The sequence below is a fragment of the Chionomys nivalis genome, chromosome 17 (genome assembly GCF_950005125.1).
Source record: "Chionomys nivalis chromosome 17, mChiNiv1.1, whole genome shotgun sequence".
NCBI lineage: Eukaryota > Metazoa > Chordata > Mammalia > Rodentia > Cricetidae > Chionomys > Chionomys nivalis.
In genome coordinates, this window is record NC_080102.1 from 57927823 (window position 1) to 57998777 (window position 70955).

At 47.8% G+C, this 70955-nt stretch overlaps 1 protein-coding gene across 3 annotated transcripts; it reads left to right on the forward strand.

Moving 5' to 3' along the window:
- Nucleotides 1-3296: 3296 nt before the first annotated feature.
- Nucleotides 3297-38363, forward strand: Slc11a2 (solute carrier family 11 member 2). Of its 3 annotated transcripts, none has more exons than XM_057791809.1 (17): nt 3297-3428; nt 13181-13252; nt 15349-15497; nt 16156-16281; nt 18045-18164; nt 20139-20245; nt 20699-20769; nt 20872-20939; nt 22509-22664; nt 23148-23306; nt 24439-24525; nt 25146-25265; nt 25403-25552; nt 26669-26742; nt 28477-28630; nt 30788-30841; nt 37786-38363. In XM_057791809.1, the coding sequence occupies exons 2-17, from the start codon at nt 13219-13221 to the stop codon at nt 37861-37863; spliced, it is 1707 nt and encodes a 568-aa protein (XP_057647792.1). In that variant the 5' UTR covers nt 3297-3428; nt 13181-13218; the 3' UTR covers nt 37864-38363. The 3 variants fall into 3 exon arrangements, with proteins under 3 accessions (XP_057647792.1, XP_057647793.1, XP_057647794.1); XM_057791810.1 differs by having other exon boundaries at nt 3394-3413; XM_057791811.1 differs by lacking the exon at nt 3297-3428 and adding an exon at nt 3615-3903.
- Nucleotides 38364-70955: the final 32592 nt, after the last annotated feature.

Sequence of the window (70955 nt, forward strand, 5' to 3'; positions counted from 1 at the left end):
ACTGCCCAGCTACAAGTTTTTTTTTTTTAAACATTATACACATGATTAAAAATAAAACTTTTGTTTTGGGGAAAATTCATATTAAGAGCTGGGCATGGCCCCGGTGGTGGTAGCGGTTTCAGTGACAGTGCATGCCTGGCTGTCCTGGGATTCATTCTGTAGACCAGGCTGGCCTCAAACTCCCAGAGATCCATCTGCCTCTGCCTCCTGAGTGCTGGGATTAAAGGTGTGTGCCACCACTGCCCGGCCAGTGTATGCCTTTAATCTTAGCACTCAGGAGGCAGAGGCAGGCAGATCTCTGAGTTTGAGGCCAGCCTGGTCTATAGAGTGAGTTCCAGGATAGCCAGGGCTACATAGAGGAACCCTGTTTCTCAGGGAGTTGGGGAGCGGAGGGTGGACCCCATATTCACATGCTACCCATAGATACTGCCAGCTGTACAGAAACGTGTTTCCATTGTTGTCATATGAACTATTGGAAGAGAATAGTACTCTATGTACAAAATGGAGCTGACACTGAGTGCAGGTTGCCACATCTGATTGAATTGTGTTTGAAATCTATCTTTGCTGGCCAATAATGTGTCTTTAGGCAAATCAGTTAACCCTCATATATTACTGATTAATCTTCCAACTGAAGATAATAGTTCCTGTCTCATGATTTTGTGAGGCTTGATGGCTGCTTGTGTCGTATATAGAAAAGAGTTCAGGCCGGGCAGTGGTGGCGTACGCCTTTAATCCCAGCATTCAGAAGGCAGAGGCAGGAGGATCTCTGTGAGTTCGAGGCCAGCCTGGTCTACAAGAGCTAGTTCCAGGACAGGCTCCAAAACCACAGAGAAACCCTGTCTCGAAAAACAACAACAACAACAAAAAAAAAAAACAAAAAAAAAGAAAAGAAAAGAAAAGAGTTCGGTTCCTGAGCATGATGGAAGAAAACCTGAAGGTGGTTCTGTAAAACCCATGATTTGTTTTGTTTTTCCAAGATAAGGTTTCTCTGTGTAGCCCTGGCTGCCTTGGAACTTGTTCTGTAGACCAGGTTGACTTGAATTCAGAGCTTCTGCTGGGATTAATGGCGTGTATCACCAAGACTGGCATGATTTATATGTTTGTGTGTGTGTGTAAAACGATGAGACCCAAAGCCCCACACACGGTGGGGCACACCCACTCTGCCATTCAGTTATGTCCTCAGCCCCACTTCTTTAGAAATCATAAACTCGAATCTTTTTTCTGCCAGATTCTATTCCATGGGCAGTTTATGGAAACTTCTATTTTCTAAGGAGGACAAGCTGTCCTTAGCTTAATCTGCAGAGGCAGCTTGGCCTTGGGGAATGGTCTGATAGCACTAGAATTGGAAGCAGATCGCATCTTACCGTAGGACTTCGGATGGCTGAGTGGCCTAGCTCAGGACTTTATGTGGGATGTTCCTAGCACTGCCATGGGTAAATGTGCATGCAGCCCATCTTGGTGGTTTGGATCAACTGCTCTTCTTCCCGTTTACTCTGAGGTAAGTCTCAGTGTCTCCAGGAGGCAAATTCCCCCATTCTTCAAGCTCCCCTCCTCCCTCACTGAGAAATTCTTGCCCTAAATTTCTGTTTTGCTGCTTCAGGACTTTTTCTTTTCCACCAGGTACTCAGTTCTGATCTGGCTAACTTTGTTGTCTGCGGGCAGATCACTGATTGAGAGCTAATGCCCTCGGCTCCTTCAGATCCAGAGAAACAGACCAGGCGGCATTTCCATGATACTTTGAGACGCCTTCTAATTGCATCAGTATCGCACGTACTACTATGTGGAAAATACATGTGGCCCGTCAGGCTTTGGGTTAATTGGTTTTACCTCCTGTCTCAGAGGGGCAGAGTCCTAGTCTGCAAGCAGTCCCCGAACCAGCTTGACTCCCAGGGGAGTGGCAGCCAGAAGAAAGCAGTTCCCTCCACCCATTTCGTTCACAGCACCCATAGCCTCCAGGTCCCGCCCTTCGGAGAGGCACAGAAAGGAAATCTCAGAAGAAAACTTTAACTCAATTAATTTTTATTAATAACTAAGAGTGGCAGAAATACAATGCCGGTCAAAGATGAAATCTGATTATGCTTTAGAGGGTGCGGTTTGAAGTTTTTCCTCACTCTTGACCCACCTCTAGTCTCATCTCCCACCAAGGGAGGCGCTCTAGTCCGCATATATAGACGCTGCGCTGCTCCGCAAAAATCAAACCAGTTCTGCACCATGGGGAAGAGGCAGCCGAGGGCCGCAGCAGCTGCTCCCAACTGTGAGCTAAGTAAGTGGGCAGCTAGCGGCAGAGACGCTCCGGCCGAGCACACCTCGAAGCTGACACCAACAGCTCCGATCCTTTTCTTTTCTAGATGCAACGGAGGGTCCCAGAGAAGGTTGTGGGCCAGAGGGTGCTTGTCCACAACTAACGTGTGCCTCTTCTCTTCTTTCAGGAGACCACTCTGTGTGGAAAGCTGCAGCCCTTACCAGGGTGCGGAAGTTTGGCCTTTTCTTTTTGTACAGTTTGCTTTTGCTGTTTTCATATCTTTTAATTTCCATTTCTCTGGGTCTACGCTTTCTTTCTGTCTCCGTTCTTACATTTCTCCCGGCAGTTTCTACATGAAGAACACAGCGCTGTCCTCTATACCGCTGTAGCCAGAAGGGAAAATCGGAAACAAAACAAACAAGAACCAAGCGGTTTGGGTGGCTCTTCGAGGCAAGCTGGAGGACTTGTCAGGCCGTTTAGTCTCCCCTATTCGTTTCTACAGAGAAAGGCTCTGAAGTGGGAGGCCGGGGATGGAGCGGGACTGCTTTGGGGATGGCAGGATACTGGGGGGGGGGGGAGAAGACAAAGCTAGGTGGGATGGAGGACAACTCACTGAGAGACTTGGGAGGAGGAGTAGGGCTGGTGCGCCCGAACTGGCTCCGCCGGTCGAATTTTCGCGGTTCCTCCCAGACGTGGGGTGTTCTTGGCGCGTCAGTGGACACTGCGCTGTGGCCCAAGAAGCCAGACGAAGAGAGGCTGCCACGGTGCCTTTTTGTCGGTTGTAGATGTATCTCGTAGTCATCATCTCTTCGGAGGAAGCAGGCTTGTGGTTGCTTAAAAAGAGATGGTGGAAACTATGACAAAAATGTATCTAGCGTTCCCGGGCTGGGAGTTGCCAACCTGCCGAACCCGTCGCGTGTTTGAAAACTCCTGGGCTGGAGCGGGCCACGCCTCCGACTCGGACCCGCCCCAACTAGGCCCCGCCCCCAGACCCAGCAAGGGCGGGCGGAGCCTTCGCGCCCGGTCCGCCCGCCACGCTGTGCCTCGGCTGCAGGAATCCAACCAATGAGGAAGTGAGGCTCCCGTCCTGCCGGCCAATCGTGGGAGGGCAGGAGCTTGACCAGCGAGTTGCTGGCTTTTGGGATATGGAGTCGCCGGCGCGGCGTGTCAGGTGGTGGCCGAGCCGGTAAGCCGAAGTGCTGGCGGGGTCAGGGGTTACGGCGTTCCGCTTTGTGCGGGCGGGCGGGCGAGGGCACGGCCGGCGGACAGTTCGTATCCCGAGGAGACGCGGGAGCCCCGGGGTCGGCACAGGCGCTACTGGTCACGGGCCTCGGCCTTTCCCCGCGACCTGTGACCCCAGCCCACCGCCCCTCTCCGGGCTGGCCCGACGGAAGGCGTCCCGGGTCGGGTGCGCAGACCCGGCGCGACGCGGAGGGGGAGATCCGTGACGCAGTTTCCTCCCGGAGCCCGGGGATCCGTCTGCCCGCGGCCTCCCGCAGCGCAGCACCCTGTCAGCCCAGCGGCCGCCGGTGCTGCGCTGTTGGCACGAAGGCCTCAGGCCTCGGGGTTGAGGGCTGCCAGGGTCCCTGCGCTTTCCAGGCCTCATTCGGGACACGTCGCGCGCGATGGATGCGCCCCTTCTCAGCGGTTTCCTAGGCCCGGTACTTTGAAAGCTAGCTTGTTTGATATTGCTCCTTTAGATTCTTTGTCCATGTCGGTTCTTTGGTCAGACTATTTGGAAGGGCATCCTCGGGACACAGGTTGAGTTTCCGCTGTGTAATATGGAGATCCTCCGTTGTTCTTTGCTTTTCAACGATGGGATTCAAGGCATCGAAAGCAAACATGAAGGGAGAGCTGGCCAGGGCCGGTGGGCTTCTAGGACCTTCCGTGTGGCCCGTGGGGAAACCACGGGAAGCTGCCCACCTTGTCCACTGTGGCATCTCCATCACTTCTTGGCTTAGGCTTTCTTCTGTCCCACCACTTTCCGTGGGGTGACGGCAGGATCTTACAGGTTGTCGGCATTACATTGGTTAATACATGTAAAGCAAAGTTAATACATGTAAAGCAAAGTGCTTAGGCCAGTCCCCTGCCACCAGGTGCTTTTATCACTGCCTGCTCGTGCCTGCTGTTGCCTGGCTTTGACCTTCTCAGGAGTCTCTGCTTGGAATCCCTTGGGCTGTTGCCAGAGGTTCCCCAGGCCAGTGCTTCCTAGCCATATTATTAGTCTGAAAGTGCAGTTAATTACTGGTGAAGACAGGCGCTGTGCTAACAGTTTCTTCTTAATCCTTGTCTTTTCTTTCTGAGACTGGAGTTTACTGTATATCTCTAACTGGTCTAGAACTTGATCAAGTCGGCCTCCAACTTGCAGTGATCCTTCTGCCTCTGTGCTGAGATCAGTCACAAGCATTTACCACTCAGACTTGGCTTCTGCTTAGTTTATGAAATGAACGTGAAAAATAATGTTTTAGGCTATTTTTGCAGTAGCTGTGTTAGTAAATGTAGCCTATGAGATTTCACTGGTGTCTTTTTATTAGATATGTAGTATCAGTCTTGCTTGAATTGAGTTTATTTTGGACACATACCTAAAAGGCTGTGGCTGCTGCACACATGGTTTCGCATGTTTCCGGAAGGCCTGTGGGACTCAGAAGGGGAATTTCTGAACACCCTGGCAGCACCTCTTGTTGAGGAACAGGGAAGCTGCATGTGACTCTGAGATTCTACTCTGAGGAAAGCGGTGGTTCCTCGGGTTACAGCAGAGCTGGCGGGAGGCTTTGGTTCAGCTGTGACTCAGAGAAAATTGTATCCACAAAGTAGGATCTTTTTTTCTGTTTGACTTTGCAGCCAAGAGCCTGGTTAGGTGCTGTTTTGTCTGATGCCTTCATTTTCTGCTATGCAAGTACATATTTGTATGAGCCTTAAAATCCCTCTTAATTCCCGTTAGTTGGGAGACCCCAGAAGTTCAGAGGAAGCTGCTGTTCCTTACTCAGCAACACTGCTAGGAACCAATTGCTAAATGAGAAACTCTGTTTAAGGAAAAGTACTGCTTACAAAGCATGCTCCATGGGCTGGAGAGATGGCTCAGAGGTTAAGAGCCCTGGCTGCTCTTCCAGAGGTCCCGAGTTCAATTCCCAGCACCCACATGGGGCTCACAAAACTTGCTCCATGTGCGGCAGTGGCAGGTGGCATATGCTCACTTGCTCATCTGTATTAAAACAGTTTAATACTTCTTTAGGTCGAAAAGTGCTCACATTCATACATAATGGGAGGAGAAGGCCACAAGTTAATTATTAAAACTTTATCAAGTTCCAAAGAGCAGAAGGAAGCATCCCAGGCTGAGGGATCTTTTACTATGTTTGACTTGACACGTAACTTTTCTTTTAAGAAAAGGAGGTAAATGTTGACGGTAGTACCTGTTAGGGTAAATGGGTTGGCTGTGGTCTAATGAAAAGCATTCTTCAGGTTTCTCTAGAAAAATTGTATAAGTAAGTCACAAAGAAGTCTTGGGCAAACAGTTTTTGGGTGACGAAAGGTAGATTTCTTTTGTTAAATTTCTTCTTTTCTTCACGAAGCAAGGGCCTTTGATGGTCACAGGATGAGGTGTCAAGCCAGGTGGCCAGATGCCCCCCTCCCTTCAGGAAACCCTGCTGTAAAGCTGAGGTTAGAAGGAAGTTTGCAGGAAGCTTATCCTGGACTAGCTGGAGGAACAAAGGACAAGGCAGAGCAGGGCACAGTAAACCGTTTGTGCTCCAGTGGGCAATCAGAATGGTGAGCCCTGCCAGCAGAGAAAAAAATTAGTTTTTATGAGTGTGTACCCGGCCTGCCCTCCTACCCATGAGTGTGCATCTGGCCTGCCCTCCTACCCATTAGTGTGTACCCGGCTTGCCCTCCTACTCATGAGTGTGCACCCGGCCTGCCCTCCTACCCATGAGTGTGCACCCGGCCTGCCCTCCTACCCATGAGTGTGTACCTGGCTTGCCCTCCTACCCATGAGTGTGTACCTGGCCTGCCCTCCTACCCATGAGTGTGTACCTGGCCTGCCCTCCTACCCATGAGTGTGTACCTGGCTTGCCCTCCTACCCATGAGTGTGCACCAGCCTGCCCTCCTACCCATGAGTGTGCACCCGGCCTGCCCTCCTACCCATGAGTGTGCACCCGGCCTGCCCTCCTACCCATGAGTGTGCACCCGGCCTGCCCTCCTACCCATGAGTGTGCACCCGGCCTGCCCTCCTACTATCCTTTTTTTTCTTAAAGGATTTATTTTATTTTTAATTATCTGTGTGGGGGGGGTGTATGAGTATGTTTGCGCATGCCCCCATGTTTACGTGCCCATGGCTGTGTGGAGGCACGTGCTCGTGTGTGCAGATGCCCACCAAGGCTAGAGGTGTCAGGTCTCCAGGAACTGGAGTTACAGACAGTTAAGCCAAAAGATGTAGGTGATGTAGGTGGAACTTGGGTCTTCTGGAAGAGCAGAGAGTGCTCTTAATCCCCCAAGCCATCTCTCCAGCCTCAGGCCATATTTCTAAAGTCATGGTTGATAAATAATACTTGACAGCTGGCCCACATTTTCCCCCTGTTCTTATCTTCTTTGACACCCAACCAGACAGTTTCCTTATCAGCTGTGGTCCTCTCCCCAGATCTTACTCTCCTCCCTCTCTTCTCCTTTCTCCTCTCCTTCCCTCCCTTCTCTGACTCTGTGTGTGTGTGTTCCAGACAGGATCTGACTGTCTAAGCCTAGTCTGGCTTGAAACTTCTCCCAGACTGACCTGGAACTCTTAGCCTCCTGCTTTTGTGTTCTGAAAGCTGGAGTTAGAAGCACGCGTCTGAGTGCAGGCACTCGGGAGGCAGAGGCGGGCGAATCTCTCCTGGTCTACAAGAGCTAGTTCCAGGACAGGCTCCAAAACCACAGAGAAACCCTGTCTCGAAAAACCAAAAAAAAAAAAAAAAAAAAAAAAAAAGAAGCACGCGTCTGTCATCATGCTCGGTTTTCCTTTTCTTGCTTTTCAAAGTTTGTCTATTTGAGACAGAGTTTATGTGGTCCTGTCTCTCCTGGCACTCCCTACGTAGGCCCCACTGGTCTGGAGCTCACAGAGCTGCCTCTGTCCCCCTCAAGTGCTGAGTGCTGGGATTGAAGGCTGTGTGAGGCTCCCCCAAACTTTCCCACCCCCCTTAGGTTTTTCTGTCAATTCAAAGAGAGAACTGAAGAGTCAAACTCAGGTAACAGGCAGCATGCTGGGTGTTTGTTGAGTTGGAATTATAGTTCTTGGGTAAGATAGGTAGGAGGAGAGGTGATTACCGTGGCATTCGAAGTTAGTAAAGTGACTGCCTCAGCTAGTGTCTCAGTGACCATTGTGTCACAGAGAGTCAGCTCTGGTTCAGTATAGTAGCTTTGTGTAATAGGAGCGCTGTTTGTACTCTATGAGCTAGGTGTGTGGTGTGGAATTAAAGGCATTATATAGAACCCCGGTAGGTAGGGTGGATTATAGTTTGTTTTTAAATATTTATTTATTATATATACAGTTTTCTGTCTGTGTATGTCTGCAGGCCAGAAGAGGGCACCAGATCCCATTATTGATGGTTGTGAGCCACCATGTGGTTGCTGGGAATTGAACTCAGGACCTTTGGAAGAGCAGGAAATGCTCTTAACCACTGAGCCATCTCTCCAGCCCCAGTGGATTATAGTTTTAAGGTCATTTTTTGTTTTTGTTTGTTTTTGTTTCTTTGTGTAGCTCTGGCTGTCCTGGAACTCCCTCTTTGTGTGCCACCACTGCAAGATTTGGAGTCTGGCTGGGCACTGGTGGCGCACGCCTTTAATCCCAGCACTCGGGAGGCAGAGGCTGGCGGATCTCTGGGAGTTCAAGGCCAGCCTGGTTTACAAGAGCTAGATTAGATCCAGGACAGGCTGTATAGCTACAGTGAAACCCTGTCTTGAAAAAAAAAAATTAGAGTCGTTCTGTTTTCTTGTGTTGGTTCTACCCTCTTTTCTGAGATAGATTCTTACTAAGCAGCTTCAAGTTGGCCTTGAATGTGTGACTCACCTGCCTCAGCCTCCAAACTCTGTGGTGGCAGGTCCGTATTCTCTTCTGAGTACTTGAGAGCCAGAGAGTGCTGCCAGGCTGTTGGATCTCCAAAGCCCTCAAAGGAGAACTAGAACTGACCCTGACCCTGCTGTTGCCCCCTGACCTCCACAGGTGCACATGTGCTCACTACCATCACGCACGCGCGCGCGCGCACACACACACACACACACACACACACGAAGGTCTTTACACTCCGAGTGCCATTTCTGGGTTTTTGAACATGTGACCACTGTGTCTGTGGAGCTGACTGGTGTCTGAGGAAAGGATCCAGGAGAGGTGTGGCTGTGCCCTTTACCCGAGGCACTCCTTATGGAATCTGGTGCTTCCTTACAGGTTGCTTGTATGTACATTCTAGTTCCTGTTCTTTGATTTTATTGAAATGGAAGGCAGGAAGGAAAAAGAATTTTGGGAACTGGGGAGATTTAGACTGTATAGAAACACCCCCCAGTATGGGGGCAGTGGGTGATAAAAACTTTCTTCTCTATACCTTAAAATTAATGAGATGACAATGAATGCCTTTACCTCCTATTAGGCAAATATAAGAAGCCATTGTTTTAAATGCAAGCCCTTTCTCAATATAAGAAAAAAAATTGCTTGTTACAGTTATACATGTATTTAGTATTTTATACTTTATTTTGTTTCTTTTTTAATGATTTATTTTAAGTGAATTGGTGTTTTTCCTACATGTATGTCTGAGGGTGTTGGGTCCCCTGGACTTGGAGTTACAGACAGTTGTAAGCTACTGTGTGGGTGCTGGGAATTGAACTCAGGTCCTCTGGAAGAGCAGTGAGTGCTGTGCTCTCTCTTCAGCCCTGTTATTTTGTTTCCTTAAGCTAGGATGTTACTATTTGGCCCCTGGCTGGGCTGGAACTTGCTAGGTTGACCAGGCTGACTTTAAACTTCCTCTCTCTGCCCCTGCTTCCTGAATGCTGAATTCTGGGATTACAGGCTTGTACTACCACACCTGATAGTGCATGATTTTCTTTTCTTTTCTTTTCTTTTCTTTTCTTTTCTTTTCTTTTCTTTTCTTTTCTTTTCTTTTCTTTTCTTTTCTTTTCTTTTCTTTTCTTTTCGTGGTAAGTCCTCTTTCAAGAGAGCCATTTCCTAACTCTAACTCTGGGGTAAGCGGCCATCCACAGGGTACCCCCGGCATCCACTGTTTAGCACTAGCCTAGAACATTCACTCCCTGTATTCTCCGGCAATTCTTCTGCTGCTTTAATAAGAAGATTGACCACGAGGGATGCACCCACCCACTGTGACAGTGGAACTGATTTATTGGGAGCCCACCAAGGCCAGCTGGTCTGGGACTGAATAAGCATGGGTTGATTCCGGACTCTCTGAGCATGGCGGACAATGAAGGCAGATGAGAAGCCAAGGACAATGGCACTAGGTTTCGATCCTAATACATGAACCGGCTTTGTGGGAGCTTAGCCTGTTTAGACGCTCACCTTCCTGGAAGTAGATAGAAGACCTTCGTCTTCCCGCAGGGCAGAGAATTTGGACTGCTCTTCAGTATCAAGAGGGAGGGGGGATGGTGTGGGGGGAGGAGAAGAGGAGTGGGGATAGGGGGAGGGAAGTGGGGGGAGGGGGCAATATTTGGGAGGAGGGGAGGGAAATGGGAAACGGGGAGCAGGTGGAAATTTTAATTAAAAAAGAATAAAAAAAAAAAGAGAAAAAAAAAAAAAAAGAAAGAGGACTTCTCTTCCTTGTATTTGAGGGGAAAATCACCGTTTCACAATTTGAGTCATTATATGGACACTAAGACAGAGGAGGAGTAAGTTAAGCTTTAGGCTGTCAGTGCCTGCCACTCTAGACTGCACAGAGCTGATTATACGCTTTCAACTTCTATAGATAGTTTCGCAAAATGTCCCCAGTGAGTGGCTGTCTGAAAGACTCTGACAATCTATAGAAGCTTTACATTTTGAGAAAAGTAAGTAGGGCCTGGCGATGTATGTTGCTGGAGCACCTGGGTTTGAGCCTCCCGACTACATATAACAATAATACAAGTACCTGGAGGAGCCTTTTTATTGCCAACAAAGATAGAAGTGAGCTCAGCACTTACTTCCTTTTGACCCGCTTTTTGCTTTGCTACTGCTTCTTTCTCTCTCTCTTCTGTACTTTCTGGCCTAGAGTTTGCTGGGTAGCTGAGGCTGGCTTTGAACTCATGATCTTCCTGCCTCCTCCACTTTCAAAGTACTAGGATTATAGCTGTGAATCACCAAACCGGCTCCCAACTGCCTTTTCTTTCTTTCCTTAAGCAACATTGTTTGTGTGTGTGTGTGTGTGAGAGAGAGAGAGAGAGAGAGAGAGAGAGAGAGAGAGAGAGAATGAGAACGAGAACGTGGAAACTTGTAGGAGTCAATTCTGTTTTCCTACTATCCACCATGTGGGTCCTGAGGATGGAATTCAGGTAGCCTTGGTGGCCAGCACCTTTAGCTGAGCCAGCTCACCAGCCCTCAGCCACCACCTTTTCTTCCTTTCTTCTTCCCTCCCTCCCTCGCTCTCGCTCTTACCTTTCTGTCTGTCTCTCTTCTCCTTCTCCCCTCCCCTCCCCTTCCCTCCCCTCTTCTTGCTATTCTTTTCTACAGGGTTTCTCTGTATAACAGCCCTGGCTGTCCTGGATCTCGCTTCATAGACCAGGTTGGCCTTGAATTCAGAGATTTGCCTGCCTCTGTCTCTGCCTCCTGAGTGCTGGGATTAAAGTGCACCACCACTGCCTGGCTGACAAATTTTATTTTATTTTATTTTATTTTATTTTTTCGAGACAGGGTTTCTCTGTAGCTTTGGAACCTGTCCTGGAACTAGCTCTTGTAGACCAGGCTGGCCTCTAACTCACAGAGATCCGCCTGCCTCTGCCTCCCGAGGGCTGGGATTAAAGGTGTGCGTTATCACGCTGAGCATACTGAATATTTTTAAACAGGATATCAGCCCTCATTACAGAAACAGTCTGATTTAGTCAGTCTGTGTGGCACTTCTCAGAACTGAACAGAGACTATGGAAGGACTGCTCGTGTCATGTGACCCAAAGCTTCCAGAAACACTGCATGAAGTTTGATGATTTCTTGTGGCTCAAGTTCATTTTCTTATGAGAGTCTAGTGGCTGACCTGATGTGTAATTTCTCATTTCCTGTGGGTAGGATAACTGGGTGTCTTGCCTTATTCACACAGAATGACAAAGTTAAAAGGCTACCCACCAACCCATGGCTGTAACTGGAGCCCAGCAGAATGGTCAGATGTGTGACAGGCCTCAGATGAGGCCACTATAAGTGGGTGGAAGAGGCTGGATTGATGAGTGGTAGTGGGGGTCTGTGGGCTGACCAGAGAGACGGGGCTAGTTGTCTGTTGCAGGAAAATGCTTGCCCATGGTAACTGTGAGGGAGAGATGGTGCTTCTTAAATTATCCAGGGATGGTGTGCTTATACCCAGAAGACAAATGACACCCAGAGCTCCCTTTTGGGTCTAGATGATGGAATTCAATAAGGCAGAACATGTTAATATATAAAGAATATTCAAAATATAAGGTGGAGGGCTGTTGAGATAGAGGAGAAAAAATGTTTCGGGGAGGGGGGTTCCCTCCCCCTCTCAGCAGGTGAGCACTTTGAGAGTTCCTGGGATCAGTATTAGCGATAACTTTCTCTCTCGCTGTATGTTTGCGATCAACCGAGACAACAAGTCCATAGTAAGGAGGTTCAGAATTGAGAAGTTCAGCCTTTTTAGAGCTGAAAGATGGCTCCATCCAGGGACCCACACAGTGGAAGAAGGGAGCTAACTCCTGTCAGTTATATGATACCCATGTCTCCCCGGCCCCCTGAAAAAAATAAATAAATGTAAAAAAAAAGTTCAGCCTTTGTAGTGAGGCCAAGTCGACAGTGTACTGTGGATAGACCACCGTGTCAGCTTGCTAATGCTTCCCCAGTCCCCAACTGCACCCTGATATGCCGTTGGTGCCCAGAGAAATACTGCTTCCCACAGATGGGGCCCAGTCCTGCTGGTACCTCAGCATTCTTGCAGATCCCAGGGCACGTTAGCCTGTGGGTGACTAGCTTCTCCCAATTTTCAGAGCGAGACTGGAACTTTCTTTAGTTTTCCCTCTGGGGAATAGTGGTCATGCACTTGAGAGGCACCTTCCACACCCATCCAGAAAACTGAATCATGAGTTTAAATTGTTAGATAGGCCAGATTTGTATTCCCTTTGTGGTTACATGGCTGATGTTGATTTCCCTATCCTGCCTCCATTTTCCAAATTTTGTTACTACAAACCTGGCTGTTTTCTGTTCTTTTAAAAGTTGTGAATTTTGGAGATTATTCCAGTGTTAGATATTTTGGTTAATATTGAGGCTATTTTGGGTTAATTTGGCCTAATATTGGCTTAATATTGAAGCAAAGACTTGTTGATTGGCAGCCCATTAGTGTGTATGAAGACAGATTTGTTGGGAGCTGGGTGTGGTGGTGCACACCTTTAATCCCAGCAGAGGCAGGTGGATTTTGTGAGTTCAAGGCCATCCTGGTCTACTAAGTGAGTTCCAGGATGGCCAGGGCTGCACAGAGAAACTCTGCCTCAAAAAACCAAAACGACAACAAGCAAACATATTTGTTGGCAGGTTCATCTGCTGTACATACACAGGGTCCCACATGAGCTTGGATCCCATGAGAACCAAGAGGCTAGCTCCCAACCTCTTCCTGGGCTCATCTTTTATTGTTTTTGTTACTGCCCCTTAATCCTGTTTTGAAACCTGTAGTTATTTTCAGGGTCAGCTGATTGAGGAGAAGATTGTTCCTTTCATACAAGGGTTCAGCTATACGGTGACAAAAAACGTTAGTTTTGTTCTTACTAATTCTTTACCTCTCTTTTCTCTTATAGAATCCTATTCTAAGAACACAGACACTCAGGTATCTACCATGGTGTTGGATCCTGAAGAAAAGATGCCAGACGGTAACTTATATCTTTGTGTCATAGTCTGCATGGGATTGGGCTTTCCTAGATAAGGCAGCTATGAATGAAATTAATTTATGACCATAGGATTCTTCCTAATATCTTATTTCTAATTGCCAGCTGAGTTGTGACCAGCTAGTTTGGTTTCTAGAACAGTAATGCTTGCAAGGACAGTGTCATTCCCAGGATTGGCAATGATATCTGCAGTGTTTCCTATGCGTGTGGAGCAGAGCACAGGGTCCTGTCTGCACCTGAGCTCCTCCTCTAGACTACCCACTCCATTCTGCTTAGTAAAGATGGTGGGGCCCAGCGCCCTAGAAAAACCAGAGCCCTGATATTTTAGTGGGTTGTAGGGTTTATGAGAAAGAGGAGAAAGCCTCATGATGCTGGCAGCTCCGTGGACTTTGGAAGCTCTTGGTGAACTAGCCACTTTCTGCTAGGCCTTCCCCCACTTGGATTTAAGATTAACTGTAAAGTGCAGACTTCAGGGAAACACTGCTTTCAGGCTTCTATGAGCCCTGCTGTCACAAGGGCCGCTAGCACCCGTGACCACCAGCCCTTCAGTCCTACGCAGAGAGGCCTTAGTCAGACTTCCCAGACTTCTGCTTTGCCGCATCCTCTTAGTGTCGGGTGGGTTTTCCAGTCCCCTCTTCTGTTGTGTGAGACTGATGGAGCTGTGGTACCCAAGAGTGGTCCTCAGAGAGAGTGCTGCTGGGTACCCAAGAGTGGTCCTCAGAGGGAGTGCTGCTGTGGTACCCAAGAGTGGTCCTCAGAGAGAGTGCTGCTGTGGTACCCAAGAGTGGTCCTTAGAGGGAGTGCTGCTGTGGTACCCAAGAGTGGTCCTTAGAGGGAGTGCTGCTGTGGTACCCAAGAGTGGTCCTCAGAGGGAGTCCTGCTGGATAATGGGATGGGAGGGTGTCCTAGTGCCTAACTTATTTTCTTTTAAAAATTAGGATTCTGAATTTCTCATGGGGCTAATTTGTCAATATTGAGTCGTAGGTATGAGTTGCTTTGTTGGTTTTAAGACAAAGTCTTGTTAAATTGAAGCCCAGACTGAGCTCAGACTTGTATCCCTTTTGATTTAGCTTTTCAAGCATGTCATTGTCCTTAGAGAACCATTATCAGGTGGGTGTAGAGGTGTAGTAAGAAGAGCGGTGGGCTGCGTTCCAGCCACCCCGGCTCCCGCATGGCTAGCTTATACCCGAAATAATTACACGGAAACTGTATTCTTTTGAACACTGCCTGGCCCGTTAGTTCCAGCCTTTTATTGGCTAGCTCTTACATATTGATCTAACCCATTTCTAATATTCTGTGTAGCACCACGAGCTGGCTTACCAGGAAAGATCTTAACCTGCGTCTGTCTGGAGTGGGAGAATCATGGCGACTCACTGACTTGGCTTCTTTCTCCCAGCATTCTCTCTGTCTACTCCGCCTACCTAATTTTCTGTCCTATTAAAGGGCCAAGTCAGTCTCTTTATTTAACCAGTGAAATTAACACAAAACAGAAGACTTTCCCCCATCGTAGAGGTGTAGAGGAAGTCCAGTGATTAGTGTTAAGACCGACCCAGGGAGGAGACAGCATGGATCTGAGAGGAGGTAGGGTAAGTAGGGACAGGAAGGACTCTAATCAAAATGCACGGTGTGAAATTCTCAAAGGACTATAAAATATCATGTTCAACTGATCCAAGGCTGAGAGCTTTTGGAGGCTTTTGAACTCTTCTTCGCTTCCAAGAGTTAGGGTTGCAGGCTGTACCACAGCTGGCTTGTACACATATTACCCTGTAAAGATATTTAATTTATTGGGCTGGGGATGTAACTTGTTTGTAGAGTGCTTGCCTAGCATGCATGTCTAAAACCAGGTATGTGGCTGTAATCCCAGCACTTGGGAGGTGGATGCAAAAGAATCAAGTTCATTCAGAGTCATCCTTGGCACAAACCAGTCTGGGCTCCAGACCAGTCTAAGACCAGTCCTTGTGTCTAGGCTGGTGTCGTGTATGTGTGGGTCTAAAGCTGTTCTCAGTGGTGGGGGAGCATATGCAGACAAGGGTTAGCATTACCGAGAGTGCTCATTAGTGGATGTGGTCATGTTAATGCAGATGGCGCTTCTGGAGACCACGGAGACTCTGCCAGCCTCAGCGCCATCAATCCTGCCTATAGTAACTCCTCCCTCCCTCAGTCCACTGGGGACTCTGAGGAGCCCTTCACCACCTACTTTGACGAGAAGATCCCCATTCCTGAAGAGGAGGTTAGTGATGGTTCCTTGCAGGGAACCCTGTGTCCTGGGGAAAGTCTTGGAGGGACAGGTCTGCCAGCCACCTCTAGCTCAACAACCTGAGGTCTTATTTTGGCAGCCAGTCTCTGACATCATCAGGATAAATGGCCTCTGTGGGAAAGGTGCTAGAGAGAACTTTGTAGCTTATGAAAGGATGGATATTGTGGCTTCCCTTTTCAGCTGTGCTTCTGCTCCTGTGTGGGTAGTGGGGGAGCCTAAGGGTGCCGTGCTATTTAATGCTCCTGTGTGGGTAGTGGGGGAGCCCAAGGAAACCATGTTCTTAATGTAGCACGAGCTGCTGATGGGGAGCTGGTAAAGGAAGGGTTGTCACTGAGAGAAGCAGCCACCTTGTTGGTAAAAAGTAGATGAGCTCGATGTGACACGTGGGTGCATGCACTGCGTGCCCTGAGCCCCTGAGCTCGATGTGACACATGGGTGCGTGCACTGCGTGCCCTGAGCCCCTGAGCTCGATGTGACACGTGGGTGTGTGCACTGCGTGCCCTGAGCACCTGAGCTCGATGTGACTCGTGGGTGTATGCACTGCGTGCCCTGAGCCCTGCAGCTGGTGATGCCCCTTGAAGGTGACAGAGTAGTGGAGACACTCAGGCTGCCTTTCCTCTCTCGTTTACAGTACTCCTGTTTTAGCTTTCGTAAGCTCTGGGCGTTCACGGGGCCTGGCTTTCTTATGAGCATTGCCTACCTGGATCCAGGAAACATCGAGTCTGATTTGCAGTCTGGGGCAGTGGCTGGGTTTAAGGTGAGCATCCAGTTTACAAGTTTTCATTATTGTTGCTATTGTTATTTTTGCTGACATTTTTGCAATGCTGAGGATGAATGAACTCTGGGGCCTTGCCATGCTGTCCCTGTCTTTGAGCCCTTGTTACACTCTTACGCCTTTTTCTTGATCATGTTGAGTAGCCTTCAGGTAGAGTTGACCCTTGAACAACATAGGCTTGAATTGTGCATGTCTACTTATGTGTAGGTTCTTTCTGTTTTACTTATTTTATTTACATGGCTGTCCTGGAACTCATTATGTGACCAGGCTGGCCTCTGTCTTCAAAATGCTAGAACTAAAGGTATATGCTGTCATGCCCAGCCCAGACATAACAATCTGTTTTATAATTTACTACCCCAGGCTATATGGAGATCTACTGCAGAAAGGTTAAAATGCACCCCATTCTCTGCATGCACACAGTTCACGGTGGAGCTGTTCTCAGTTGAGAGAAATAAAAGCAAATGTAAGATGTGTTGCTAACTCCTAACCATGTACAGTTAGCTGTCATGTGTGCTGTACTTCTGTGTTGGCACCTGGTGCTCTTGTGAGCTCATGTGATTGCTTATGATGTGGTCGTTTCTGTGTGAGCAGCTTCTCTCTCAGTAAGGGATGTAGTACAGTAAAAAGGGTTTCTTGGGTTGTTGTGTAGTTTTTACCATGGGTTTTATTCATGCCAGTGTCTTCTTGGCCTTTTGGCTAATCGTAAATAGCTGTGCTGTATTATTGGTATGGCTTCTGATAAACAGGCTGTTAGTCAAGTTTTAGGGGATGCAATGTTACATGAAAACTTCTCTTGCACGGCAGAGGAGTCTGGGGCTTGGTGTCTAACCTCCTGTCTTAGTTACTTTTCTAATACTCTAATGAAAGACTATGTCAAGACAGCTTAGAATGCTGGGTGGTGGTGGCACACGCCTTTAATCCCAGCACTCGGGAGGCAGAGGCAGGTGAATCTCTGAGTTCGAGGCCAGCCTGGTCTACAGAATGAGTTCCAGGACAGGCTCCAAAGCTACAGAACAAAACAACTTTAATAGGGCTTACAGTTTCAGAGTGTTTACAGTTCATGATGGTAGAACAGAGGTGTGGGGAGCAGGAACAGCTGAGAGTACATCTTGGTCCCCAAATAGGAAGCAGAAAGGACACTGGGAATGGCAGGAAGCTTTTGGAGCCTCAAAACTGCCCCATGACACACCTCCACCAAGACCACGCTTTCTGATTCCCCCAAACAGTTCCACCAACTGTATTCAGACTTAGGAGCCCATGGCTATTCTGGTTCAAACCCCAATGCCCCTCATTGTTCCAGCATGCACAGGTCTTCATTGGCACTGACACTTTGTGAAAAGTTCTTACTATGTGGTCTCTTGTTTTTTATTTGTTTTTGTTTTGAGTTTTGGAATTTTGAGACAGGGTTTCTCTGAATAACAATCCTAACTGTTCTGGAACTCACATTGTAGACCAGGCTGGCCTTGAATTCACAGAGATCTGCCTGCCTCTGCCTCCAAAATGCTTAAGCCACCACTGCCTGGCGTGGTCTCTTGTTTTATCCACATAATATCCTTAGGGAAAGCACAAGATGGGAAACTGAGGATCAGAAAGATGCTAGACCTAGTGGGTCATGTGTAGAAGCTGATGCAGAGTGTGGACCCATCCCCATGCTTTGACGAACTGTTTCCCGTTAGCATCCCCAAACAAGCAGTCAACAAGCCCTTTGGTGGTCTAATGATGTTGGCGGATGTTGTTCTTCTCAGTTGCTCTGGGTGCTTCTGTTGGCTACCATTGTGGGGCTGCTGCTCCAGCGCCTTGCAGCTAGACTTGGAGTGGTCACCGGCTTGCATCTTGCTGAAGTGTGTCACCGTCAGTATCCCAAGGTGAGTGGCTTGTCCGTTACCATGCAGGAATCTGTGTGTCTGGTATTGTGTACTGGCCCCACTCTGGATTGAGCCAGAGGAGGAGTTGGGGTCAGTGTCCCTGAAACTAGAAGTACCAAGGGAATCCTGATGCCTCTTCTGCCGTCAGCCTGTGTCCTCCTTCAGAATCTAACATGGGGCTCCCTTTTTTGTTGTTCTTTTGAGACAGGCTCATGTAGCCCAGGCTAACATTGATCTCTATATTTAGCCAAGGATGGCCTTGTGTTTCAACCTCTCCTAGAGGTCCTAGAATTACAGGCACACACAGGTTTCCTTAGGGAAATGCTGCATGAGTAAGCCTTAATCAGGTTCCCCTTATTTTGTTTGATGTCACCATCACTTTGAAAAAGATGTTTTTTACAAATATATGTGGTAGGTCCTGTGGATGGGCTGATTATTTTCAGTTTACTCTAAGTATCCTACCTTTCGTACTTGCCACCTTAAGTGGGAATGACTTCTGTCAGAAGACTTTGCAGGGGAGCTGAGGACAAAACTCGGGCCTTCCCAAATACTCCACAGGCACCCTAGAGATCGAACCACTTCTGTCATGGCTGAAAATCTTTTTAAGTTAGATATGAAACAGGCCTCCCTTGGAAGTGCCCTAAATTTTTAGTCTCATTTCTGACTATGAGCATAGAGGTGGGTCAGCGGTCTCTGTCTCTCTGTACCCCATCCCCCAGCCTAGGATGTTCTTGAACTCTTTTTTTTTTTTTAATATTTCCTTATTATGTATACAATATTCTGTCTGCATGTATGCCGGCAGGCCAGAAGAGGGCACCAGACCTCACTACAGATGGTTGTGAGCCACCATGTGGTTGCTGGGAATTGAACTCAGGACCCCTGGAAGAACAGGCAATACTCTTAACCCCTGAGCCATCTCTCCAGCCCTGTTCTTGAACTCTTGATCATCCTGCTGGAATCCCTGATTACAGATGTTATAGGCCTGTGCTACCATGTGTGATAAATATAAGTTATTTTTACCAACTTTTCAGAAAATGTTGTTTTATAATTCCCTTTAGTGTCTTTTTCTTTGCGTATACTATAGTTATTTATGAGAGGAGACTTTCTGGATAGTAAGTATCTGGAGGCTTTTTTTCTGGTGTCAGTAAGCCAACATTAACTAAATGTGTTTTTCCACTCATCTGTTGGTCTAGATTTAGTCTCCTGGTATGCTGTATTCCATCTATTCTCAACTAGTTTACCACGAACACTTTAAAAAAGAGATTTATTTTTTTAAAATTCTGTGTACATATTTGAATATGTGCATTTGAGTGTGGGTGTCTGTAGAGGTTAGAGGCTTCAGGATCCCCTGGAGCTGGACTTGAGGGAGTTGTGAGCTGCCTGACGTGAGTGGCACGAGCTGAGATCCAGTCTGCATCTTCTGCAAGAACAGTATGCACGTTTGTTGCTGAGCCATCTCTCTAGTCCCTTACCCTGAATACTAATACGCATATCTTTTTCCGTGCCTGCATATTATTATCTGACTCTCCTGGAACTCACTCTGTAGACCAGGTTGGTCTTGAACTCACAGAGGTCCTCCTGCCTCTGCCTGCCAAGTGCTGGGATTAAAGGCATGCGCCACTACCTCCTGATTGATTGAGGCTTTCTTAATTGCTCATTTCTTGTTCTCTCTTGACTTTCATATTGGCCGTGTTTGTATGTCTATTTTTCCTTCAAACTTCTTAGATCACTTTTGGGCAAGAGAGTAAGTGGAAAGTAATGAATAGAAGTTTGATTCTTCTCCTGAGAAAAATTAAGGAGAAAAAAGTGAGCTGGGTTGCCACCCTTACCTTGGCTCACAGTCTCCTGCTCCGTGTGGGGTTGAGTTCTGGTATGTCTGTGTAAGGCTGTGTGTGGTTCTGTGCCCAAATCTGAATTCTAAATGAAGGAGGAAGTTCTTATACCGAATGACGAGAGCCGCTGTTTGCTTTGCAGGTCCCACGGGTCATCCTGTGGCTGATGGTGGAGTTGGCGATCATTGGTTCTGATATGCAGGAAGTCATTGGCTCAGCCATCGCCATCAATCTCCTGTCGGCAGGAAGGTGGGGGCTTCCCTCTAGATCATTGTCAGTATTGAGCTGGATTCCAAAGACAGGGTGAAAATCAACATTCAGCTCATTCTGGAGCATTCCGGAGCCGCCTTCATCTTTCCCAGCAGACATAGTCCCTGTCTCTCCCATTCCCTTGATGTGCACACTTGTATTTAAATCGATTGTATGGGGTTTTGTACAATTATTCCTTCGTGGGGGGGCTACTTATCTGACTGCATAGTGACCCACGCTTGGTGTGTTCTGCACATCTGACACAGTAAGCTCCCAGGGAGGCTGTCAGTGGATGGCCTTTAGTTGATGCTGCTTCTCAACCGCCCGTGGCTTGGCTTCCTGCCACTGTTGCTTTTCCCCAGGCCCTAGCCTTCCCCATGTTCTGTGTTGGACAAGCTGCAAAGAAAGTGTCTTCCGTGGGTCTTCAATCTCTATTTCTCTTCTCTAACCTAGGGTTCCCCTGTGGGGTGGAGTTCTCATCACCATCGCAGACACTTTTGTCTTTCTCTTTTTGGACAAATATGGTAAGGAGGGTGGAACTGGTGGGTGAATCAGAGCCACCGGCTCCAGGCACATGGCTCCAGGGAAGTCTGTCTTCTGTGTGCTCACTGTGCGTTTCCCCCTAGGGTTGCGGAAGCTGGAAGCTTTTTTTGGCTTTCTCATCACTATCATGGCCCTCACATTTGGATATGAGGCAAGTGTCACAGGCTGTTGATTAACTATGTAAAACAAAGTTTCATTTTGTTTGTTTGTAGTCTTTTATTATAAAAAGCAATAATAATGCCAGAATAGTTTAACTGTATTGGATCAACAAAAAGCCAGTGTACTTCTGGGCTGCTTTTGAAAAATATAGTCTATGGCAAGGGTTCACGTGCAGGAAAGCCTGTAGAGATTTTCTGTGGATCAAAAATGACTAGACCTTTCAGGACCAACATTTTTGGTCCCAAATTAACTACCCTGACAGCAGAACAGTTTTAGGGTGGGACAGACAGAGGCATATGTTGACTGTTAACTCAAAGCAGTTCTGTTTGTGCTCATCATGACTGAAATTAATTAACCCAGCTTGACTATTTCCTGTAATAGACCAGCGGATGGTAGTGGTGAACACGCGTGGTGGTGCATGCCTGTAATACAAGCAACTAAACAGAGGCAGACTAGTCTCTGAGTTTGAGGCCAACTTGATATACCTAGAGAGTTCCAGAGCAGCCAGGACTGTAGAGTGAGACAAAAAACTATTGATGAGTAATAGGTGATTGGTTATTTTCCTGGCTTGTTGCTTGCCTGTCGCTAGGGATCAGTGCCATTATGTTTACCTTTTTATGTTCAGTTATAAACTGATTTCTTCTTACAGGCCTGCCTAAACATTAAAAGATATCTGGTCTATGAGTAGATTTTTCAGGTTGTCTCAAGGCTTGCAAGAGAAATCCTAAGCCAGGAGGAAGTTTGGGTAGGCGGTGTTAAGGAATGACCCACTCCCAGCACATGGGTGGCAAGCAGGGGAGGTTCTTAGACGAGCAGGTGAACAGCAGTGTATGGAGTGTGGGTTTAAGAACGGAACTGTTCTTGGATCTGTATCAGCAGTTACAGCGACACAAATACCAGTGAGACCTTTAGTCGGTTTGGTTCCTCAGAACACTGTGTTCTCTACATATCTGCATTGTACATTTTAATTGTAATGTAAGATATTCGGAATATATAGTCCTTAGTCCTGGCCCCTGGCAGCAAGCCCCAGTATTAGTTATCTCTGGTAGTTGTAACTAAAGTACTTGAGAAAGGTAACAGGAGGGGAAGGGTCTACTTAACGGGGGCTTCAGAAGGCTTGGGCTGCCTGCAGTTCCTTGGGCAGAACACCCTGGCAGCAGGAGATGTGCTGTTGGAGGTTCTGTCTCACTGCAGACAGAAGCACGAAGGTTCAGGACATGGCTAGGTCCAGGAGGATTGCCCCCATTCTTCTACTTCTTCCAGGGAGGTTCCACCTGCCAAAGTTTCTACCACATCCCCAAATTGTTTGAGCACAATGGGGCTTGAGTCGGTCATGAGCCTGCGGCAGTTTCTGTTCTGACCACAGCAGCCCTTTGTCGCCGTTCATTGCTGATGCTGTGCTTATATTCAGGGCCTAAGCGTGTACGTGTTCATGATTCCATATTCCTATTCCAGGCAGTTATTACAGAGGGCAAAGGAGTGAAGGATGCCAGTGTCCCTAGTGCTGTTCTTCCCGTTCCATGTTGCAGTAAAAGCTAATAGGTGTTGTGTTGCTGTGTAGTATATTACAGTGAAGCCCAGCCAGAGCCAAGTGCTCAGGGGCATGTTCGTGCCGTCCTGTTCAGGCTGCAGCACTCCTCAGATTGAGCAGGCTGTGGGCATCGTGGGAGCTGTCATCATGCCACACAACATGTACCTGCATTCCGCCTTAGTCAAGGTGAGCAGTGCCCTTCCGTATCCTTAGTTTCTGTCTGCTAGAGCGGTGTAGGAGCTGTGCTCCGCGGGAGCGGGCTATTTCTAAGGCTGGCGGGGCTGTGTTTACCACCAAATTGACCAGGAAAAGTGATCCTCAAATTCCAGGCTAGTGTTCTTCATAAAAGATCTGGGAGTCTTGAGGTCCAGAGGTAAGGAGGGCTTTCCCAGTAAGTCAGGCGTTGCTTGGCTGAGATAGGTCGGGCACTTGACAACTAGTCCACTAGACAGAACTGAGATCGCTCAGCCTGGGTGCTGGCTGCCCCATTTGGGGGTTGTGCAATGTTGTCAAAGATATGGAGTTCTTTGTAGCTTAGTGAGCTAAGATCTGTTTCATCTAGCCAGTTGTTTGCCCTCTTAATCTTTCAGCTGACTCCAAAGTTCTGAGTTGCTACAAAGAAACTTTCTGCAACTAATGGAAAAATGACTGCTGCCTTTATCTCTCTAGTCTAGACAGGTAAACAGGGCCAATAAGCGGGAAGTCCGGGAAGCCAACAAGTACTTTTTCATTGAGTCCTGCATCGCGCTCTTTGTTTCCTTCATCATCAATGTCTTTGTCGTCTCGGTCTTTGCTGAAGCATTTTTTGGGAAAACCAACATGCAGGTGGTGAGTAAGCCAGAGTTGTGGGTGGTGAATGCCAGGTGAACTGCATGCCTGAATGGGGGCAGGAAACTTATCTGAGGTCTAGGTGTCCCTCCTATTCCTCTAGTCTACACACCAGCCAGTCTATGGTGTGGGGCTAGGAAGCCTCTTCCCACCCGTTCCGGGGTGAGCTGGAAGAGCTGACCTTGGACTCACAGCTGCCCCCTGCTGTCCTGGAGGTATAGCATCTTAGCTGTTTCGCCATTGTTATTTCTGTTTCCTTTTTATTAACTGCTGCCTGTGTGTCTGCTAGTCTTGATGGTTGTGCTGAGGAAAGGTCAGGAGGAGTCAGCAGAAAGGAAGCATGCTCTGACAGGGCGGGCCTTGGCTGACAGGGCAGAGCTCAGCTCGTTTTGAATTCTGTTCATTTTGTGTGGTTGTTTTCTTTGAGGTTTTGTTTATTGTGGAGTGTTTTAAGATGCCAGGGTTGACTCAGCAAGTGTTCCACCACGGAGCTGCTTGCCTGCATTGCTATCTGGTTTTGCTCATCATTTATGTCTACAGGAGTGACTCTGGTTCTTTGACCGAGGTCCTCTGGGTGCTGATGTCCTCACATTTGAAGTCTTCTGATTTGTTTCCCTTTTTTTTTTTTTTTTTTTTTGTTTTGGTTTGGGTTTTGGCTTTTGAAAAAAGGGCTTTATTGTGTAGTCCTGGGTCGAGGCTTGGAACTCTGTAGACCAGGCGCCTGCCTCTGCCTCCCAAGTACTGGGATTAAAGGCGTGCGTCACCATGCTCTTCATTAAATATAGTTTTTGGATAAGTTCTACTTGTGTAGCTCAGTCTGGCCTAAAGTTTGGGATTCTTGTAGCTCAGCTCTCTGAAGGCTGCCCTCTAAGAGGGAAGCCCTTTGAAAGAGTTTCTCTTTCCTTACTTGCATTTATAGTGCTCCAGCATTTGCATATCGCCCTACAAACTCTGTCTCAGTAAACACTTTGGTGCTGGAGGGAATATAAGGCCTGGGGGGGAGAGCTGCAGATAGAGGCACCAGGCTGTCGACCCCCTGGAGTGCCTCTGCTTATCTCACGCAGAGGAGTTTGGTGGGGCAAATAGGGAGTTCTTATCTGGCTCTCATTTCTAAAACCGCTTTGGGCTTTAGGTTGACGTCTGTAGGAATAGCAGCAGCCCCCACACTGGTCTCTTTCCTAATGACAACTCAACTCTGGCTGTGGACATCTACAAAGGGGTAAGCACACTGGTTTGCAGCCTCTGCCTTGGGGTAAGTGTTTGCATATCCTCTTTGAGAGTTTATTTCAGATCTGAGTATAATTCATCTGAGTATCTTTTATTTCTGAGACTCTAGGACAGGTGCACATTTGGGGTTTTGCGGGGTGGGTTAGCAACTCCTAAACTCAGGAGGACACCTTAAAGTTTGCAGGTAGTGACTGCAGTGACAGGTGAATTAGTGAAGTGCTCATTCCTGGGTCCTTTTGCCCCTCATGTTGGTTCCATTATGACCCCCAAGAACATAGTATGTATTCTACATTCCCCACACGGTTCACTGTCTGCACTGCTCCCGCCATTTTTCACGAGAGTACATTAAAGAGCAGGCTTTGGGAAGTGCAGGGTTCTGTCTCTTTAGTATTTAAGGTTAGAGTTGAAGGAGCACTCGGAGGAGGGATAAAGGGATGCCCAGCAGTCGGGTGGAGCCTCTGGGTCACACCAGCACCGAGTCTCACTGCTAGCAGTACCCAGTGCAGCACTTGATGTGCTGGCGTTTCACGAGGAGAGGGAGGTACTGCAGAGGGCTGCTCTTCTGGGTGTCTTCTAAGCACTCACACGCTCCTATCTCTCTCCCTGTCCCAGGGTGTTGTGCTTGGATGTTATTTTGGGCCTGCGGCACTCTACATCTGGGCAGTGGGGATCCTGGCTGCAGGACAGAGCTCCACCATGACAGGAACCTATTCCGGCCAATTTGTTATGGAGGTGTGTGCTGGGGTTGAATACAAGGGGGTGGCACAGTGCTTGAGTGTCTAACTCCATGGCTTACAGGTTTCCCTGATTTCCCCAAGCATTTCTCTCTCCTGTCACATGTGGTCACCAGCCCCCATGCTTTCTTCCAGGGATTTCTGAACCTAAGATGGTCACGTTTTGCCCGAGTGATTCTGACACGCTCTATTGCCATCATCCCCACTCTCCTTGTTGCTGTCTTCCAAGATGTAGAGCATCTAACAGGGATGAATGACTTCCTGAATGTTCTGCAGAGCTTACAGGTGAGCAGGCAGCTGGGGAAGCTCATGCTGGAGACTGGGTACTAGGGATGAGTGAGAGGAAGGAAAGGCAATGAAGTTCATTAAATGGAAATAATGAGCTCTGCTTAATATATAAAACACAAGTTTGAGACACCAAGATCGCTCAGTGGATAAAGTGCTAGCTGTGCAGTTGTACAGTGTAAAGTCCTAAATTTGATCCCCTGAAGACACGGTAAAAGGAAAGAACTGTCTCCAAAAGTTGTCCTCTAATCTCCATATTCACCCACAACATGGGCATGTCTGTCTGTCAGTCCGTCTATCCTTCTCTCCCCACTCAGTCTCTGTCTTTCTCACACAAATAAATAAGTAACTTAGTAATACATAAAAATCCATAGCACTGTAGCTCGTTAAGGCAGCAAGGGTAAATCATTAAATGATTTCTAAGGGCACCACTACCTCCTGTGGAGGTTACAAGACAAGTCACAGCCAATATGTTATTTATTTAAGATTATGTGTTTTTATTTACATGTAACATGTTTTACCTTTGTGTGTATATGAGCAGTGTATGTGTGCCTGGAACCTGCAGAGTTTGGAAGAGGGCATCAGATCCCCTAGCACTGGAGTTGCAGACAGTTGTGAGCTGCCATGCAGCTGCTGGGAATTGAACCCTGGTCCTCTGCAAGAGCAGCAAACAAAGTGTTCTTAACCATGGAGCCATCTCTCCAGCCCCCAATGAGTTGTCTTTTATGTTTAAACAAAGGCACTTAGGATCATGATTAGTGCTGGGTTAAAAATAATGTTTGGCAAAGGCAAGGTGATAGGAACAGCTATTACCATGGAACAGATGAGATAGGGTTTATGACTCCTGTCTGTGAGCAGTGCTGGTGTCTGTGTGGTACAGTAACCACGATTGATGTGGAGGGAGAGAGCACAGCAGAGCCAGGCCAATGCCAGTAAGCAGCATTCCTCCCAAGTGTCTGCTCAGGTCCTGCCCTGACTCTTGGTGATAGACTGTGACCTGGAAGTATAAGCCAGACAACTCCCCAACACCCTCCCCACATTGCTTCTCATCAATGTTTAATCACAGCGTTAGAGATGAAACTAATGCATCCACGTAATTCCATCTGCTTTTTCCAGCTTCCCTTCGCTCTCATACCCATCCTCACCTTTACCAGCTTGCGGCCAGTGATGAATGAGTTCTCCAATGGCATGTGAGTACACTTGTCACCCTCCCCAGGAGGATACAGGAGGTGACTTTTTACCTAGCAGGCCAGTTAGAAATGTCTTCTCTAGGAGAGCTGTGTGTTTCTAGCTGCTTCCTCTCAGGACATGAAGACACTGGCAAGGGTGAGCTACAGTAAGGAGGAGAGCTGCTTCAGACCTTCCTGTCCTAGCTCTTCACCCTCTGCTGATGAGGTTTCAATTCTGTGCACTCCGGTAATACGTTCAGTGCACACCTTTTTTTTTTTTTTTTTTTTTTTTTTTGATTTTTGAGACAGGGTTTCTCCGTAGCTTTTTGGTTCCTGTCCTGGAACTAGCTCTTCTAGACCATGCTGGCCTCGAACTCACAGAGATCCGCCTGCCTCAGCCTCCTGAGTGCTGGGATTAAAGGTGTGTGCCACCACCGCCCGGCTCAGTGCACACCTTGAAGAGATATGTGGGGTGTGTTCTAGTTTCATTTCTGCTGCTTTGACAGATACCATGCCAACAAGCAGCAAAGGGGTGGAAATGTTTATTTGGCTTACAATTCTAAATTACTGTCCATTGTTCTGGAAGAAGTCAAGGCAGAACTCAGATAGTCTTATCATTGGCACTGTCAGGAACAAGGGGTAAACACATCCTTGCCTGCATGTTTGCCCTAAGCTTGCTTCTTTCTTATACTGTTGAGGATGCACTGGCTGGGTAATGGTGCCACCCTGAGTGGGCTGGTTGTTCTGCATCATCCCTACAGACACGCCCACAAGCCAGCCTGGTATAGATAATTTCCCTTTGAGACTACCTTCCCACGTGGTTCTTGGCTGTGTCAAGTTGGCAGCTAAAACCAGTCAGTGCAGGTGCTCATGTGACCTGTTAGGGTCCCAGGGTCTTTAATTGTCACCACTCTAGAGGCGGTGGGACCTGGGAGAGTGGAGCTGATAAATGAGGCGGACTAAAGTCTCATGCAATAGCCAGCTTTATTCAGAGCCTTGGACAGTTTATACTTTGAGGGCTAAGACAGTCATGCGTGTGAAGTTCTCTGAGTTCAAGCTGTGTACATGGGACTGGCAGCATGCGGCAAGAACTTGTTTTCCTATAGAGGTCTGTACAGAAGAGCTTAAACATTTAATTGAATAACAACAGCAAGCAATAATGAGTAACCTGAAGGCAACTCACCCCTGTCCACTGCACCTGGGTGGCAGGCGGGACGACACAGAACACATTCCAAGAACAGTGCCATGTTTTTGAAGAAACTGAGGTCACAAGACTCTAATCTTGATGCCATTCCTGGACCATGTTCTTATATCGAATGAAATGGCTCTGCGTTTCCAGAACCTGCTGATTTCTGGGGTCTTAAATGCTAGATTTTTGTGCCTTAGAGATGATAGGTCAGTGGGTAAATAGACTTGCCCCACAAGCCTGACAACCTGAGTCTGATCCCTGGGACTCATATGAAGGATGAAGGAGAAAAACAAATAAATCTACAGATGTGGTCTTCTGACCTTCACATGCATGTTATAGCATGTGTACCCACACATGAACTCGTCATTCATGTGCATACGTTAATAATAGATAGTTAAATGCTAGGTTCAATTTACTCCAGCCCTTCCCCCGTCTGCTCTATCACTCATTTTGATGCTCTTGCGTTTTTCTTAACCTGTGTCCCATTTACCACATGAGACATAGGTTTTCTTTCTGTCTGTGGCTTGGTTGGATTATTGCACACTTATGCGCCCCTTCTTTCACAGAGGCTGGAGGATCGCTGGTGGAATTTTGGTCCTTATTGTCTGCTCCATCAACATGTACTTTGTAGTGGTTTATGTCCAGGACCTAGGGCACTTGGCACTGTATGTGGTGGCTGCAGTGATCAGCGTGGCTTACCTGAGCTTTGTGTTCTACCTGGTGAGTCCATTGGAAGGGAGCGGGGCACTGGTATCGGGTGCATAGGTGGGACTAGCTGCCTTTTAGAGACCAATGATCCTCAAAGCAGTCTACAGAGGCAATTCGTGTGGCATTGTCAGATCAGCTGTTTCTGAAATTCTATTTCTTTTCTGCTGTTCTTTGTATTGGAGACTAAACACAAGGCTGTGCCGTGACAAGCAGCATCCTAATGCTGCTCTCTGCTCTCAACAAGATGTTTATATTTTGAATCATCCAATTTATTTAAGTTTTTTTTTTTGAGGAGGGAGTGTTTCTTGAGACAGGGTTTCTCTGTGTAACAGCCCTGGCTCCCCTGGACCTCACTTTGTAGACCAGGCTGACCTCAAACTAATAATAATTTTCAATTATTTCATCCCGTATAAAACTTTAAATTATAGAGATCTGCCTACCTCTGCCTCCCAAGTGCTGGGATTAAAGGTGTGTGCCACTATGCCTGGCTTATTTTAGTCTTAATACCTAGTATTTTTCTATTTCCGTTGATTTTATAAGTATCCAATATTTAATTCCTAAAAAGAATGTATGTATGGTATGTTTGAGAAACAAAATGTCTCAGTGGTTGCACAGCAAGCATAAGGACCTAAGTTCAAATCCTCAGGATCCATGGGCATGGGGTTGTGTGAGCCTGTATCCCCAGCACTGGAGGAAGGGAGGCAGCAATAGGAGAGTCATTGAGGCCTGCCAGACTAGCTACAGATTCACCAAGAGACCTTGTCACATAGGAATAAGTGGCAGAACAGGAAACATGGTGACTTCCAATGGCCTCTGCAAGTGCACACATACAGAGGGCAAATGTAGATGTATTCTCTGGTCCCTAGTCTTTCTCACTGCTTTTTTGTTTGTTTGATTGTTTTTTTTGTTTGGTTTTGTTTTGTTTTCGAGACAGGTTTCTCTGTAGCTTTGGAGCCTGTCCTGGAACTCACTCTGTAGACCAGGCTGGACTCGAACTCACAGAGACCCGCCTGCCTCTGCCTCCCAAGTGGTGGGATTAAAGGTGTGCACCACCACTGCCTAGCTTCTCACTACTTTTACTAGTGAAAAATCCATAGCAATAAGAACAGATTGGATTATCTGTTTAATACAGAGTTCATACTGAGGTTGGGGATAAGAAGCAGCAGTGTTGAAGATGGAGGCTAGAGCCCTGCTGTTCTCTCATGCATTTCATTCCATGCGTGCCATGGCTTCCACGGGTTAGACTCTCTTAGAGAAAACCTTGGGTGCATAGTTTACTGTGTGCCTTGGGTCAGTGAATCTTTTCCCTTTCCAATAAACCTTGGGCATCCAAGGTTATACTCACCGTAGGACTTTGGAGACCAGAGAACTGCCTGTGTCCTTGGCAGGAATTGTTTTAAAATCCTCTTAGAAGCCCGGCCAGCTGTACCTTCATGCAAATTGAGTATGTTGACTCAGTACCCTAAGACTAGTGAGATTATCTGAGCCCCAAATTTGGAGGTAGGGCAGATTTTGCATCTTGATTACTGCTGCTTCGCTCAAAACCAGGAGCTTCACAGAGGAGCTGTCTCACTGCTAGTCTGTAGAATCTCTGTGTCCCTGTCACAGAGGAGCTGGCTCACTGCTAGTCTGTAGAATCTCTGTGTCCCTGTCACAGAGGAGCTGACTCACTGCTAGTCGGTAGACTCCCCGTGTCCCTGTCACAGAGGAGCTGTCTCACTGCTAGTCTGTAGACTCCCCATGTCCCTGTCATAGAGGAGCTGTCTCACTGCTAGTCTGTAGACTCCCCGTGTCCCTGTCACAGAGGAGCTGGCTCACTGCTAGTCTGTAGACTCCCCGTGTCCCTGTCACAGAGGAGCTGGCTCACTGCTAGTCTGTAGCCCGTCTCCATGTCCTTTGGAAACCAATGAGAAATAGCTACTGGAAAGTTCCACTGAGCGAAACTAGTCATAAACGCAATGCCTAGGAACAGAGAGCACAGTTTTGGAAAGACTTGGAGGGAAACTCCAGAATGTTTTAAAGCAGAAGAGGGGCTGAGAGCCTGACTTAGAGCCCTTGGTGGAAAGAAATGGATGAAGCTGGATGTTTGGGGCAGGAAGCAGGTGTGTCCCTGCAGAACATGGATGTGCTATCTTGGTGGAGGAGTGACAATTGTGTTTTCTCTTCCAGGGTTGGCAATGTTTGATTGCCTTGGGCCTGTCTTTCCTGGACTGTGGTCACACGGTAAGCATCTCTAAGGTCCTGCTGAGTGAAGACACCAACGGTGGCGACAATACTAAGTAAACACTGGATCCGTCTGTCTGTCTGTGCAGGGAGCCATCAGAGCCAGTGTGTTTCTATGGTTCACTGTGTGAACATAGCCACAAGTATGTGCTGTTGCACAGACTTCATTTAGGACTCAACGAGTAGTTGGGAAACACTTTGTTTTGTGTATGTCGAGGTCTTTGTTTTGTTTTTGTGAAATAGGATCTTGCTATGAAACACTAGGTAGCCTAAACTCACTGTGTAGCCTAGGCTGCCCTCAAACTTACAACCATCCTGTCTCATCCTGAGCACTAAGAATATGGGCATGCACTACCATGCCTAGCTTTTCCCATGTATGCTTACAAGATGATTATTTTTGAGGGGGTGGGTCTCACCCTGTAGCATTGACAGCCCCTAGAGAAAGTGACCCTTGAGCTGTTTTAAACACTAAGTCCTAAGTAGCTGTCCAAGGGTGAATAGCATTGTATGTTCTTAAAACTTCATGAGTTAGGGATACAGTAAACTGCAATTATGTTTTCATTGGTGAATTAAGGCTATAGTAGCTCCAGGCACACCAATTTTTATCAAAAGATAATGGATACTGAAGGCTGAAAAATACTTTTATGCTCCCTTTCAAATTATTTTTATTATGAAAAACCCAACTGGAGTGATATGCTATCCATTTGAACTACGAAATTAGAGACAACTACCGTCTCTGAGTTCAGGATTTGTTTACTTGTTTGTTTGATTGCTTTCCAAGACAGGATTTCTCTGTGTAGCCCTGGCTGTCCTGGAACTTGTTCTGTAGACCAGGCTGGTCTCAAACTCAGAGATCCACCTGCCTCTGCCTCCCGAGTGCTGGGACTAAAGGTGTGCACCACCACTGCCCCTTTATGTTCATGATTTTTTATTTCTACTTTTAATTTCTCAGTGGAAGAAGGGTAGGAAGCGTAAAAGATGAGCATGGACAGATGGTCCAGCTGCAGGGGCTCATCACCCACAGAAGCTGTCCTTAGCATGCAAGCTTAGTGGGCCTTTATCTTTGGCTCCGAGATCAGTAGCGTTCATGCTACTCCCAAAGGTTCCTGGCAGTGTCTGGTCTTGGGTGCGCACAGTCACAGAGCCTTTGCCTTCTGCCCCTAAGAGAATGGTGATAGCAGGAGGCTGTAGCGCTCGGGAACTGGCATTCTCGTGGGCCTGGACTCAGAGTGGGTCAGAGAGCTAACTGCGCTATTCCCGGAAGTCACCCTTCACCAGATCGTGTCTCTGACCCACCACTGTTTCATATCCAACATGACTCGGGACCTAAGCTTTGCAAAGTCAGTAGGTGTCCTGTCACTGTGCTGGTGAAGTTCCTCCCTGCATAACGGACTAATGCCTCAGGAGAGAAAACCTGTTGAGACCAGAAGGCGAAGCTCTGGAGTCTTCAGCTTGCGACTGCTGCTCTCACCTCAGCCACTTCTGACATGCTTACGTGGGAGCCCGAGACCGATTCTGTCAAACCCTGTCTGTTTGGAGAATCTGAATAAGCAAGTCGTGGGTAGTCATTTCTTGGTGGCAGCAGGAATGAGAGTGGCCTTGAAGGACGTCCTTGACTTTGAAGCTTTCCTTCTAGCAAGCTGCCTGCAGATGATCTAGTCCAGGCTCGCCTGTGCCGGGTGGCATTATTACTGGCACTACTAACAGTGGTTCTCAACCTCTGGGTTGAGACCCCTTTGGCAAATCTCTATCTCCCAAAAAACATTTTTAATTATGATTCATAACAGTAGTAAAATTACAGTTATGAAGTAGCAATGAAAATTTTATGGTTGGGGTCACCACAGCATGAGGAGCTGTATTAAAAGGTCATTGCATCAGAAAGTTTGAGAACCACTGTCCTACAGGGTCCTTCTCATACCTGCCTCTTCTATCACCATTGTTCCCAAAACTTATCCGAACGGTGCCTGAAGATGCTGGAGACTGACCGTTGAACCTTTGTCTTGCTGTAGTATGTGAAGGCCAGATTGATGGCTGCAGAGTTCCTTACAGAGCTGCTGTAGTAACGTTTATACTGTTCCTCAGGGCAGGGTGTCTCAAGAGTCACAAACACAGATAGTCCAGCCCACAGCTGCTAGGGGTGCACCCAGGGGCCTTGTGCTTGCTAGGCAAGGCCTCTGCTATGGATCTTGCTTCCCTGCCCTAGAATTTGTCTATGTTATGTTTGTTTACAACGGTGGAAGTTTTCACTGTAGTTAGGTGTTCTCTGATTCTATGACTGCAATGTTTTACAGTGTCATTTGATGGTCACTGGGAATGTGTGCTCAGTACCCTGTACAGAAAACAGTGTGTAAAAGTTTCTAGTCCTCCATGCCAGTGTCGTTCTGGCCATGTATTTGTGAGCCATCTTTGTACTTTCTCTAAGTTGGTACTTGTTCTCATGTGACATGAAATAATTGTACGATTCAGTGCTCTGGGAGTTGACAGGCTGGGGTGTAGCTACAGCGTGGCTTGTGAGATCTTGACAGGGCCGTAGGAAGTGGCTACTACGAGGCTTTTAGTGAACCTTAACAGCTTGTAAACTTGATTTGTAATTAAAAAAAAAACAAAAAACAAAAACAAAAACAAAAGAAAAATTCTCCGTTTTCCTGTTTGCTTTCCTGGCTAATTTTGTGACCTTGAAAACACTTTATTAATAGGGTCTCAGCAGCTTTGATGGAGAAGCACATACATGTCAGTTGCTAAGAGTGACACACTAAGCCCTCGCAGCGCCAGTGCTCGCCTCCTAACAGACGAGCCCCCAGAAGGCTGGGTTAGTCGTGGACACCAAGATTCTAATTTCACTTTGGGGCCGAGAGATGGCTTCTAAAGTGTAGATGCCACCAAACTTCACAACTGGAGTTAGATGCCCAGGACTCACATGTTGGAAGGCGAGAACAGACTCTTTTTGTTTGTTTGTTTGTTTTTCGAGACAGGGTTTCTCTGTAGCTTTGGAGCCTGTTCTGGAACTAGCTCTTGTAGACCAGGCTGGTCTCGAACTCACAGAGATCCGCCTGCCTCTGCCTCCCGAGTGCTGGGATTAAAGGCGTGCGCCACCACTGCCCTCCGAGAACCAACTCTTGAAAGTGGTCCCTGACCTCCACATGTGCTCTGGTCCCTGACCTCCACATGTGCTCTGGTCCCTGACCTCCACATGTGCTCTGGTCCCTGACCTCCACATGTGCTCTGGTCCCTGACCTCCACATGTGCTCTGGTCCCTGACCTCCACATGTGCTCTGGTCCCTGACCTCCACATGTGCTCTGGTCCCTGACCTCCACATGTGCTCTGGTCCCTGACCTCCACATGTGCTCCGTGGCACTTCCATAGCTGTCTCCATATACATACGCAACAAATAAATACCAAATTAAAATTTTTTCTGATGAAATGAAAATCAATTTCAATATATCACTCAGTTAAATACTCTTGTTGGGGTTAAGGCCCTAACTTTACCATTCTGCAAGATGGAGTTTTTCCTGCCTTTCTCTAAATTGAAGGTTTGCCTGTCTGTAGTCTTGTCTCGCCATCCAGGAAGGATCTTAAAATATGTATTTGCTGCCAAAAAGTAGTAAAGATTGAACGAGAGAAACCAGAGTCACCTAGCTTAAACCCAGGTGCACATTTTGGCAGACCTGATATAAATGCTGATCCTGGCACCATTGCCCTTTGTAAGCAGAGGTAAAACTCGGGTGTGAGGAGCTAGCAGCATTGTCACCAGGCGCGCGATGGGGAGGATGTCCTTACCTGACCATCTCAAGACAGCAGGCAAGCTTCAGTTCCTCTTGTGGCAGCATCCCGGCCTTGCTTCAGGAGCTGCCTGCCTAAGATGGTTATCGGAGCTGGCTTTGTTCACCAAACGTCCATCAACTTTGATTTCATTTCAGAGCTAATCTAGAATAAAAGCAATCTGTAGAACCTCTTGTTAGCCTTCCCTATTACCTTACATGTGTTTACAAACGGTGGACTACAGAGGTGACCTGATGGTTAAAGCAGGTGCTGCTCCTCTAGAGGACCCAAGATCAGTCCCAGCACCTATGGCAGGTGATTGACAGCCTCAGCTACAGCTTCAGGGGACCCAGTGCTCTCTTCTAGCCTTTGTAGGTACCTGTAGGTCCCTACATGCTCGCTTGTGCGCTCTCTCTCTCTCTCTCTCTCTCTCTCTCATTACAAGACACTCACTTTCTATACTGAGGCAGCCTACAAGCCAGGGCACTGGTGTGCATGCAGGAGCACCCTGTGTAATACACATACCCTTTTGTATGAGGCTGTAGTGAGACTCCAGACATTTCTCCAGTGTCACCAGGAACACCAAGACAGCCAAACATTTCAGTCAGATGTCATGGCACACACTTGTAATTTCAACACTTGAGACGCCAGCCAGTTCACACAGCTAGTTCAAGGTCAGAGTGACCTCCATAGAGAAACCTGTGTCAGCACTCATTAGTGGTTTTGGATGCTTGCATCAGGCTTAGAGAACAGACAGGGTCCTGTATGGCAGTAGCTAAGAACCAATAATAGATACACTTGTGTATCAGCCGTCTGCACCCCAGACTATTGTAACCCATTTCTCACTGCCTCGGAACTAGACAACAAAATTCTCCAATTAAGTTACCCAAGTGATGATACTCTGATGGTCATGGAGTGAAGGCATCCACCATCTTTGTTCACTTGGGAGAGGTTTCCATGGTGAGTCTGGCCCTAGTCATTAATTCCCAAGCCTGGATGTCAGACCTGCAAGTGAAATGTCAGTGTCTTCCTAACACATTGGCTGGGACCCATTCAGTCTATGTCGGTTTCTCCTGAGAGGTGACATGGGATAGTGTGTGACGTGCTCAAAATAAACTTTGTGAAGACTTGATGCAGTATCTTATCAGTGCGCTTGGCATCTCGAGGTATAACATATTTCCATTTTACACACAGAAGATAAGTCCAGAAGATACACACAGGGCTTGAATGTGGTGCGCGACTGTAATCCTGGCCTCATGAGGCAGGAGGATCACTGCAAATTCCAGTACAGTCATAGCTGGAGAATGAGACCCAGCCTCCAACTAAACAAAGGGTTGGGGTTAGCTCAGTGGTATAGCACTTGCCTCAGTTCTGAAAATAAAACTCAAGTGGATACTTGGAAGGGCTAAAACCAGGCCGTGTCCCCCACCTCTCCAGTGCCTTTTCTACTGTATTATATGGGTGTCGTTCATTCATACAGATTTCTAGCCTACACTTGACATTCATACATAGGCTGTTGGTGCCAAGGGTGACAGTATTACTAATGCCCCAAGGACTAGAATGAAAGTCAGTCAGTGTCCCAAAGTGCATCACTGAACAGCTAAGGAAGTACAGTTTCTTTGCCGGGTGCACAGAGTACACCTTTAGTCCCAGTACTCAGTGCAGGGAGTGGCAAACTAGGCGAATCTCTGAGCTCAAGACCAGTTTCACTTATATAGGAAGTTCTGGGCTAGTAAGGGTTACTTAGTGAGAGCCTTTTGGTTTTTTGTTTGTTTGTTTTGGTTTTTAGAGACTGTTTCTCTGTGTAACATCCCCGACTGTCCTGGAACTCACTCTGTAGATCAGGATGGCCTCACAGAGATCCGCCTGCCTCTGCCTCCCGAATGCTGGGATTACAGGTGTGGACCACCACGCCCAGCTGGAAATACATTTTTAAGACAGTTGAGGGTGGGGCATGGTTGTGAACTAGTGTAATCCCAGCACCTGGGAGGTGGGGCTGCTATCCAGTCAAGATCATCCTCAGCTCTAGAGTGTTTTTGAAGCCAGCCTGAACTGCATGAATCCTGCTTTAAAAACTCAGAGAGTGCACGGCATGAAGACAGCTGAGATTCCTGATTCAATATGACAAACACCGGGGACCCGTAGGTTTCCCCTTTCTCGGTACACTTTTGTTCTTTTAATGGGAGGGTTTTCTCAAGTGTCAGATGATAATAGGGCCAGAATTACAGGGCCCAGAGATCAGATCATTTGAAGTCTGATCTCCAGTACGCAGTGCTGAGACAGAGGCGCTCTGTGTTTGGTCATACTATCCTACGGTTGAGTCCTGAGGCTCTGTCCCAAGGTGCACTTAGCACTGTCTCCACCCTTACTCTTTCAGCTCCGGTGTGGAATATTAGGAACTACTCCGGCAGCTACAAAACACATACACGAGAAACTTCCCCTTTCCACATGTGTGTGCATTCTTTTCCTGACACTCTGGACTCCCTTTCTCTAAAGTACCCCCTCTGCCCCTGGCTGCCTGACTGCTGTGTGGACATGGACGACCTCCACACTGGCTTTGATCTTCCATCTCCTGTCGGGACGGTTTGTCTGCCCTACAATCTTCCATCTCCTGTCCGGAGTGGCTTGTCTGCCCTAGAGTTTGTCTTTGTACCTTAATGGAATTGTTCTTCATGGGCTGGGGACATGGTTCAGTGATCAAGAACACCTGCTCATGCAAAGGAACCAGTCTAGGGGATCCAGTGCCTTCTGACCTCCATGCATACCAGACACGCATGCACACTACATATGTGAAGGCAAGACACACTGATGCACATAAAATAAAAATCTAAAATTAAAATTGTCCTTGAATTTAAAAAACCTCATATACACATAAGCCATTTTCTTTTAAATTTTATTTTATGTGCCTTGGTGTTTTGCCTTCATGTATGTCTGTGTGAGGGTGTTGTTTCCCCTGGAACTTACAGACTGTGAGTTGCTATGTGGATGTTGGGAATTGAATCTAGATTCTCTGGAAGAGCAGACAGTGAGTGCTCTTAACTCCTGAGCCATCTCTCCAGCCCCCCCCCGCCCCACTTTCTATTCTGAAATAAAACACAGAAGTACTGAGAAAAGGGACTAAACTGAGTTTACCATGTGACTCCTTGAAAGTCACACTAATTCTCTCCCGTGTTTTTGTCCTCAGTGTCACCTGGGATTGACAGCTCAGCCTGAACTCTACCTGCTGAACACCGTGGACGCTGACTTACTTGTGTCCAGATGACAAACAACCCGAGAGACTTTAAGAACGCTGCTTTTTCTCAGCCCTTTTGTGCCAAGTGTCTGTTAGCAAATCTCTGTTAGTTCAGAGGTGAGTTTGTTCAGATGTTTTGAACAAAGGCAGAGATTTCCTCCTGAGATCCGGGGTAAAGGCCAAGAGCTGTGCTTGGGTCCAAGCCCCGCTGGCCTCCAGCAGTCAGACAGTAGGGAGTGGTAAACAGTGGGCCTGGGCAGCCGTGCTCCCGCCGTGCTCCCCACCGTGCTCCCCACAGGCTCGCGCCTGCACTTCTGGGAAATAAAAATGTATGAACATGTATTTATGTAAACCCGAACATGCCAGTTTGGGTAAGATTTTAAGGTTATAAAAACTGATAGATTTTTTTAAAAAAATGTTAAGGTAAATTAGGTATTTGTTTTTATCTGGATCATAAGTAAGAAAGGGAATGAATCTTTTTACATTGGACTTCCTACATTAACGATCTTTTAAAGTGCTGTTTTACTGCTCTGGTGGTTTCAGTTCATTGTCAGGCATCAGGAGTGCATGTAGCAGCAGAAGCTGTTAATACTTGCGAATCACTTTAAGTGTGCGTGTGCGAGCATGAGTGTATGTGTTTGTGCAGTCACACGTGTGTGTCCAAGTGTGTGCTTGTGCATGCATGTGTGTGCACTCATGTGCCTGTATGTCTTCATCCTCGTGCAGATCACAGGCTGATATCAGGCATTTCTTTAGTCTGTCTACCCTACTTTGTGAGTCACGGACTCACAAAGCTCACTGCTTGGCTACACTGCCTGGCCAGTGAGTTTGGGGATCCTCCTGCCCCTGTTCCCCAACACTGGGGTTACAGATTCGCTACACTTGGAATTTACGCAGTGCTGGGGACCCAAGCTCAGGTCTTCTGGGACAGCAGGTGCTTCACTAACTGAAATGTCTCCCCAGTCCCGGGCACATCAGTTTTAATGAGAGCCTGTCTTCCGTTTGTTTTCACACTGATTGTATCTGTTTTCTAGAGTTTGCCAGTCCGTGGTGTCCCCTCCCACTGAGCACTGACACTCCACCTGCCATAGTAGACCCTGTTTCTAAGGGTCACTCTTATTGATGCCGTTGGGTGTCCTGGGGAACCCTAAGCATTTTAAGGTGTGCATAGCAAGTGGTGTGAGGCTCACACTGGATGAGAACCCAGATAATCAGTCCACACAGCACCACTGTGTAGCTTCTTAAATCCCCTTCTTAAACTTTTTATAGTAGAATTCACATTGAGTAACTAGAAACTTGTTTAGGGTACTGCTCCATTGCAGAGCTCTTGCCTGCTTTAGGCAAGGTCTGGGGTTTGACCTCCAGCAGTTCATACACATGCACACACTGTTATCCTAACAGGTTTTTAAATAGTTTATTTTTATTTTTATGTGCATTGGTATTTTGCCTGCATGTATGTCTGTGTGAAGGCTCTGGATCCCCTGGAACTGGAGTTACAGACAGTTGTGAGCTGCCATGTGGGTGCACTAAGCGATCTCCAGCCCCCATAACCATCTTCTTGAGGAATGGGTTACAGCACTGGACCCACATTCCTACACAGCAGTACAGTAGGCTGGAGCGGGATCCTGCCCTCCCACTGTCATTGCCAGGTGTGCCACAGTGGCGTTCAGGACACTCCTTTCCTTTTTGGCTCCCTGGATGCTGAGTCTACAAACCCCACAGATGTTGATGCTGTTAAACATCATGTTTACCTTTTGGCATTGAATGTAATGGTCTGATCGCTCTGCTTTGCTCTAAAACAGTACCGTTTAGTAAGTGATTGTGTGTGTGTGTGTGTATGTGTGTGTGTCTCTGTGTATATGTCTGTGTGTGTCTGTATATCTGTATCTGTGTGTATGTGTGTGTGTCTGTATCTGTATGTATGTGCGTGTGTGTCTATCTGTGTGTCTCCAGGTATGCCTAGATTATCTGCCCTCTAAGTGCCAGAGAGTTTTTCCTTCCTTCCTTCCTTCCTTCCTTCCTTCCTTCCTTCCTTCCTTCCTTCCTTCCTTCCTTCCTTCCTTCCTTCCTTCCTTCCTTCCTCTTTCCTTCCTTCTTCTTCTCTGTTTCGAGACAGGGTTTCTCTGTGTATTCCTGGCTGTCCAAGAACTCACTCTGTCAACCAGGCTGGCCTCAAAATCAGAGATCCGCCTGTCTCTGCCTCCTGAGTGCTGGGATTAGAGGTGTGCGCCCCCACCTGGCAGGGAGTTATCTGAACTTGACAGTTCCTTCACTTCCACTTGACCCCCCCTCCTTTTTTCGGACAGTCTAACTATGTAGCTCTGGCTGGCCTGGAACTTGCTGTGTAGACCAGGCTGGCCTGGAACTTGCTGTGTAGGCCAGGCTGGCCTGGAACTAGCCTTGGACTTAAAGAGATCATTTGCCTCAGCCCAAGTGTGGGAATTAAAAATTTGTGCCATTATGCCTGGCCATGGGCCTTTTGAGACTTAAGAGAACAACCATACAATTTAGGTCACAGTTCTTTGATCTTAAAATTGAGACAAAACCAGTATTTTTACTTGGGTAATTAAAGTTTCTGCATTTCAGTTTTGTGTGCACAGATTGCAATCCTAGATGAACTAGGCTGTGTCTACTGGCCCCTCCCCTCCAGTTGTCTTCTCAGTGCTGCTTTCTCAGGAGATAATGTTGGAGAAGAAAGGTCAAAGATAGGAATGTCCTGTTTCACAACTGTAAGCAGCTGAGGTAGTTGAACAGAGGTCAGGAACTCGAGGATTCCTGTCGCTCTCCTCTGTGCTTTGTGTGCTAGTAGGGACAGAGTTGAACTGCCGTGAGCCCACGTGTCACTCTGAGGCTACACCACTCTTGTCAGCGAAAATATATATCACATTCAACCCATTAGAAGGTTGATGTGAGCGTTCCTTCATCAGGACACAGGCGCTAGAGATGCAGCGCTGTAGGTAGAGTCTTTGACTAGCATACAGGAAGCCTGGATTCAACCCGGCACTGCAAACAAATATCCAGGCCTGGTGGTGCACACCGCAATCCTGGCACCCAGGCGATAGAGGCAAGAGGACCAGAAGCTCAGGTTCATCCTTGGCTTTGTATCAACTTCAAAATCCTGGGGTTTGTTTGTTTTGTTTTTAAAGATGGGGGTTGTCGCTGCAGAGACAGCTTAGTGGTTAAGAGTATGTATCGTTCTTGGAGAGCCTGGATTTGGTTCCCAGCATCCACACAGCAGTTAACAACCATCCTTAACCCCAGTCCCAGGGATTCCAGTACCCTCTTCTGAACACTTCAAGTACCAGGCATGCCTGCGGTGCACAAACATACATGTAGGCAAAACATACACATAAAAAAATCTAAAAAGATTAAAATAAAAAAATTTAAATGAAGGTGCTAGCAAGATAGCTCAGTAGGTGAAGACACATGCCACCATGTCTGGTGACCTGAGTTTCGTACTAGGGGCTCCATGGTAGACGGAGGAACCGACTCCACAAGTTGTCCTCTTCTAGCTTCCTAGGGCACCACACACACGTAACGCACACATATATATGTAGGCAAAACACCCGAGACACAAAATAACAAGATAAATTTAAAAAACAAATGAACTAGTAATAAATATTTCATTATTTGCTACCCCATGGTAGCAAATCTGGGTTTGTGCAGGGGCATTGTGCAGCCGTGGTCTGTTTGTTATGCACTCGAGAACAGGCTGTTTTCTCAGAAAAGAGATTTACAGTCTATTCAAGGACACGGGGCTAGCACTTCCCTCTACTGAGGGGCCTTCTCTGTGTCACCTGGTGGATGGCGCCAAGGGAGGCTCACTAGCAAAAGGAAGAGAACACTGGGAGACCAAGATCCAGGAAGTAGTGCACCCTTCCTTTCTTCCTTCCTTCCTTCCTTCCTTCCTTCCTTCCTTCCTTCCTTCCTTCCTTCCTTCCTTCTTTCCTTTTCTCTCTCCCCTCTAGCTCTCAGCTAACCGCAAACCGAGCCTTAGCTCCCTAGGAGGACTGTCCCTTTCATTTGTTTGTTTTTGTTTTTTGGGGGGTAAGAGGGGTGTTTTCAAAACAGGGTTTCTCTATGTAGCTCTAGCTCTCCTGGAACTCACTTTGTAGGCCAGGCTGGCTTTGAACTCAGAGATCTACCTGCCTCAGTTTCCTGAGTGCTAGGATTAAAGGCATGTGCCGCCACCACCATCTAGGACTGTCCCTTAACAGCTTGCCCTCATGACCAATCCTTCCCCTCGTGACCTAACCATCTCTCATTAGGCTCCACCTCTTCGGAGACTCCTCCCACTTCAGCTCATGTGGGGGACAGATTCAGATGATAGCATGAAAGTGCTGGCATAGTCAATCTCTGGATGAACCGATGTGTGTTCACTGTGGAGCCCAGTTGTGGACGGGTGTTCTGATCCTGCAGACTGGAGTGGCAGCAAGCATGCAGCGACTTCCCTCTACGTAGCTGTGTCCCCGTGCTGTGAAGGACAGGTGGAGAACATGCAGGCTTATGACGTAGTTTAATTCATCGGCAGCATCAAAGATTTTAGTATCCAGTGAAGATTCCCTTTTCAGACGTTATGGCTTTAGGCCCCTGGAGTATTTCACTGAGTCAGGTGTTAGTGTCTGTCTACAGGACCCTCCTGCGGCGAGTCTCCCAGCTTACCTGGCTCCTCTCACCCTTTCTTCAACAGTACTCTACAGTTCACCTCACCCGAGTCTGTAAGTTTGCGTGCATCGCTGCCATTAATAGATGGACACTTGGCATTGCTTTTTAAGCAATGAATATATCCTTTTCATTCACTCAGTAACATTACAATGTAGGCTTTGGCAGGGCAGTGGTGGCGCATGCCTTTAATGCAAGCACTGAGGAGGCAGAGACAGGCGGATCTCTGTGAGTTTGAGGCCAGCCTGGTCTACAGAGTGAGTTCCAGGACAGCCAGGGATATACAGAGAAACCTCCCCCCCTCAAAAGGTGGGCTTTTAGAAAAGGTGTCTTCTATGCAGGAGAGCTGAGACAGAAGGATTGCTGTTTTGAGCACAGTAAAATACTGCCCGTCCCCAACGTTATTTTGTTTATGAGAGTGGGTTTTGCGGTAGATAACCCTAGACCAGACTGGAGCTTGTGATCCTCCTGCCCATGGCTTCTGAGGTTATAGGCTGCCATCCCCGCTCTAAATACTGATTTGTTTTTCTGTGTATTTATGAGCACTTGCCTGTGTGTGTGTGTGTGTCTGTGTGTGTGTGCGCACACGCGCATGCGCTGTCGGCTTCCCTGGTGTAGGTGGCTGTGAGCATTGAACCCTGGCCACCTGCAAGGGCATTGCCCACTCCATTCCTACAGCTCCTCGTTTGTTTGTGGGCACACACGTGGGGTCAGAGGATAACTTCCGGAGTTCATTCTCTCCTTCCACTTTCTGGACTTCAGGGATCAAATGAGGTTGTCAGGCTTGGCAGCAAGCCCCTTCACTCCCTGCGCCATCTTGCCTCCCTGACAACCCTTTCCTAACAAATCCACTAACATTGCTCGCTGAGTGTATAGTGACTACGTTTTTGCTAAGCTCCTGGTTAGAAGTCTGTCAGTGCGCTGTTGATGCAGGTACAGCTGCTGCCTGCACACACAAGGTCCTGAGCTGCTCCTGCTATTACTGTGAGGGGGATTGAGTGAGAAAAGGGACATCAGCAGGGCAATTCTCAGGAGACCGCTGTGGCTTTAGAATGACAGTAGCACATCAAGACATCAGCACAGACTTTCTGAGGAGTCTGCAGTGGGATCCGCACACCGTCAGACTCCTTTCTAAGGACCCACACTCAGAAGGGTCTTGTTCTCCTTGCTTCCAGCTTCTGGCTTTATATTTTGGGTACATCGAAGAAGCGAGGTCTGATGTAGTCCTTATACATAGAATAGAGAACACCTGGAACAGAAAGGCATTGCACATCAGTAGTGCCCACAAGACACAGACGCTTTCCCACATGCTTCTCTGAAACCAGCACACTTGTGAAATAAAGAGACAGACAACCTCTCAGGTCCACACAGAGGCTGCAGAATCAGACAGCACCTACGCTTAAGTCAATATTGACACAGATGTGCATGCGCACACACGGACATATTGACACGTGTGCATTCGCACACATGGACATATGACACAGGTGTGCATATGTGTACACACACGGGCATATTGACACAGGTGTGCATGCGCACACATGGACATATTGACACAGGTGTGCATGTGCGCACACGGACATTGACACAGGTGTGCATGTGTGCACACACGGACATTGACACAGGTGTGCATGCGCACACATGGACATATTGACACAGGTGTTCATGTGTGCACACACACGGACATTGACACAGGTGTGCATGTGCACACATGAACATATTGGCACAGGTGTGCATGTGACACAAAAATTCATAAGGATGCAGATTCTATAATTTCTTAAAGTTTAAAAACCAATATTGTTATGAACTTAGACCGTCTAAGCCCATAAGCCATAAGCCCTTGATGTGTTAGTAAATCTCCAAATGTCCAAAAGCTAGAGGAGTCGGAAGACTTGGTCGAATTCTCATTCCCCCAAGACTGCCCACTTTGGGCTCCCTAGGGGCACAGAGGATAAGGGCTCTGTGAATTCTTGCAGCTCCACATGATAATAAACTGGGGCACAAGCTGCAAAAATTATAGAGTGAGATATTAAAATGACTAGAATTGATGCGTAGAATTCAAGCCCAAATGTCTTTCTCCTCAGCTGGAACCACTGTAACTGAAGTGGTGCTCTCAGGATGCAGAGATCGCTCTCTTCAGCTGGAACCACTGTAACTGAAGTGATGCTCTCAGGATGGAGAGATCGCTCTCTTCAGCTGGAACCACTGTAACTGAAGTGGTGCTCTCAGGATGCAGAGATCGCTAAGGGTGTTTGTCTAGCTGCCACCACGAGCCCTGGGCTTGGCCCCCACATGCACCAGGCGTGGCGGCACCTGCTTGTAATCCCGGCACTCAGACAGCAGAGGCAGGAATGTTGTCAGAAGTTCAGTCAGCCTTGGCTACACAGGGTTTGAGGCCAGCACCCGATAGTGAGACTGTCTTAATATGTAGCACATAAAACCTCTGGCTGGCAGAGAGTCCTGGACTCGTTTCTTTTGTCTTCTGAGAGATGATTCCTGCTCTTACTACCCACTTCCCTAAGGTCACAGTCTCTTCGTCTCAGCTCACAGACCTGTCGCTTCACTGGTGAACCGATTCTCTAAGCGAGACCTAAGAGCGTGACGCCTCATGTCTGCGATACACAGCTCCATTGCTAACAGTGACGCCCAAGCTTCTTAGTAGATTTAACTTTTGTTTGTGTGTTTGTGTGTGTGAGAGTAGGCATGCTTGCGCCCTAGCACGTGAGTGGGGTCACTTCTGCTTTGAGACAGGGTGTCTCTGTTGTCAGGTCCTGTGTACACCAGGCTAGCTGCCAAGCAGCTCCCGTCTCACTGCAGGCACATTGGGGTTACAGATTGCACATTGTACCCACTTTATGTGAATCCTGGGAATCTGAACTCACTTCTCACACTTAGGTAGCAAGCACTTAGCACTTTACTATCAAGCCATCCCCCTGCCTCTCCAAGCTTTTAAATTGTGTATAAAGAAATACATTGAGGCCGGGTGGTGGTAGAGCACGCCTTTAATCCTAGCACTTGAGAGACAAAGGCAGGTGAATCCCTGTGAATTCGAGGCCAGCCTGGTCTACAAGAGCTAGTTCCAGGACAGCTAGAACTGTTACACAGGGAAGCCCTGTCTCAAAAAAAAAAAAAAAAATCAAATAAATAAAAGAAATACATTGAGCTGGATGGTGGTGGCGCACGCCTTTAATTCTAGCACTTGGGAGGCAGAGGCAGGTGAATCACTGTGAGTTCAAGTTCAGCCTGGTCTACAGAGAGAGTTCCAGGACAGGCTTCAAAGCTACAGAGACACCCTCTTGAAAAACAAATAAACAAACAAAAAAAAAAAGAAAGAAAAATATTGAATATGTCCTCCAAATGTGTCTTTTTTGAAACAAGGTTTTGTTATGCAGCCTAGACTCAGACTGACCTCTAGCAGATAGCCTCCTGCCTCAGTTTCAATGCTGGTATTATAGGCATGTGCATTTATTTTTAACAATAAATTTAATATAAACAATGTACATATTAGCAAAGCATTATTATTTTTTATTTTAGTCTGTTTCTTTTTGAGACAGGATCTGGCTGTCTTGCCCAGTGTGGCCTCTATTCCTGGACTCAAGGGGAAGGACGTGTGGGACCTCCTACATCTGGTTAGCTTTTTTATTTTCTTGATACAGTATTTTCTTCCCATATCCCTAAGGACTCCTTTATGTACAGAATGGGAATTCTACAATTCAAAGGGTTTACTGGAGTCTCAGGCTAACCTTGAACTTGCTAGTCACCGGAAGTGACCTTGAACATCTGATAAGCCTGCCTCCACCTACTGGGTGCTGGGATTACAGATCTGCGCCACCGTGATTTTTATGCCATGTTTTGTTCAATTTTAGGGCCTCCTACATTCTCAGCAAGCACCCCACCACTGGGCTCCCTCCATAGCCGTGGAGACATTTTGGATGGGGATTTCAATCCGTGTCCTGTGAGACTCGTGGCTGGAGACAATGTGACTGTCCTGGGAGATGCAGTGACACTTGCTTTGCCGGCCCTATACTGTAGTGGCTCGTATAGGGCAGGGTACCAGTGTGGGGATGCTGACAGATGCTGGCAAGACAGCTCAGGGGGTGAGGGCATCTGCCTCCCAAGCCCAGTGACCGCAGAAACCATGAAAGGTGGACACTCCACACACAGGCCCTGGTTCACACATGCCATGTGCATGGCGCACACAACAATGCCAAATTGTGGAAGAATTCTGAAAGTTTCTGAACATGCGTATATGCATGCTTTTGTGTGTGTGTGTGTGTGTGTGTGTGTCAGAATTAGAGACGAACATGGTCGGGACAGGAAGCAGCAGGCTGTGGTGACACAGGCCCTCTACAAAGCACAGACATCTGCAGACTCTTACTTTGAGCGGCACTTAAGTGTGGTCCTGTCAGGGCAGAGGTCTGTCAGCGTCCAGCCAGTGCTCTACGCGCCCCAAACAATGTGACTTTCCTCCCTTTGGTGCACAGGCTTCCTGATAAAGGGCTACACGTCTCTTTGGGGAAAGCTGGAGAGATGATCATAGTACATTTGTTTATACATAGATGTGTCATACACATGGTATGTGTATTTATATGTATATGTGTATATGTGTGTTTCTGTGTGTATATAACATATGTATATTGGGGGATATTGCAGTATCTTCCCCTAGCTCTCCACTTTACGTTCAAGCCCAGCCTTTTCTGCTTCCGTGATGTCCCCACTTTGAGCTCTAGGACCACTGTACCCAGGGTCCCCACTGAACCAGGCCCCCCATCTCTGGCTTAGCCTGTGCTGTTGCTGCACGGACTACTACTAATCACAATCAAGCATCCCTGGCCTTTGCTGATCAGATGCTGCCCGTGGCCCCATTAAGATCTGGATCTCTCAGTCCCCACTGAGTCCGGGGAGGCCAGTAGCTCACTGCAGCAGTTCTCGGAATGAAGCGCTATCGGGACTGAGACGGGAGCCAGGACGACTTGTGCACCACAAAGGGGTGGGTGGACCCGGAGTCTCGATGGCAGTTTCGTAGGCTCAGTGCTGCTGCCAGCCGAGGCTAGATTGTCTGCTCTGGATGCCCTGCACACTGCAGGCTGCCTGGCAGCAGCCCTTCCTTCTGCCCCCCCTGCCTTCCACTCCCAGCAGGACAAACAAGAAGTGTGCCCATACATTAACAGATTAGATTTTCCTGAGGGGACGCACTAGCTGTCGCTTCCTGAAAGCCAGGAACCTTTGGAGGCTCCTCATATCTGAACTGTGACACTTGGTAATAAGAGGGCCGGACAGTAAGCACTCCGAGGCTTCGTGTTTGGCACTTATGTGGAGTAGCTGGACGCCACCACGGATGTGAGGACACACAGGGTGGACAGAAGGGTGATGAGCCAAAGGGTCCTCTCGAGAAGGTTCGCAGAGACCAGGTGCCCACTGAACCGTGACAAAGAGCTTGTTGGTGACACTGAAGACATGAAGACTGACAGCTGAGAGCTCAGGTGGTGGCCAGGAGCGGAGCTTCGCTTTCGTGCACGCTGTGACTGGCCAAAGCAGCTCTGGAAACATAAACTGTTGCCATTGAAGAGGAGTTTGTGGGTGGTAACAACCTTGGCCGCGTGGCTTTGGTGGATGGTCTGGGAACAGCGAGGGCAGGTTTGGAGGCGGGGAGCTACAATTACAGCAGATCTTCAGGTTTGGGACCCACAAAGAGAGGAGACTGAAGCGGAAACTGGCCCTGCGGTATGGAGGCCACAGTGACCAGTGGCTCTCACAGCAGAGAGGCAGCTGCAGCTGTGGCCAGAGGTTCTCACTGCAGGAAACAGCGTGACCAGAGAGGAGAGAGAGGGGAAAGTGGCAGGGAACCCCCTGAGTGACTCTGAGCTGGCCTTGCTGCTGCAAAGGCAGGCAATCCTCAAGGCCTGGCCTGGGACCCGTGCAGTCCGATGATGGTGCTGAGTAAATGTTTTTTAACGTGTCCCTCTGAGCTGTACGGTGTGAAGATAGTGTACTCTGAAGCTGTCTTGGTACTCTTCTCCAGTGGTGAGAACTTTAGGATCCTCACAGGGTTCTGCCAGGCTTCATTGGAAATTTCATTACAGTTTCTTGGGTGTAATGTCTTGCCTCCAGAACTGTGGTGCAGTTGAACTGACAGGTCCTACTGCCGTGTTAGAAAGTTCACCATTGAACAGGTCATGTAAGCATCATCTACTGAGCCAGGAGCACACACGTAATCCCTGTACCAGGAGGCCTGAAGCAGGAACATCTCAAGCTCTAGATAGCCTGGGGTACTTCCTAAGTACTAGCCTGGGCTATAGTGTAGGATCCCAAAGCAAAGTAATTAAAGGGTCTTGGTACTGCCTATGCAGTGAATGCGCTCCATAGGGCCATAGGAAATTTATAATGCCCATAGAAATAAAGGACCAATACATAAGGCCCATAGGAAAACAGCCAACCAATCTTCTGTCCTGTGTATTCTAGCTAGCTCATGTTTGAACATTCCAAATTATTCTTGCCTATCCTATCATGAGGATTGTTATTCTGAGTCTGGCCTGACTAAATAGCAATTTTGGGGTCCACCTTCGACTACCTAGAGATGTTCTGTCTCAAGAAAACCTCAGAAATGCATGCCAGGTGTGGTGGTGCACAGCTGAAATCCCAGCCCTTGTGAGCCAGTGTCAGGAATCCCACCTGCACTGAGGGCCATCCAGGCTACACAGTGAGCTCACCGCCACCCAAAGTGGTCTGTGCTATACAGTTTTGTCAGCGTGACACAAGCTAAAGTCATCTGACAGGAGGGATCATCAGTAGACAAAAGCTTCTTTAAGATCAGGCTGCGGCCAGCATCACTTTCTTAGTGGTTGATGGTGGGTGTTGCCATCCCTGGGCTGTGGTCCTGGGTTCTATAGGAAAGCAGGCTGAGCAAGCCATGAAGAACAAGCCAGTAGCAGCTCCCCTGCATGGCCTCTGCGTCAGCTCTGCCTCCAGGTTCCAGCCCAGCTTGAGTCCTGTCCTGATTTTCTTCAGTGATGGACTGCCATGTGGAAGTGTAAGCCAGATCAACCCTTTAGTTCCCAGCTTGCCTTTGGTCATGGGCAAGCTCGTTACAGCAATAGAAACCCTAAGACGTGGTCCTCTTTTCTTGTAAGTACATTGCTCGGTGGGCAAAGCTTTGTACCCGGATGGAAGTAAAAATGTTGTTTAGATCTTTGGCCTCTGCAGTGGCTCCTCCTAAGTAAAGTGCTGGTCAGATAGCTGGGGATGCAGCCACTGCCGTGAGTGGAGCTAGGTGGAGCAGAGGCAGTGCTAGCAGCTGCCGCTAGAGCAGTGGTTCTCAACCTGTGGGTCGTGGCCCCCTGGATGGGTCACATAGCAGATATCATTTACATTATGATTCATAACAGTAGCAGTTACAATTATGAAGTAGCAACGAAAATAATTTTATTGTTGGGGGTCACCACAGCATGAAGAACTGTGTTAGAAGGTTGAGAAACGCTGCCATGGGCTGTTACACAGAAGATCCCTGTCTCAAAAAGCCAAAAAAGAAGGTAGGCTATGTTGGCACACACCTTTAATCCCAGCACTCAGAAGGTAGAGGCAAGTAGCTCTCTGTGAGTTAGAGGCCAGCCTGGTCTACAAGAGCTAGTTCCAGGACAGGCTCTAAAGCTACAGAGAAACCTTGTATTGAAAAACAACAACAACAAAATACCACCCCCTCCTTAAGGTCTTATCAGGTGAAAATAGTAAGAAATTAAGAAGCCTCGCCCCTGTTAGCCTGTTTTCTTAAAGGTTTATTTTTGTGTGTATGAGTACCTGAAAGTATGGAAGTACACACTATATATGCCTGATGCTCAAGAAGATTACAGAACTCTCAGATCTCAGAACTGGAGTTCCGAGTGTTTCTGAGCCACCACATGGGTGCTGGGAACTGCACCTGAGTCCTCTGAGAAACAGCCAGTGCTCTTAGCTGCTTCATCTCTCCAGGGCCCAAGGTGAATCTTTTTATCTGCAGCCTCGTACTGTCTCAAGCCAATATTTATCTTCTACCAAGGATAAACAGAATAAGGAAAACACATAGACACAGATGCGCACATCTGTGGAGGACAGCTGGCCCTGAGAAACCTTACCTAGGGTCACGGCTCCCACAGCATGACCTGCACGTGGATGAGTCGAAGGGACAGCTTCTCATCTCTTCTGGACTTCAGCTTGTAGAGACCGTAGGACAGCACAGCCACAAAACCTGCCACCCCTGTGAATTTAAACCATGAGTGGCTAAACAGGAGGCAAGTGTACAGGGCAGCTACCCGGAAGACGGGCAGTCAAACTGCAGGCTGCGTGTCCCTCGCCTAACACGCTCGGGGCCAGAAGCCAGGCTTGCAGGTGGTGTAGATTTTGGAATATCTGCATTGTGACGGACTTAGGTCTCAGAAGCAAACCTGTGTATGCCTCACACACCTTTTCCACCTGGACTGGAGGCGTTTCCTAGATCTGCAGAGTACCTATGCTTTGATAGTGACTCCTCACATGACAGCAGGTGCGAACCTTCTCCTCAAGGCATCACGGTGACTCAGTATATTTTTGAAGAATATTGAAGTTTTGGATTTCAAATGCTCAACTTGTACCAAAGAGGACATTCAAAAGAGCTATAGCAGAGGACCTGCCTTGCATGGCTTGAAGCCTAAGATTGTCCCAAGCATGGCTTAACGTTGGTGTGGCAGTCCATGTCTGTAACCAGGATGCCGCTGTACTGGGAGTTTAAGGCTAGCCTGGGCTACATAAGACCCTGTGTTAGGTTTTTGTCATCTCGATGTAAGATGGAGTCATCTGGGAAGAGGAGCCACTATTGAGAAGATGCCTCCATCAGCGCACCCGCAGGTCTAAGAAAACAGGCTGAGAAAGTAAAGCAGATCAAGCCAGCGGGCAGCGTGACTTCGTCGGGATTGTCCCTGCCTCCAGTCCCTGCCTCGGCTTTCCTCCATAGCAGGCTGCAAGATGAGATGAACCAAATAAACCGTTTTTGTCACTGTGTTGCTTTTGGTCATGGTGTTTTATATGTATATATTTATGTACCACATGTGTTCAGTGCCCACGGAAGCCAGAAAATGACACTGGATGCCCTAGAACTGTAGTTATAGATGGTTGTGAGCTACCATGTAGGTGCTGGGAATTGAACCTGGGTCCTTTGGAAAGGCAGCCAGTGCTCTTAACTGCTGAGCCATCTCTCCAGCCTCTAGACATGGTGTTTTATCACAGCAGTAGAAATTTTACTGAACAATAAACATACTCAAAAATATAGTTTTTAAGAATTTATTTAGAGAGAGAAGAAGAGAGATTGAAGAACTGAATTTGGGTGTATTTGGGAATCTGTTTTTATATTTCCTCTTGCTAGTGCACTGCACATCCCAGGCTAGCCAGTCTGTTCTCCACCTCACATCTCACATTAGCTTGCTCTTCCTTCCTTCCTTTCTTTCTTCATTCATTTTTCTCTTTAAGCTCAAGAGCAATTTTATTAGCGTTTAAAGGAAATCCAAGGTAGGCAGACGGTAAATCTCTTCTGGCTTCCAGGGGCACCAGACACACATGATATAGAAACATACATACCTATGGAAACACCCATACACATAAAAAATTAAAAAATAAATCTAAAAAAAAAGTTTAAGGAAAAATGTTTTTAAAAACACAGTGCTGTTCTACTTTGGGGTTCTCTGGTTCCCCTTCTGATTTATCTCTCCATCAGCAGCCGCAGTGTCTGAGTCATCCGAGCCAGGAGGCAGAATGCTTCCTTTCACTTTATCTTAAACAAACAAACCCCAGAACAGAACACACTGCACACACATGTAGTGCAGGCGCTTGGGAGGTTGAAGCAGGAGGATCAAGGAGTTAGAGGCCAGCCTGAGTGACAACAGGGAGATAACCTCAAAAAACAAAAGCCCCAAAGTCTCGTGAGCAAGGCCTCTAGACTGGTCGCAAGCACTGAAAGATAAACGCTGTTTTAGCTGCCGGAGAATTCACGGTGTCCATATGGTACGTCTTAGGCTCTAAGCTTGTCTTTTGTGTGTCTATGTATGTGCATATGTATACGTGCACCTGTGTGCACAACATATAGTGGCCAGCAGACAGCCTAAGGGTGTCATTCCTCAAGTGCTGTTCACCCTGGTCTGAAACTCACCACGTAGGCCAGCCTGGCTGGCCATGGAGTCTTGCAGATCTGCTGGCTCCACCTCCCCAGTGCTAGGACCCAAGTGAGCAGTCTCCATGCCCCTGGCCTTTTTATGTGGGTTCCAGAGGTCAAACTCAGGTCCACATCCTTACAAGGCAAGCGCTGTGGTCACAAAAACCTTGTTGGGATTGTAATGGGAATGACATTAAAGCTCTGAATCTGTTTGGGGAGACCTCACCTCATTGCTATATTACAATATATAACCAATACTAATTCATGAACACAGTAGGTAGTCTGTTATTTCGCAATTGTCAGCATACACGTGTTAAGTTCATACCTAAGTATTTTCTTTATAATGTCTATAAATGGATTTCCTGTCTTAAACTATAGGGTCTGTGTGTTTGTTCATGGTTTACAGAATGCAGCCAATTCTTATGGGGATAAGAAGTTCTGGTTAATTTTGTTGGCACAGGAGATTCTAGGGATAGGTGACATCCATAACCTTCACGGTCTCTCTTTGGTAGCGTGAAGAAAGAACCAGGGTAAAGGATCACAGTGCTGTGTGTTTTACAGACCGTTAATGAATGGGCTGAGGGAAATGATTAAAGTACAAGATGTAGAAACAGCAAAAGACAAGCCAGTAAGACAGCGACGACAGGGCCAGTGAGATGGTCTGGTGGCTCGCGGACTGCTGTTGGGACCTGGCAGCCTGAGCTGAGCTCGACCTCTGGATGCCACTTAAGGGTGGAAGAAAGCTGAAGCCATAGTTGTCTTATGACCTCCACACACGCCTCTCTCTCTCTCTCTCTCTCTCTCTCTCTCTCTCTCTCTCTCTCTCTCTCTCACACACACACACACACACACACACACTTATAATAAGACTTAAGGAGGATGGAGAGATAGTTGGCTCGGCAGTTAAAAACACTCGCTGCTCTCTCAGAAGACCAGGGTCTGGTTCCTGTAGCCCAAGTCAGGCAGCTCAGGACTGCCTGAAACTTCAGCTCCAGGGCATCTGACACCTCTTCTGGTCTCCTGCACCTGCAGGTCACATGTGGTACATACACGTGCACACACACACACTCTCTCACATACAGACATACACATACATATTCAGATACACCGGCACATAACACACATAGGATTTTTTAACTCCCTGGGTGGTGGTGGTGGCACATGCCTTTAATCCCAGACAAAAGATAGATGACCTTTCTTTCTTTTTCTTTCTCTCTCTCTCTCTCTCTCTCTCTCTCTCTCTCTCTCTTTCTTTCTTTCTTTTTTATTTTGGTTTTTTGAGACAGGGTTTCTCTGTGTAACAGTCCTAGCTGTCCTGGAACTAGCTCTTGTAGACCAGGCTGGCCTTGAACTCACAGAGATTCTCCTCCCTCTGCCTCCCAAGTGCTGGGATTAAAGGCGTGTGCTTTAACCACCACCCAGTTCTAAATTACAGTGATCTTAAACTGCTCATGCCTCCTAATGTAGAAATTTCACTTTTGGAATATATTCCAAGAAAATAAGTAGAAGTACAGAATATGACACAAAAATACTCATGATTGTATCAATCTGAGGAAAAACTAAAAGCCCTAAATTGCCTGAACTATAATGGCATATTGTGTTTTTATAAATAAAGCTTGCATGAAAGTCAGTGCAAAGCAGCTGTACTAGTCAGCAATACAGACCAGGCAGTGGTGGCACACACCTGTAATCCCAGCAGCCACACTAGTCAGCCACAGAGGCCAGGTGGTGGCACACACCTGTAATCCCAGCAGCCACACTAGTCAGCCACAGAGGCCGGGTGGTGGTGCACACCTGTAATCCCAGCAGCCACACTAGTCAGCCACAGAGGCCGGGTGGTGGTGCACACCTTTAATCCCAGCAGCCACACTAGTTAGTCATAGAGGCTGGGTGGTGGTACACACCTGTAATCAGCACTAGAGAGGAATACAAGACAGGAGGAGACAGCTCTCAGTCTCAATTTCTGGAGGCAGGATCGCCCATTTTTGGTCTGAGGTAGCAGTAAGAGTCAGTGGCTGGCTGCTTTGCTTTTCTGATCTTCAAGTTGAACCCTAGTATCTGTCTCTGGGTTTTTATTATTGGTGCTACACTGAGCAGAAGAGAAACTGTACATCTACAAACTGTTATAAGAAGAGATCTCTGAGGCAGAGGCAGGCGGATCTCTGTGAGTTCGAGGCCAGCCTGGTCTACAAAGGGAGTTCCAGGACAGGCTCCAAAGCTACAGAGAAACCCTGTCTCGAAAAACCAAAAAAAAAAAAAAAAAAAAAAAAAGATCTCTGTGAGTTCAAGTCTAGCCTGGTCTACATAGGGAGTTCCAGGTCAGCCAAGGCTACGTAGGGAAGTCTTGTCTCAAAAAATAAGAAGAATCATAGATTTATTTTGATTTATCTCACAGTGCTTCAAATTGGACCCCAGGGCCTATGTGTTTGAGGCAAGCACTCTAGTTCTGGGTCCCATCCCAATAAATTATATTTGATGGAAGTGATTTCAGACAATCAATAGAAGTATTTTGTAAATTCTCTGTATAACACAGTCCATCCTGTGGCAAAATATCCTGTAACTATTGCTAAAATTACAAAAGCTAAATGAACTTCGACAAGACGCACAAACTTCATCCTTGCTTGTTTCCTGGCTAAGACCCGACTCTTCTCTTGATCGAGTCCGGTTCTGTCCTCACTAAAAGGTTCTGTCCCTTTGGGAGATCTAAGTCAGCGCCGTTCTGTTCCCAGTGTCTCTGATCTGCAGGTAATTGAATTTTGGCCGGGAGCTTTCATCTTTCGGCATTAGACACACTGTTCCTGCGAACAGAACACTGCCTTAATGTGTAACAGACGCGGAGGTTAATCTGTCATTACCGGGGTCTAAAGGGCTTGTTTTTCCTTCCATCATCTCCCTCTTTTGAGGCAGGGTCTTTCGTGCTGGTCTTGATCTTACTCTGTGTTGACCTTGAACTTCATATCTTCCTGAGTGCTGGTCTTAGAGTGATCTGCAATCTGCACTCATCCGTAAGGAGACTTGAACCTAGCGCTGTGCACAAGCTAGGCCAACTCCACCAACTAAGCTGTATCCCAGCCCCCTAGGAGTAAAGTTCTCAATCATACTTGACAGTGATTCAGGGAAAACCTGTAACAGCAGACGCCAAGACATACAGGTGATGTGCAGAACAGAGACAGGCAGTTCTAGCCCACTCTCGGGATGCTAAACTGCTGCTGCAGTCCTCAGTCAGAAACGTGAGTCCATTCAGGGCGTTCAGTTTGAGTCAGTGTGAACTAATTTTAGATGAACCTCTAAGGGCTGACGAGATGGCCCAGCAGGCAAAGGTGCTTGCTGCCAAGTTTGACCCCTGGAACTCACATAGCAGAAGAGAATCAGTCCCCTAAAATTGTCCTTTGACATGCTTGCTGTGGCATGTATACGACCGTTCCCCCCCATAAAACAGTAGCTATAAAAACATGAGATAGGCCTGTGATGAAGTGTGCAAAACTCAGTAAAAGGATCGCTAAGATCCACTGGCATGTGAGCTAGAAAGTATCAACCCATGCTGCTGAGGGGCACGCTTCGGAGGATCAGAATGCGCGCACACGGCAGAGTCACCCCAGGGAGGCTGAGCTCCTTCTCATCCTGGTTTTCCTACAACCATCAAGGCAGGTACTTACCCACAGGGATGAATGGGGAGTCCCTCGATTTCCTGAGGAGACAGGACAGCTGGCCTTCATCCTCAGCTGCTGACCACTCATCTGAAGGCATACTTCTCTCTAGGGACAGCAGGGACCTGTGCGGTTGCTGTCATATTCCAGAGCCTGTTTCCCGCTGCTATGCTGCTCAGAGCCTGTCCTTCCCTCCATCTCACTTACTGCAACTCAATCCCAAACGGCGGGGGAGTATTACAATATATGTGGAGAGAGAACCTGGCGGGCAGAGTCCTTGAGTACAGCACCTTGGTCCCCATCCAGTCCCCTTTCCCAGTGTGACATTTGAAGTCTCCTGGGACCTCAAGACTTCTCCCCATATACCAAGACCACAGACTTTCTCTTACAATGACGTCGCTAGCACAGGCGAAACTAGTCTTCTGATGTACAGGAGATGGGGGTAAAAGTCTTCTGGGGTCCAGCAGATAGGGCTACCTCTCTGCACGATGCACAGTAAGCAGACAACTGCTCAGATATCTACTGAGCACCCCTAGCACCAGGCCAGGCAGCGAGAAGTGATTGTCCTCATCTGCCAGGGGTTAATGAAGACTCAGAGACAACTGAATCGCAATAGACTGAGTGGTCCAGCCTGGTGTGTGCACAGCCCACCTTTACATGTGAACACACACAGCGCATGGTATTCCAGCCTGGTGTGCGCGCAGCCCACCTTTACATGTGAACACACACAGCGCATGGTATTCCAGCCTGGTGTGTGCGCAGCCCACCTTTACATGTGAACACACACGCAGCGCATGGTATTCCAGTCTGGTGTGTGTGCAGCCCACCTATACATGTGAACACACACAGCACATGATATTCCAGCCTGGTGTGTGCACAGCCCACCTTTACATGTGAACACACACGCAGCGCGTGGTATTCCAGCCTGGTGTGTGCACAGCCCACCTTTACATGTGAACACACACGCAGCGCGTGATATTCCAGCCTGGTGTGTGCGCAGCCCACCTTTACATGTGAACACACACGCAGCGCGTGGTATTCCAGCCTGGTGTGTGCGCAGCCCACCTTTACATGTGAACACACACGCAGCGCGTGGTATTCCAGCCTGGTGTGTGCGCAGCCCACCTTTACATGTGAACACACACGCAGCACGTGGTATTCCAGCCTGGTGTGTGCGCAGCCCACCTTTACATGTGAACACACACAGCGCATGGTATTCCAGCCTGGTGTGTGCGCAGCCCACCTATACATGTAAACACACACGCAGCGCATGGTATTCCAGCCTGGTGTGTGCGCAGCCCACCTTTACATGTGAACACACACGCAGCGCATGGTATTCCAGCCTGGTGTGTGCGCAGCCCACCTTTACATGTGAACACACACGCAGCGCATGGTATTCCAGTCTGGTGTGTGTGCAGCCCACCTTTACATGTGAACACACACGCAGCGCGTGGTATTCCAGTCTGGTGTGTGCGCAGCCCACCTTTACATGTGAACACACACAGCACATGGTATTCCAGCCTGGTGTGTGCAGCCCACCTTTACATGTGAACACACACAGCACATGGTATTCCAGCCTGGTATGTGCGCAGCCCACCTTTACATGTGAACACACACAGCACATGGTATTCCAGCCTGGTGTGTGCACAGGCCACCTTTACATGTGAACACACATGCAGCGCGTGGTATTCCAGTCTGGTGTGTGTGCAGCCCACCTATACATTTGAACACACACGCAGCGCATGGTATTCCAGTCTGGTGTGTGCACAGCCCACCTTTACATATGAATACACATGCAGCACATGGTATTCCAGCCTGGTACATGCACAGCCCACCTGTACATGTGAACACACACAGCGCATGGTATTCAAACACAGAAGCTCCACTTTGTGGATGAAATTTCAACAGAAAATCAAAGCCAGCAAGAGGCACCATACCTGCATGTGCTGGAGCCCAGCCGCACTGCTTGCTGACTCCTGCAGGGCCTGAGCAGCACAGGTGTAAGGCTGCCACACATCCCTGCGATTTCCAGCTAATTGATGATCACAGGAAAACAGACAACCCTGAGGGAGTGGCCAGCTGGCATTGGCTGAGGTCTCCCATCATCCTGCTGAAGACCCAGAAGCAGCAGCAGCTGCCACTAATGTCAGGTTTTGGAAGATTCTAGGTTTCATTTGTCTTTTTGAGACAGGGTCTAATGCTATAGATAGTCCTGGCTGCCCTGGAACTCGCTCTGTAGCCCAGGCTGGTCTTGAACTCAGGGATCCACCTGCTTCTGCCTCCTGAGTGCTGGGATTAAAGTTGTGTGCCACCACACCCAGCTAGAAGAAAGTCTGACTGTTCAGGGGGCTCCTGGGGCCTCTGTGCCTATGACTCTTAGATATCCCTGCCCAGGACTGAAGGGAAGGAAAATGTGGGGGTACTTTCGGGGAAATGCCATCCAAAGCCAAGATCCAGTTCCTAGTTTAGGAATCCGGCACAGTTCTGACCTGGGCTGGATGGAAGGACACAGCAGATAGGAACAAAAGAGCGCTTAGTGCAGAACAGCTGGGGCTCGCAGCTCAGCCGAGGAGCGCTTGCTGCATGCGTGAAGCCCTAGATCCACCTCCGCTTGCCGCATGCGTGAAGCCCTAGATCCACCTCCGCTTGCCTCGCATGCGTGAAGCCCTAGATCCAATGCCAAGAACAAAATAAAACAGCACCTCATGGAAACATGAATGATAGGAGCAAAGTAATGTCTTCCAATAACCAAAAATCAGATGGACAGAAGATGAGGATGAAGCCAATTATCCTGACTTCAAGGGTTCTAGAAGCCCCTTTGCTTCAGTAGAGGCACCTGCAGGAGACGTCCCACCTGCAGCCTGCACAGACACTCAAGTCCACAAACAGCCCTTAAAAAGGACGGCTGCCTCTCTGCCAATCCAGAGGCAGGGTGGGAAGCAGCGAAGGCACTGACTGCTGGCCAGAAGATAACTTGCACCCTAGGCCGTGAGCGTGCAGCCTGTCCTGGCTTCTGTTGTGCCAGACTCTTGAGTCTGCAGAAATCTCCCCGTCCTGCCTGCACCTTCTCCACCTCCAGCTCCACCCATCTCAGTGTGAAGGCCTTCGACCAAGTAGAGTTCACGTGTTTTTTCCCCTTACACCTTTTAACCGGAACTCTGGCGTGGGTTCCCTCGCTCTCTCTTCCTCTTCTCTGATAAGCTGCAGACTGTTTCCCCTTGCTATGCTTTTCAGGTGCATTTGGGACATTCACTTGCATAACTAATGCAATAGAATAAACTCACATTTTGTCAGCTATCTAGCAAAAAAAAAAAAAAATGGCTGGGTGACCCCAGGCACTTGGGAGGCAGAGGCAGGCGGATTTCTGTGAGTTCAAGGCCAGCCTGGTCTACAAGAGCTAACTCCAGGGCAGCTAGGACTGTTAGACAGAAAAACCCCATCTCAGAAAACAAAACAAAAAATTGGCTTGCACTTTTTACTGCATTTCTCTGTCCTTGGGGGGCAAGGAGCACACCTGTAGAGGATCGAGGACAACATGTGGGAACTGGGGCCACTTCCACCATGGGGATCCCAGGACTCGAACTCAGACCACCAGGCTTGGCAGCAAGCACTTTACTGGTTGTACCAACCTATGTGGAGTTTTCTCTAGGATCCAGTCATGTGGCTTGTCATGTCCTCATGACAGACAGAATGCCTTAGCTGACTTTAACTTTCATGACCCTGATATTTTTCCAGTGCAGCCTTTTCCCTTCACAGTTCTGTGAAGCAAAGCCGTGGCCTAGGGCGTGCAACCATTCCAGCCTCCAAGCTGGTTATTTTGTAGGATTCGAGCGTAGTTGCCCTGTTTTCTCCTCAGGCTAAGATCAAGCATTTTAGGCAGACTGCCTGTGCTGTGTTGTGTGATGCCAAGAAACACCACCTGAAAACCATCTCCCACTCAGGGCTGTGCTCTTAGCTGTTCACTGCCCTGCTGGGGGTGGCGGTGGGGCTAACCTGTAACATCTGCCAACCTCTATGGTGTAAATAGGCCAATTTCAAGCTAGTGTCTGTGACCGTGTAACTTGAAGTAGAGAAGTGTTTCTCTCCTCTGCTGGTGTTGAAACAGGGTAGAAAGACAGGAAGAGAGAAAGGGACCTCACCCCGGGGCCAAAATCTCTTGCCAGCTGAGAATCCAAAGGCCCAGGACTTAAAGCTTGCTATGAGGCTGGTCCACACAGAGACATTATTTCTTTATTATTCCTTTATACAGAGACAGTTTCAAGTGAGAAAGTTAAATGTCAGTGACACACGTGTAACTGATCATGGAAGACCTTTGAGCGTGGCCTTGCCCTTTTCCCAGCTGCAATCCAGGTATCCTCTAGGAATTACTAGCAAAACTTTAGAAGTTTTGTTCACAATAAACACCTTGTATTCTCACTTAAGTTCCTCGGGAACACTTGAGCAGCAACTCGAGGGCCCACAGGAAGGACTTGCGTGGCTAAGGTAGGACAGGCTCCTGGGACTCCGCGGAGGAGCCCCGCCTCTCCCTCACACCCAGGTGTGACTGATTCTTCCCTGTGCCTCTCTCAACTTCCAGGTGTAACTGTTAGCAATCGCTAACAAACCCAGCTCTGCTCTATCCTGGCTCTTCATAGAATTCTTTTGGGGCAAACTTAATGACCTGGTTTTGCCTTACTGGAGGTCCCCAAAGCATAGGGGGACTGCTCAGACTGCTGGTGGCAGTGTGGGCTGTGTCTTCTGCCACACGACGCTTCGACCATGTTGGCTAAAGTCTGCCAGCTTCTCCACTATGACGTTACTATTTTTTATTTGTAATTAAAAAAATAATAGATAATCTAACGTTATATAAGCATCTTGATATTTATTATACCTTAACCCATTAATTTCAGTACATAGTAATAATGGTTGCCTGGTGATGAACTTGAAGTCTGTCTGGTAACATTGTGAAGAGAATTTTGGTAAACAACCTAATAAGTGTTTAATTCTGTAAAAACCAACTAAAACTGGACACTTCTCAGAGGTCACGGGACAGCATGGCCAGAGTCACACCTTTTGATGTGTAAAACATTATAAATGGAACAATTCCACCAAATGGAAAAATGTAGCCAGGCAGTAGTGGCGCACGCCTTTTATCCCAGCATTCGGGAGGGAGAGGCAGGTGGATCTGAGTTCCAGCAAGCCTGGTCTACAGAGTGAGTTCCAAGACAGCCAGGACTACACAGAGAAACCCTGCCTTAAAAAGAAAAAACAAAAGCAAACTATAATCAAAATCTGTCTAGATGGATAATGGTGATCCCCAAGCAGATGTGCTTAGTTAACACATCACTATCTGCCAATCAGGAATCTTGCTCTAAAAATGGACTATAGAGATTAAAAAAGAAAAATGAATTTAACATCTTTAAAGATCTGACAGTGCTTGGTTTAGTCCCTAATAACACACTCATCTCACACACGCTCTGGCACGCTCTCATGTGTGCATGCGCACATACACACACATACACACGCACGCAGACACTCTGACACACTCACACAACACAACAAAACAAGCAGTAGCAGCATGGATGTGGCAGTAAACGGTAGAGGGTTTGGAGGGAGAAGCACAAGTGAGGGTGGGCAGGCGCCCTGGCTTTATGGGAAGGAAGGAGTGGGTTGAGGACGGAGGGGAAGGCAGGCTCTGGGCCAGTCTTGCGTCCTTAGGCCAGGACAGGGGATGTGTCTTGTCCAGTCTCTCTGGGATCTTCTGCCCCTCTGTGAAAGGACTGCTGACGTCATTGCTGAGGGGTAATGACGCAGGCTTTGGTAGGAGGTGATGACAATTTAGGCACTGAAAGTCTGACTCTGGCTTTTAACATTCCCTTGAGAAGAAACAGGAAGGAAGGGCTGGGGTTGTGTGTACAAAGGACAACTGCTATAGAGACATTTAAGGCGAGTGCTCCATCAGCAAGAAGCCAGTGACAGAGTCAGCTGACGGCACACGTCTGCGACCTTAACACTCAGAACTGCCAGTCTGGGCCCGAGGGTGAGAGAACATAACTCAAAAGAAGCAAAAAGTGGGGTGTGTGGGTGGGGTGGAGAGGCACAGTGGCTAACAGCGCTTGTTGCTTCCGTGGAGCCTGTACTGGGGACACCTCACACGTGACACACAAATAGAACCAGTTATGGAGGCGCAGTCTTTTAATGCCTGTGCTCGGGAGGCAGAGGCAGGTGGATCTCTGAGTTCAAAGCCTGCCTAGTCTACACAGTAAGTTTCAGGCCAGCCTGGGATACACAGGGAGACCTGGTCTCAGAAATAAATACATAAAGACAAGTTTTTAATACACAGAAGGAAGCGAGTGAGGAAGGATGGGAGCAAGGGAGGTGAGCAGAGAAGGTGCAGCGGCTTGCGGGAGGCTCAGCCCCCAGGTGTCACACAGGGGTTTCAGAAAGGCTTCCGCAGTGTTTAGGAGTGTTGGAGAACTAACAGACGAGGGGGCAGTGTGGCACCCCAGACAGGGAACACAGATTTGTAGGAAGACAGTGTGGGGGGGCCACGATGGGAGCAGAAGCTGAGGAACGGGCTGTGGCGGTCAGAGCTGTGCCCCAGCCCCACAGTGTCGGAACCTGCCTTTCCATCTCCACGTTTTTATTTGGGGGCTGAGGGCTGAATTCAGGGCCTTGTCCCACTATCATTGCTGTGTCCTCTTTGCCTGTGCACTGTGTGCGACTGTGGACCTTAGGGAATTGTGTGTTCTAGACAAGTGTTCTACCGCTGAGCTACATCCCTAGCCCTGATTTAGTGTTTTATTTAATTTTTAATTAACTTTCTATTGCATTTATTTTATTTTGTGTGTGAGAGTTTTAAATGTATGCATGTCTGTGCAGCAATGGCAATCAGAAAAGGACATCAGGTTTCTCAGAACTGCAGTTTCAGACGGTTGGGAGCTGCCATGTGGGTGCTAGGAACTGAACACTGGTCCTCTGCACGGGCAACGAGAGCTCTAAAGTGCTGAGATGTCTCTCTAAGCCATTACACACATGTGTAGGTCAGAGGTGAACTTGTAGGTATGGGCGCCAGAGGCTGAAGAGGTCACCAGGCTTGGCAGTAAGCCCTCTCATGTCCCAAGCTTTGCTCTTATTTATTTGGTGTTTCAAAATGGTTTGTCTGTGTAGCCCTGGCTGTCCTCGACCTCACTTTGTAGACCACGGTAGCCTTGAACTTGGAGATTCACCTGCCTCTGCCTCCCAAGTGCTGGTATTAAAGGTGCGCTCCACCACTGCCCAGGAAGCTTTGCATTTTAAATAAAGGATTTTGAACATCTGAAAGCCATGAGTCGCCATGGAGGGATTTCAGACATGTATAGCATAGGCCAGGTGCGGAGGGTTGAGCTGGAGGCCAGCAGCACACGTAGAGCCATGGGTGCAGAAACAGTGGCAGGAAGCCAGGAGGGAGTTCTAAGATGAGATCGTGGTTTCAGCTCCAGTGGCAGTGACAGAAGCCATGTTACCAGATAAAAACCACAGAGGAGCGGACTGGGGTAAAGAAAGGCCCTGGTTAGGATAGGCAGATATGAATGGCTACAGGCCAGGAAGGCAGGGCGATGAGAAAGACAGTGATTGGCTCCCATGCTGCTGCCCCTGGGGAGAGAGGATAGGTTGTTCCCAAGGCCTGAGTAGCTACAGGTAGAGTTCTAAGCTTGCAAAGATAAAAGACAAGGAGGCCTTAGGAAAGGGGACTTCCGAGTTTAATGTCTTCCATTGGAAGGTGATGACTTGATGCTTACACGAATGCTTGGCCGTGTTTTCATCCTGAAATGGTGTTTATCGTAGGAACATCTTTCTCTAGGCACTGAGGGTCGAATCTAGGCTTCTTGCACACTAGTCAAGCACGGTGCTGGGAAGCATCCTCTCTGCTCTGCAGGAATTTTTAAATTTTCTGTGTAAGACTGTTTTGCATGCATGTATTTGATGTGCATGCAGTTCCCATGGGGGTCAACAGAGGGTGTCAGAGCCCCTGGAACTGGAGCTACAAATGGCTGTGAGCTGCCGTGTGGGAGCTGGGAACTGAACCTGCGTTCTCTGGAAGAGCAACCAATGCTCTTAACTGCTGAGCCATCTCTCGTGCCCCTTGCTTGTTGTTGTTTAAAGGGAAGATTTACATTCCCCCCTCAGATTCTCAAGGTTATCCATGTTCTCCATAAAGCTAAGGGTTGGAGCCAGCTTTTCCCAGTTTAGCGTGACTCTTCCCTTTTTCTGTGTACTTGTCATCCGTGTGTACAACACTTACCAAATGTTTGTTTTTGGAATTTTCTGAGGAGACTAGTGTAGAACTCTAAAATAAATCTGAGGACTCTCAGCCATAGTTCTTTCCCCCTACCCTGGGAACCAGGAGTCTAACAATTACCCGCACACATACTGAAATGTCTCCCTGAGTCTTTGTGAATGTTCTCCAGATAGAACTCAGTTATTGAAATTGGGGCAAGATAACCCTTAAGATGTTGACTCAGTTCCTGATGTTCCGACTAAGTCCCTGGGAAGGGGTCAAAGTAACCCTCAAATGTTTCCTCTTACCTCACCTGATCTGGCAACTGCCCTCCAGCCCTGGCTCAGATCAATTATTGTTAATAGCCCTTTGAATAAGCCAATCCCAATAGTTGGAAAACAACCCCTGAGTTCCCATCCCTTGTTTCTATGGCTGTTTGCTTTAAGAGTAGCCTGTACCAGCTATTCGGGGTCCTTGGCTTGAACGTTGAGTGACCCTGTCACGACAGAATTAAAATCTTCATGCTTTTACATCAACTGCCCTGTGAGAGTGTTTTCTTGGGGCGACTCCTCCTCAGTAATTGACTCTAGGGTCCAACATTTGGTGTGTTGGCCAGGAAAGAGTTGTCCCCAGACCCACTAAGACCCAGTTGGAGGTAAGAAAGAACGAGCTCGCTTTTATGTCTGTCTGTTTGTTCTGTTTTTGTTTCTGTGTAATTATGAGTCAGTAATTTGAAAATTGTACCTATGCAGGGCTAGTATAGAAACAGGACCAAGTGGGGAGGCAGACGTGTCCTTAGACCCCTTGCCCAAACCGAGAAGGATGCTCCACAGGTATTTATGAGGGAGGGGTGATCAGGTGACCCTAGTCCCTGGGAGGCCTGATCTGCCCTGTGTATCCAGGCAGCATTGAAAGTGTGTTCTGACCAGAAGCCCTCGAGTCGCCAACAGCGAACTCCCTATGCACCTCCGTGAGACAAAATGGAAGTCACCAGCCCTAACCACCCCATGTCCTGAACTCAGGCTGATAAAACTAGGAAGATGGAGCTTCACCCCCACTTCCTGAAGGTTTAGTCACCTCACCCCTTGGGGCAATCTCCTATCCCTCGCATTTAGACAGTTCTAGGGAGTTTGTGGATTTGTCTTAAAACTAGATGCTAGAGTTAGGGTGAAGGTGTATGCCTATAATCCCAGCACTCTGGAGGCTTAGACAGATGACTAGCCATAAATTCAAGGCCAGCCGGGCCTCCATGAGGAACAGTAGTCTAGGCTCTGGTGGCTCTCTCTCTAAAACACAGAAAGTGAACGACAGGACTAATGCTCAGTGTGCCTAGCATCCACACTGGCTCTGGGCCTGGCTTCTTTAGCATAAAATAAAACCAGGTGGAGCATGCCACGAATCCCGGTATTGGGGGACAGAGACAAGAGGATCAGAGAGTCAAGGCCATCTTCCAACACAGAAGGTTGGAGGCCAGTCTAGAAGGAATGCCACTCTATTTTAAAAACAAACAGCACCTACCCCCAAATCTTAATGCCCCAATCTGAGAAAACAGTGACATAGCAGCCCATTCCAACCACATATTCCTTGTGAATCAAAAGATCTTTCTGACAGAGAGAAGAAAATCAAGCATCCAGATGTGCAGGGCTATTTCCTGTGACTCACATCTGGAATCGGCCTGAGCCAATTGAGTTCATGCTTGTGCACAGCACTGAGGAGCTGTTGGGTGAGTACTCCCTGCAGGCCCTGTGGGAGGCACTGACAGGAAGGTTTGGGGACCATGGAGACCCCCACCTGTGCCAATAAGAAAGGCAGGAAGGCTGCTGGCCCTGCCACCCCTCAGAAACTCTGATGTTGTGCTGCCCCCTTGTGGCACTTCTGTACCAGTTTCGTGTTAGTGAGCCTGGTTTCCTAGGGTCCCTGCTTCAATTCCTGCCACAAACTAGGGTGACTGGGTGTGCTCAGAGATGGGGGAGGGAGGCTTCCACTGCTCTGTACCCATCTGACGTGATTTTATCCTTAATTACTTCATTCCATTTCTACAGTATCCTAATAAAAGAACAAAATAGCTGTCATAGATGTTCTGCCCAGGGGATGTCCCTGAAGAAACTTCATAAACCACATTGCTGGTTCATCCTGGTCCCACTGTCTATAATGAGAAACGATTGGCACTAAGCAAGAATGTGAAATCGATGCCCTGGGTAAGATTAGGAAGCACAAGAAGCCTGACAGTGACTGTCTGACTGTACTGTGTCTAGTTACCTTGTTTGGTATGAGTTCATGTGCAGAATCCAAGGAAAAGGACCGGCAGGCTTGCTGAAGCTAGCCATCCCGGCTCCTGGAGATGGAGACAGGTGAATCTCCGTTTTTGTTCTGTTGTTGTTGTTGTTGTTTTGTTTTTTTTTCTTTTGGAGACGGGGTTTTTCTGTTTGTCCATTCCTCTCTAGACCAGGCTGGCCTTGAACTCACAGAGATCTGCCCGCTTCTGACTCCTGAATGCCAAGATTGTAGGTGTGTGCCACCTTTTGAGGCAGATGCATCTCCACCTCAGTGGCCTTGAGAAAGCCTGTGTTAAAACACAAGGTGTCCAGCACCCATGAATTGACATTGACATTTGACACCGAACACCTGTGCTACACACACATACCTTGAGCTGCAAGTGTGTGTCTACGGACACCGCTGCACACGTACACATTGTAACCATATAGTGTGTGAGTGCATCTGCACACACTTAAGTCAAAATAGTGTAAGGGAGCACAAGGTCAGCCTGGGGTGCTGTGGACCTTTAGTCCCAGCACTCGGGAGGCAGAGGCAGGCAGATCTCTGTGACGTCAGCTTGATCTACAACTGCAGAACTTGCTGTCCCAGGAATCCTGGGCTATCCACAGAAGCCGGTCTATAAAGAAACAAACAAGTAGAAGGGAAAAGAGGAAGCAGCACAGAGTTAGTTGAAGAAGCAGGTAGAAGACCTGACCTCCTCTGCAGGAGCATCCTGCCGGCCAGACCTAGGAGAACGAGACAGGATGCTGCTGCTGAGAACACTGGGTGGTCCTCTCTGGTGCTAGATGGTTGGCAGTGCCCAGCAAGCCAAGCCTCGAGGAATCTTCTTACTGTTAAGTAGAATTTAGTTGGTGGGCTGACAAGGGGATCCCAGCTTTGTTAGCACTGTGGGTCACCTGGATGTCTCAACTCTCTGCAGCACGGGACTACACGCCTCTCAGAAGCCAAGGCCCTGCACTAGGGAGAAACGAAGGCCACCTTGATCGATTCTACTGGTGCTAACCCCTGATCTTCCCCAATCATGACAATATATGTTTTCTATGTTGGAAATAAAATGTCATTGTTAAATGAGCTAGCTTTTGGTTGTTTTGATACAGGGCCTGTTGTCTGAGAAAGCATATCTCCATCACACACAGGAAGTAGAGAGGGAGAGTTATCTGTAAGTAGAGAGGGCAAGGCTTTAAGTTCTCTAAGCCCACCCACAGTGACATACTTCCCCTAACAGGCTCCTGTGCTCCAAGTTCCATTATTTCCCCAAACTGCACCACCAATTTTGGTCCAAGCACTTACATTCATGAATTTATAGAAGACATTTCTCTTTCAAACTACCATGCCCACTGAGCCAATCCACAGGCCCCAGGATAATCTTTAGTTCTAAGGCACACTTTGCTAAAAAATTAAGTCTCAAAAAAATATCCAAAAGGAGGGCGGGGCATGAGGTTGCATCCCTTTAATCCCAGCATTCAGGAAGCAGTAGCAGATAGCTCTCTGTAAGTGCCAGGTCTACATAGTGAGACTCAGTCTCTAAATAAATAAATAAGCTGACAGTTACCGTCTATTTTTTTTTTTTTTTTGTTTTTCAAGACAGGGTTTCTCTGTGGTTTTGGAGCCGGTCCTGGAACTAGCTCTTGTAGACCAGGCTAGTCTCGAACTCACAGAGATCCACCTGCCTCTGCCTCCCGAGTGCTGGGATTAAAGGCATGTGCCACCACCGCCCGGCTAGTTACCCTTCGCTAAAAAATTAAGTCTCAAAAAAATATCCAAAAGGAGGGTGGGGCATGGGGGTGCATCCCTTTAATCCCAGCATTCAGGAGGCAGTAGCAGATAGCTCTCTGTGAGTGCCAGGTCTACATAGTGAGACTCAGTCTCTAAATAAATAAATAAATAAATAAATAAATAAATAAATAAATCTGACAGTTACCGTCTATAAATTGAAAAGAGAGAGATATGTTTGCCAAGTGAGATGGTGTGCTCTCTAGTCCTTGTACTTGGGAAGTGGAGGGAGGAGATTTATTGGACATTATCCTTGGCTAATTTGCAAGCTCAACAAGTCTACATTTTGTGAGATTTTTCTGTCTCCACATAAAAGAAAGAGCCGGGTGGGGGTGATGCACGTCTTTAATCCCAGCACTGGAGAGGCAGAGGCAGGTGGATCTCTGTGATTTGGAGAGGAGGTCTAGGAAGAAAGACCTTTTCATGCCTTTCCTGATGATCCCTTGGACTCTCAGAGCAACAGGAAAGCACTAGCCAGGTGTACGTGCCTATAACCCCAGCTCCGTGGAGCCCAAGCAGGAGGATCACAAACTCAATGACAGCCTAAGAGCTCGTCTCAAAACAAAAGCCGGAGGTGGAATTCAACAGCAGAATGCTTGCCTTGCATGCCCACAGCCCTGGGTTTGAGCCCCAGCAGAGCAGAAACTACAGGATAATAGCGGCCTTTGTGCCCACTGGGCTGATAAACTGCTCTGCAGACAATATTCCTGTCATGAAGAACCATGTCTATAATGTATATTTGAGTGTTTCAGGGAATATAAAATAAGTGATTAGAAATGTAAATGTTTAGGGAAATTGACTTTTGTACATACAGGGCTTCTCCTCCTCCTCCTTCTCCTCCCCCTCCCCCCACCTCCCCCTCCCCCCCTCCCCCTCCCCCTGCCCCCTCCCCCCCCACCTCCCCCCTCCCCCTCCCCCTCTTCTTCTTCTTCTTCTTCTTCTTCTTCTTCTTCTTCTTCTTCTTCTTCTTCTTCTTCTTCTTCTTCTTCCTCCTCTTCTTCTTCTTCTTCTTCTTCTTCTTCTTCTTCTTCTTCTTCTTCTTCTTCTTCTTCCTCCTCCTCCTCCTCCTCCTCCTCCTCCTCCTCCTCCTCCTCCTCCTCCTCCTCCTTCTTCTTCTTCTTCTTCTTCTTCTTCTTCTTCTTCTTCTTCTTCTTCGGGGTATTTTAAGATAAGGTTTCTCTGTAGCTTTGGTGGCGGTCCTGGAACTAACTGTTGTAGACCAGGCTGGTCTTGAACTCACAGAGATCCACCTGCTTCGGCCTCCCAAGTGCTGGGAATAAAGACGTGCACCACCAACACCCGGCCATACAGGGCTTCTTTATTCTGCCTTTCAGTTTTTTTTATTCCTTTCTTTTTTTTTTTTCTTTTTTTCCTTTTAGTTTTGGTTTTGTTTTCTGTTTTTTGGATTTTCATGTTGTCAAGGCTGGCCTTGAACTCACTATGGAATGAGGCTGGTCTTTATTTTCTTGCATCCATTTCCTCAGTATTTTGAGTTCAGACATGTGGCAGCAGCCTAGCTTGTGTGTATGTGTGTGTGCACGGGTGGTCATGCGTGTGTGAAAGTGAGGGAATCTTTTGGGTGTCTTCTTCTTCTCTCCCCAGCTTACATTTTGAGACAAGGACTCTCACTGAACCTGGAGCTCACAGACTGGCTAGGCTGCCGGTGAGGAGCTTCAGGGATCAGCCTGTCCCCACTGTCCCCAGCTTTTATATGATGGAAGGAATCTGAACTCCAGTCTTCATGGTTACACAGCAGGCATTTTACTGACTGAGGCTTCTCCCTCGCCCCTCTTTCCAACCTTTGCAAAGTCTGAAGTTGCTTCTAAATAAGAAAGTGTTTTAAAACTGAACTGTATAACTGGGCGGTGGTGGTACAAGGACTTGGGAGGAGGCAGTCAGAGGCAGGCAGATTTCTGTGAGTTCAAGGCCAGCCTGGTCTACAGAGTGAGTCCTAACTGCTTCCATCACTACTTAGATACCACGTCTTGAAAAAGTAAAATACGTAGATAGATAAAATAAAATGAAAAAAGCTCCAAATTTAGACCAAACTAGATAGTGACACACTGTCTATTAAGTGGTAGGATTGCACACATATGCTACCACATCCGGCTTTATACAGAAATTTTGAAGGGCTCAGTGGGGAAAGGCACTTGCTACCAAGCCTGATGACTTCAGTCCCCTAGACCTCCGTTGTGGGGGGTGAGAACAGACTCCCTCGAGTTGTCCTCTGGCTTCCACATATGCTCCATGCCACAAATATTCACTCATAAATAAATAAGCACATAATAAAATGACGATAAAAGAAAACAGTACCAAGCTGGGCATGGCGACACATAGCTTTAATCCCTGCACTTAGACATGATCCTTACACTAC

Excerpts from the sequence above, each read along its gene's own strand:
- Slc11a2 (XM_057791809.1), top strand. The coding sequence starts at position 13,219 with ATGGTGTTGGATCCTGAAGAAAAGATGCCAGACG. Across the intron at positions 25,553-26,668 it reads ATGTTCTGCAGAGCTTACAG|CTTCCCTTCGCTCTCATACC; the intron begins GTGAGCAGGCAG and ends TGCTTTTTCCAG. Across the intron at positions 26,743-28,476 it reads AATGAGTTCTCCAATGGCAT|AGGCTGGAGGATCGCTGGTG; the intron begins GTGAGTACACTT and ends CTTCTTTCACAG.